This window comes from Amblyomma americanum, chromosome 1 (genome assembly GCF_052857255.1).
Source record: "Amblyomma americanum isolate KBUSLIRL-KWMA chromosome 1, ASM5285725v1, whole genome shotgun sequence".
NCBI classification, from domain to species: domain Eukaryota; kingdom Metazoa; phylum Arthropoda; class Arachnida; order Ixodida; family Ixodidae; genus Amblyomma; species Amblyomma americanum.
The window spans coordinates 452445814-452517415 of record NC_135497.1 but is presented as its reverse complement, the minus strand read 5'-3'; the positions used below and the strand labels follow the sequence as shown (position 1 = coordinate 452517415).

The 71602-nt window shown below is 44.7% G+C and overlaps 3 protein-coding genes across 16 annotated transcripts in view; 1 reads left to right on the top strand and 2 right to left on the bottom strand.

Annotated features, from left to right (window-relative positions):
- Positions 1-4513, top strand: part of LOC144115983 (uncharacterized) — a 4793-nt gene extending 280 nt beyond the window's left edge. The window contains exons 1-3 of one of the 3 annotated variants that reach the window (XM_077650634.1): positions 1-1300; positions 1416-1486; positions 2526-4513. The exon at positions 1-1300 is cut by the window's left edge and continues 280 nt beyond it. In XM_077650634.1, coding sequence (XP_077506760.1) covers positions 2736-4130 — 1395 coding nt within the window. In that variant the 5' untranslated portion in view covers positions 1-1300; positions 1416-1486; positions 2526-2735 and the 3' untranslated portion in view covers positions 4131-4513. Of the gene's footprint in view, positions 1487-2525 lie in introns of all 3 variants that reach the window. The other 2 variants (XM_077650635.1, XM_077650633.1) reach the window with 2 other exon arrangements.
- A 151-nt stretch (positions 4514-4664) lies between these two features.
- LOC144115984 (uncharacterized) lies at positions 4665-6729 on the bottom strand. The gene is made up of 3 exons (XM_077650636.1): positions 6069-6729; positions 5610-5815; positions 4665-5449 (listed from the first exon to the last, which is right to left on the bottom strand). The coding sequence occupies exons 1-3, from the start codon at positions 6681-6683 to the stop codon at positions 4948-4950; spliced, it is 1323 nt and encodes a 440-aa protein (XP_077506762.1). The 5' UTR covers positions 6684-6729; the 3' UTR covers positions 4665-4947.
- A 7895-nt stretch (positions 6730-14624) lies between these two features.
- LOC144115980 (uncharacterized) lies at positions 14625-54130 on the bottom strand. Of its 12 annotated transcripts, none has more exons than XR_013311640.1 (4): positions 53896-54130; positions 44794-44934; positions 33267-33394; positions 14625-15888 (listed from the first exon to the last, which is right to left on the bottom strand). XR_013311640.1 is itself a non-coding variant. In XM_077650626.1 (4 exons), exons 3-4 carry the CDS (start codon positions 33387-33389, stop codon positions 15667-15669), a joined length of 345 nt encoding a protein of 114 aa, XP_077506752.1. In that variant the 5' UTR covers positions 33390-33394; positions 44794-44934; positions 53891-54118; the 3' UTR covers positions 14625-15666. The 12 variants fall into 12 exon arrangements, 8 of the variants coding, with proteins under 8 accessions (XP_077506752.1, XP_077506758.1, XP_077506753.1 ...); XR_013311641.1 differs by lacking the exon at positions 53896-54130 and adding an exon at positions 53553-53856; XR_013311639.1 differs by lacking the exon at positions 53896-54130 and adding an exon at positions 53501-53855.
- Positions 54131-71602: the final 17472 nt, after the last annotated feature.

Sequence of the window (71602 nt, the reverse complement as noted above, 5' to 3'; positions counted from 1 at the left end):
ATGATATTTAATGAAGAGGGCGGCGAGCATAGAATACAGGAGTTTGTGCTAAAAGTAGTGAATGAGTATGAGTATCTTCGGGTGTGGATAAATAACAGTGCTGAGTATCTGACAGAGCATGAAAAATATGTAATGAATAAAGCTAGTAGGAATGCAGCTGTCATGAAAAATAGGGCACTGTGGAATTACAATAGGTATGAGGTGGTAAGAGGGATCTGGAAAGGGGTGATGGTCCCTAGCCTGACCTTCGGTAATGCGGTCCTGTGTATGAGGCCAGATGTTCAAGCAAGGCTGGAAATTAATTAAGCAACGGGGAGTCGGGAGGTTAGCTTTGGGAGCACATGGCAATACACCAAATCAGGGGGTACAGGGTGATATGGGATGGGCGTCTTTCGAGAGCAGAGAGGCTAGGAGTAAGATAGCATTTGAGGAACGATTGAGAAAGATGGAGGAAAAGCAGTGGGCTAGGAAAGTTTTCAGATACCTGTATATAAAGAATGTTGACACGAAATGGAGAAAGCGAACTAGAAAATTGACAAGCAAATATCTGGACAGCAGTAAGGGGGCAAATCAGCAATTATCTGTTAAGAAAAAGGTTAAAGAAACAGAGAGAGCTCTGTGGAAAACGACGAAATCTGCACTGGGAACATACCGGACCTTTAAACAGCAAATTGTCAAAGAAAATATCTATGATAATTGTAGGGGAAGCTCTTTGTTGTTTAAGGCCAGGACTGGAATTTTGCGGACTAAGACGTATAGAGTCAGGTACCAGGAGATAGACACTTTGTGCACTGCGTGCGGAGAGGAGGAGGAAACGGCTGAACACTTTTTTCGGGCTTCGAGCAAGAACATTTAGTTCATTAACGACAAAAAAAACAGGTTTTTGGATGTCTCAGAGTGTAGAAAATGCTTAAAAAGTCTAAGCTGACTTCCTGAAAGAGGATTATCAGTTTCGATTTCGAAATCTAAAAGCGTGCTGTGCAGCTCGTTCTATTATGCCGCTAGGACCTTTCGTCTGCTGCATAACCAGTAGCTCATGGATGGTTTGCAACAAAAGGAATATGTTCGAAAAATCCATATTGGAGGAGGAAACGATTGAACACTTTATACTTTTCTGTAAAGAGCTTCACCCTACATTGGAAAGCAGCGGGGCTGATTTACCCAAGGCATTGGGGTTCAAGGACAGTGAATGGAAAGTAGATTTTAAGCGAGTAGAAGTAACCAAACGAAGGTTATCTGATTGGTGGCTTTCAGTAGCACTATGGCCGGTCGGCGGGAGGAGCGTGCGATCGTGTTGCACGTGAGTAATTTGTTTTTTCTATCTTTTGGTATGCACATACTGAGTGATTGACTGTTATCTGACACTCGGCATTCCGTTGTCAACTTCCTTGCGCCCGAATATTTTGTGTTAGCAGATAACCCAGGACTAGCGCTGAGCCCGCTTGCCCGGCAGTGGACCCAAAGGGAAAGACTCATCTGTTTTTTCGTAAGTTCTGCTCAAAAGCTCTGTGCAGCTGTTCAACAGAAAAGAGCTTGCGCTGAGCGTGTTTTATATCTTTTGTCAACCCAGCCCAACGTAACTCATGGTCATGTAAAACACGCATAATTACCAGCTATTGCGTACTCCCGAAAAAAGGCGGGAACTTCTGACAACAGTCCAGAGTTGAACTAACCGTTTGTGCGATGAGTTTTGTACGCGGTCCGATTTTTTGTGGCCCCGCGGCTGGGAAAGTCTGTACAGTGTTGACTTAGTGCTGCACTTTACAATTGTGTGCTGCTGTTACAATCCGCCTTCTAAAACAGGTGCAAAAATTGCGGCGAGATAAGCGGTTACGCTTTGGTGTCTGCACCGCGAAACATGTTCTTTTAAATTCAAATTTATTTCACAAAACAGGACTTTAAAAACTAAAGTTTGTTTATTCAATTTTGTTAACTTTTTTTATAGTTTTATACTTTGCTGTAAAAAGTATTTGTAATTCATATAAAACGAATTGAAATGAGCCACTTTATTAATAAAGATGTACACATTAGAAGTGATTGACTGCATTAAAAAAGTCTGTTCATACTGTTTCAATGCTAGTAATCATGCTCATGAACAGAGCTCAGTCAACAATTCATACTGTGGCACGATTGGTTTAGGTTACTGAAATTAAACGTTTTAAGGCTGGGTATGAAGGGAACGAGCTCAGCCTCACTGTGCTCTACATAACGTCCTAAAATTGAAGAGTTTGTCAGAAATCTGATCCGAGTGCAAGAAGTTGGAGACTTGGGGGGGGGGGGGGCACTGCCCCCTCTGGAGAAATGTTGGCGGGCAACCGGCCCCCCTGTTCCGGAGTCCCTGTGTTTCAAACAGTGAGGGAAGTGTCTGAGAAACAAGGTATGCATGGTGCAGTTAAGTTGTTGTTTGCCTATTGTGTTTCTCTCACGACATATGCGGTCGTGGTGAAAAGAAGGAGAGAGGGATGTTTGTGCAATGGACAGCTGAGAGTCATGACAACAGACATTAAATAATGTTTTATTTTCAGGTCTCCTACCACCGGTTTCCAAAAGAGGCAGACACCTACAGGAAATGGATAGCAGCCATCAAGAGGGATGAAGGGCCACTTTTTACTGTCTCAAAGGCGACAAGGGTGTGCTCTCTCCATTTTGTTGAGAGCGACTTTGTTGCTAATGTTGCAAATGGACACCGGCATTTGCACCAGGCCGCTGTACCATCAGTGTTCCCATTTAAAGAAATGAAAGCTGCAAGGAAGCCACCAGCCAAAAGGGCACCATTGCAGAATGTGCGAGCACCAAGAAGGAAGAGGCGAGTCGTGGATGTACAGCCTGCACAACGCAAAATGCATCTGAGCGTGAACAGCTCGTTAGATGAAGACTTGGTTGACATGCAGAATAAGCAGGCAGCTTACGAAGGAACGGATGACTTCACTATACAAGAAAACTTCAGCCGCATTGCCAACAGACAGCGGGAATCTCCTGGGAAAACAGTGCGGAGCAGTGTTTGTACCTGCAATGAAACAATTGCACTCTTGGAAGAGCAACTGAAATCATCCAAGGCAAGAGAACTGGAAGCCAGAGCAGAGGTCCAGGACCTGAAACTGCAATTAATATCGAAAAACAGTGAAGTAGACCTGCTTCGCAGGGAACTGGTTCTCGCGCAGAAAAACATCCAAAAGCTGGAAGAGGCACCTCCATTTGGTATAGAACAATTCAAAGATAACAATGACAATATTGAGTTCTACACAGGCCTCCCAAGCTACAATCATTTTCTCTCCCTCCTGAACTTCCTGGATGTCGGCAAACATGGAGAAAACATCATTCGCTACGAAGCCAACAGCTGTGCGCTTCGAAGTACTGAAAATGTTGGAAGGCAGCACAAGATCACTGTGGAAAATCAAATCTTCCTGGTATTTGTGAAACTTAGAGTTGGCCTTTTGCATAAGCACCTCGGCCATCTGTTTCACATCTCTGTCAGCACAGCGTCAAGAATTTTCTCCACCTGGATTGATTATATGTTTTTGCAGCTGACAGAGATGACACTGTGGCTGTCACGGCAAGCAGTCGACGCAGCCATGCCACCAGCCTTCAGAGAAAGGTACCCGTCCACACGCGTAATATTAGATGCAAAAGAAATAAGATGTGACGTGCCTACATCTTTTGTCACACAGTCACAAGTCTACTCAGCATACAAGTCAACCCACACATTGAAAGGACTTGTAGGAATTTCCCCTCACGGCGTACTGACATTTGTTTCCGAACTGTACACAGGAAGCACTTCCGATAGAGAATGTGTGGTACAGAGTGGATTTTTGAACATGCCATTTGATCCAGATAATTCTGTAATGGCCGATAAAGGATTCAAAATAGCAGACCTTCTAGAGAGCAAGAATATCAAGCTCAACCTGCCGCCCTTTCTCACACGCGGGCAGTTTACTCCTACAGAAGTCGAAGAAACCCAAGAAATCGCTGCCATCAGGATTCATGTGGAACGCAAGATAAGAAAAATCAAGGGCTACCATATATTTGACCATTCAATTCCAATCACCTTGGTACCCTTAGTAAATCAGATGTGGACGGTGTGTGCAATTCTTACGAACTTTCAGCCACCACTCCTAAGGGACGCAGAGTGATATGCGATTTCAAGTGTATTGTGCACAGTATCTGTGCAAGTTACTGCACTAGACAAATGTATTAGGGGAATCCCCCAAGGTGGAGTAAATTTGTAATAAGGGAGTAATTACTCATTGTCATCCACCCAAGCGTAGCCATACGGCTACAAATACGGCTACAAAGGACTCGGAAACTTCGTAGTTAAAGAAAAATTCGTCCTGGTCCGGGGTTCGAACCTGGGACCACCGCTTTAACGGAGCAGTCGCTCTACCAACTGAGCTAACCGGGACGGTAAGCCTATGGTCGGGCGAGACTGAATTGACTAATAACTCGAAGTGGGAACAGTGTTAGACAAATGTTTTAGGAAATCCCCCAAGGTTACCCAAGGACGAATTTTTCTTTAAGTACGAAGTTTCTGTGAAAGCTGTATAGCTTTCCTTTGTAGCCGTATGGCTGCGCTTGGGTGGACGGCATTTAGTAATTACTCCCTTATTACAAGTTCCTGCACTGTGGCAGTAGCTTCCTGAACAGTTTTTCATGTGGGCAATAAACAATGCTTTTTCCAAACCACTTTATTTACTGAATGGAAGTTCTGTCTTGTCTAGGCAATACATCCTCTGCAAAGTGCGTTTCCTCCACATTATTTCAGCTGGAAAATTAAAATGTGCGTCATTACCCGCTGCAGTGGCTCAGTGGTTACGGCGCTCGGCTATATTACAAGTACCCGTGTTGGTAATGGCAGATATCATTGACTGTATCCATTCTCTCACACTGAGAGCCAACCTGCTTTTTTATATTTATGCACAATGAGTGAATTCAAGGTTTTGTTGGCTTCATTCACCTCAGACTAAGTCCAGAGAGATATGGCAGAAGTGTAGTGAAGTAGAATTCGTCCAGTACCCGTCTGACATTCTTCCACTTAGTCGGCTCGAACCTTATCCTTTCAATGAGAATGAAATGCCTTCCGAATACCACAAAGTCACCCCAACCTAACTGGGCAATACCCATCTGCCCCGAGAACTGGTAAAAATAATCGTGATCTCTTTTCAGATGTGGCACATTGTCAATCAAGCTGCTACAAAAATCAGCCGCCAGAAGTTCATGTGCCTTACAGTCCCGCAGACTATAGGGGCACTTAATTTCAACAGCTCCATAGGAGCCTTCTACTGAATCATATACGATCGAGGCGAGGCACCCAACCATGTCGGGCGAGGCACCCAACCATGGGAAGTCCGGGTTAACAAGGAGCCCGCAGCTGGTAACAACAGGAGCGTGGCCCATTTTTCTGAGCACATCTTCATACCGCTGAGCAGCCACAGCTTCCATTTTGACTCCGTAGCTGAAAAGAATTGTATAATTTAGATGATGTACTGAAAATAGATTTAATTTTCTTCTTAAGTCCTTTTTACCATCAACATGCATGCAAATATTATACTACACAATATATGTCATCAATATTATAGACGGATTCATGTGAACCGAAAGAAAAGGATACTTACTTGACTGCAGGGACCCTCGAAAGTTCTCTGGACGCCGTAATGTTCTCAAGACCCTTGGTAGTCCATGGCGACTTTCGCTTCATTACGTGCCCAAATTTAGATGACGTAAGGCGGAGTTTTCGTTCTTTCTGCCACGCTGCACTTTTTGCTTGTTGCCGAGTGTTTCTTTCCAGGGCTTTTGCTGCCTCTGTCGTCACAATGATTTCCTGCGTTGTGATAGGCCAACCCATGCAAGAGCAACACATTTTGGTTCCTACTGTTGGTGTAAAATGGACTAGATGGCTTATCACTAAAGATGTAGAAGAAATACCTCACATTCACCTGTTACACAAATACTAAGGGAATAGTAACATTCTCTTGCATCCACACCTTGAAAAAGGAAGCGCTGGCTAGCTAGTGCTCTGAACATTGCAGCCGCCGCACCAAAAGACACTAATATGTCAATTAGCACTCACTGACCTGCACAATGCTGTTTCCATTGAGGTATGCTGGAGGAAGCCATGCAGTTGTCTCCTCGAAGCATTTCCAGGCTGGGATATTTTCGACCGTAGTTAGTGCAGCATTTTCCAACCCGGAGGAGAGCACATCGAATCCGTGGGGCACCAATGACATCTGGTAGCTCTGCGGCGATAGTGACGAAACGACCCCGAACCTCGACTGTCTTGACTCCCCTTCATCTGTTAAGAGAAGGCCTTTAGCGAAGTCGTTATCGGGGTCACACGCGAGGAGGTCCAACGCTAATCGCCTCTTCGCGTCCTTCTGCTGGGGGCGAGTTCGACGCTGCACACGACGCTCCTTTGGCAGAGCAATCCTCGGAGTGCTGCGTCCACCCTCCTTCACACTGCGCCAGTCGACTGACTGAACAGAGCACCCTTTGACTGCGCTGCCCCGAGGTACCCTCCACTGCTGGGGCAAGTCTGTACACGCCAACGAATCTGGCGCCTCGGTGAATCCCCTTGACTGCAGTAGCATGATGGTGCGCAAGACGGCGAGCAGGTGGTTGCAGGCGAGCTTTCCTGCAGGGCACTCACAACAGCCGTCGACGATATGAGCCGTGTCGTCGACCGCAGCCATCACGGCGTATGGCGCCGAATTTTTTTTTTGCGCTTTTTTCCCCCTCAGCACCAATAACCAAACCACAAGCAGCAATTTTCAGGGGGAAAGTTGGCAGTGCCTTAACTTGAATAACCCTGGAATTCAGCGGGAAGCTTCTGCGCGCATGGTTACCCATCACGTGGCTTCACATCACCCCATCGGGTACTCTTAAGGTCAACCCAAAGGGCACCCCAATGTCAAAGGTCAACTGAAGGTCATGGGTAAAGGTTCGACGCCATAACTGTGCCACATACGTGACCCACTGCTGTCGTTGGTTGAGGTGAAGGTCGTTGTGCTGCCTATCCGAAAACTGCTTTACTTAGCATAATGATGTTTTTCGATAAAAAAAATAAGTGAAATGAATCATGTGACGTTCGTGTCTGAGTAATCTCAAGGGTGATCACAGCAGCATCGCCTTTCCGGAAAACGCGCTGTTGTGGTCAACTAATCACTGGCAGCCGTTCTGTTTGGCGATAAACTTGCACTGTAGTGCGATGTAAGCGCCCCGTCATTTCCACACTTTTCGAACACAGTCATGTAACTGTGCTCCCATTTAAGATTTGCATCGCTTAAAACAGGACGGCGACGGACGGATTTTTGTTGGGTAAGAACACCCGTGGTGCCGTTAAAAACCTCACAAAGTTAATTTTCAATTTTGTTCACCCTCAGTGGTCGTAACGCCAACTTCTCTACAGCTCTCAAAAAGCACGCCTCAGCTGCCTTGTTTACTGCAGTACCGAGACGCGCGCGAGCCGACGGCACGCGAGTCCTCGTTGGCGTTCCATAACCCTCCTCGCTGCTCCGGCCCCTCCTCCTCTCCCCCCACCCACTCCTCTTTCCGTTTACACTGCGCCAGCTCTTCCGAGCCTTCGGCGCAGGCCTGCCAACCCTAGGGATTTTCTCCTATATCTAGAGAATTTAAACGTTTAGGGGAAAAATAGATTAATATATTATTGTTGTAATATAGGGAAATTTTACTTTCTGTATGGATCATTTTTATTTTTCCGTGTGAATAGGCTCCTTATTCCCCCTTTCTTGACCACCTTGATTTCGAGAGTCTACCAATGCGCCATCTGCACGTGCGGAAAGCATTGATGGGATCGAGGTAGCGGGGTCGGGCAGGGTGGAGGTACGAGGATGACGGGACTCAGGAAGACATTGGGGGACAACAATATATTTATTCTATTTACATGGTGAATCAAATGCACGGACTGTACAGGGATGATGAGGGAAGCGCTGCAGAGAAGAGCTCTAAAGACTCAATGAGGCAGATGGGCGCCCTGAAATAAGGCTTTGCCTCTACAAGCTTCCCTGTTCGCCGCACTGCAGTGCAACAGTTTTCTCTCTGATCAACCTGATGAGAACAAAGACTAGAAACAGCTTGGCGACGCAAACCCTGGAAGCTACCCTTCACGCCAAGCGGCTTCTAGGAGGAGCCAACTCTTATGACTTTGCAGTGAAGGAACGCTTAATTGGCCTTCTGAAAAAAGACATGTATATGCATGAGTGAAACGCAGTCGGAATGTCAACTGAATTACGTGCCCTGTGCACAAAGTGGATTTGCCTCGCTGTTTGACTGCAGTCGGTGAGCGTAAGTGTTCACGGTGAGATTTCGCGGGCGTAAGTACGTCCGCAATAGCTTTCTCTACGCGACCTATGTTTTTTTTCTGTCGCGTGGTGTATGCTTGGCCGTAATACTTGACTACGGGTAGTTTGTCTCGCGTTATTGCGCGTTGGACCACGATTCGAACGCGTTCCGAAGGCGAAAATACGTCCCCGAATCGCTTTCTCTGCAGTGGCTGCAGAAATATGCCCTAGCCCGAAGGCGAAAATACGTCCCCGAATCGCTTTCTCTGTAGTGGCTGCAGAAATATGCCCTAGCCCGAAGGCGAAAATACGTCCCCGAATCGCTTTCTCTGTAGTGGCTGCAGAAATATGCCCTAGCCCGAAGGCGAAAATACGTCCCCGAATCGCTTTCTCTGCAGCGGCTGCAGAAATATGCCCTAGCCGCTGAGGTTATAGAAAAGAAAGGAACGGAGCGAAGAGCGGAACGGCTGTGAAAGAGGAGAACAACTAGGCGAGGAGGCGGAGGAAAAGAGAAAATAAAAGGAAAGAGGAAAAAAGAGGGCGAGGAGGGTACAGGAGGAGGAGAGGCGCCGTTGCGAGAGGGGTTATGCAACGCCAACGAGGAAAATGGTGTAATCAACACAGCAGCTGCAGTACGCGAGACGATATGACGCAGGATACCAACGCTGCTACTTGCACCGCCGCTACATTCGCGCACTCGCTTTCCTGCACAATGGCGTCGTAGCACACTGTTGCCAGAACACGTTACAGCTTTTCTCAGTGTTGCTGGCATTTATGCAACTCGTCTCTTGCGTGGGTTCGCTCCAACAATTTTGTTTTTGCCATCCGCTTTATTCTTGTCGCCTGCACCTTAAAATACACAATTTCTAGATTCCAATATAGCGATGATTCTATGGGATTAATGCGGCCACCGCGATAGCAGCGAAGAAGCGCGCGCACGTACCGCATCTTCGCACGCTCCAGGCATGGTCCCTTTTCATTGCTAAATCCCTTTCCACAGACAGCTGCTCAGGCTAACCGAGACTCATCGCAGTGCGTTTCTGAAGGACGGTATTTGCTTACGTCAGCTTTGTCCCTCTTTCCCTTATACAGTATTGTGCGTTTTTATCGCTGACACTTTCAAAAATTTCCCCGCCTCAACCGCTGGCTCGTTTGCGGTGAAACTGCACACAGAGCTTGCGTATTATGGTAACTTTTGTATCGTAGGAAGTTTGACAACGGTACTTACTTAGCTGAGCTGTGCATGATGCGAAAACATAGTCGTCTACGTAGAGATCGGCAACCAAAACCCGCAGACGACGCTTTTTCGCTAGATAGATAGATAGATACTTGAGGCCTTGCCCTTTGTAACGGGTGGGCACCACTAGGTTGGGCACCCGGCCAAAAAAAAAACAAAAAAAACAAGATGGAAGCACACAAGGAGAGAAAGAAAGATAAAACGCACAAAAAAAGGAAAAAGAAGAAAAAAAAAAAAAACACGCAAAGGCTAAAGTCAGGAGGTGGGGGGGTTTCGCTCATCGACCTCGTTCACTTCCGACTCCGCGGCTTCGCGCTTTTAAACACAGTGCTCCACCAAAGAGTTAGTCGACGCTTGGTTCGCAGCACCCCCTCGCTCTTGACCTTGGAGCTGTCTCCTTCGTCGTCCACTGCAGGACCGTGAAACCCGAGCGCCTGTGGGAATGTGGTGCCCTCTGTCGGCATTGGATGGAGTCTCTGGCACGACATCACCAGGTGCTCGATGGTTTCCTCCGCGTCGCCTCACACTCGGCATATTGCTGCCTGTGCTTCTGGTGTTGCGTCGAAGTGACGGCGGTACACCAGTGTTCGCAGCGCTCCGGCACGGGCCTCAAACAGCAATGCGCTACCCAGGCCGTTGTCAAAAATCTTTTCAGGTCCGATGCTGTTTTTGCACTCGCGGTACACTGCCAGTGTCGGTTTTTCCGCGAGCGCCTGCAGCCATTGGCGATTCTCTTTTTCCTGGACCCGTCTCCTTGCCTCCTGTTTCCATGCCGTTGCCGATTCGGCACTTATGGGTGTCTGGAAAAGTCCATACTTGCCTTCTATCTTGTGGAGGCGCTTCACCCATGTAGTGCGTAGGCATGTCGCAGCGAGGTATTCAAAGACCCGCCTTGCCCATCGGTTGTGGCTCATGAACTGCAGTCGACCGCGGTACTCCAGCTTGCTGCATGCCTCCCTTGCCTCAAAACTAGACCATCCCAGGTCGCCTTGAATGGCTGCATTGGCCACCCGTCCATGACATCCGACTGCAGTGCGGCCGAACTCTGTCTGCGCTCTAACCAATTTCTGGTGGCTGATGGGAGGCAGACCACCGCGTTGGCGAATGTGAGTCCTGGCACGTGCGCGAGCTTCCAGAGGTCGCGGACCATGGTGTACTGGTGGCACCCCCACAGGCACCGACGTCGGAGGATGCATTGCGCTCGAAGTGCAGATTGACGGACCTTGGCCTCGTGCAGTCTGAACATGTCAGTCTCAGCACACAAATTTATGCCCAGGTATTTATACGATCTGTCGACTGTCAGGGTCTCTTCATTCAACGTCAGCGATAGCTGATCATTCGCCTCGCCTGCCAGCTGAAGGGTGGCAGTGGCGCCATCTCTTAGCCGTAGTGCAAAGCGTAACGACAAGGCCGTCGAGGAGAGCGTTGCAAGGAGCGCGGGCCGTTTGAATATGCCGTTCCTGTCGTTTCGTCTGCTTCTACTGAAGCGCTTACAACATTCTCGACTAATTAAGCGGAAAAATATCAGAACAAATGATTTAACGAGGCTTTACCTTTTAAAGAATATTGTTTGCAATGCTCGCCTCGGCGGCCTTGTCGCGACGGTTTCCACTGCCCAAAACAGATGGCGCCACTGCCGGTTCTCAGCGCAAAAGCGTCGTCTACGGGTTTTGCTTAGCCGATCTGTCGTAGACGCTTACGTTTTCGCATCATGTGCGCCTGAACTAAGTAAGTACCATTACTTGCTACGATACAAAAGTTACCATAATACGCAAGCTCTGTGTGCAGTTTCGCCGCAAACGAGCCAGCCGTTGAGGCGGGGAAATTTTGGAAAGTGTCAGCGATAAAAACGCACAATACTGTGTATCACGTTCATTTTACTTGATCGCCATTCATTGGGGGCTTTGCCATCCACTACCATTTTGTTCACTACCTCTATTAATGTTTGCTTGGCTTTTGGTCCAAGCTTTTATATTAATATAATCGGAATACCATCTGGTCCTGTCGACGTGTCACTAGCAACCTTTTCTTGTAACGCAAGCGCATGGTTGCGCTCTCTGGAGGGTCACTGCGTCCGACACGGCCGCGCATCGAAGTGAAGTGGCAGATGACGCGAAGCGCCACGCCCAGGTCAAACTTCTGCGCCACTCGGCTGCGATGAGTGGCCGTGTCGGACGCAGTGGCCCTCCAGTGAGTGCAGCCACGCACTCGCGTGTTCAGAGTGGACGACCCTGTACGTATGGGACCGCTGCTCGCTTCGACCGACGGATGCCTCGGGGACTGCAGAACCACGTACCGTGCCTGATCGTATTTCTGACCATTGCCACGCGTTGTAAAGAATTCACATTACTAACTTGCCTATACTCTGCGCAAATCAGGACGAAAGCTCGGAACGGATGAGCGCACATATGGCCACTCGATCAGCCCATAAATTACGCGAAATGAAAGCGTATTTTCATACGGTCAATTACGACAAGATTTTCCTGAGAAAGCTTCGAAAAGACTCATTTTTCTGGAGCGCCTTCGAAGGCACAGGCACTACACAAGTGCGAGCACACAAACCACACAAGCGTCCTTGCACAACGAATGTGCCACACCACATGTCCAGAGCATCCAGAGGCCGACCAAACAAGCAGGTGATGCAAAAGGCCCGCACGACCACGATCCACAAATCTCAAATGACGCCAAGCCAATCTATAAATCCATGGGTGAAAATAACGACCTGACATTCGCCGACGCGCGATTAGAGTAGCGCAATCTTAACAAAAGACGATGGCTAGGCTTATGGCTAGTCTTAGCCTTTGATGGATTCTACGTAACTTTGCAACGCGATAGTGTATTTTTTCTACTCGTTTTCCATTACTTTAAAAGTAATGCAAAACGACCTCTTAACAACACAACTTAAGGCCCATTGCGTTTTTTTTTTTGCATTTCTCCGATACGATGCGCTGGTTACTACCATTACCTTTGAATGGGTGTCTTCCGTGCGGGGCGACAGAGTAAAATAAAATATCTTCCCGTATGATTACTTAGCGATGCAGCGCTGGCCAGACACATTTACGCCAATCAATCAAATGATCAGGCAGGTTTTCGTAAAGGACACTCAACAATAGACCATATTCACTCTGTCAATCAGACGATAAATATGCGCAGATTACAATAGCCTTCATTGATTACGAGAAAGCATTTGACTTAGTGGAATTAGGGTGTGGAAGTCTGAAAATACGGAAAGATACCTGTAACGACTGTATAGCAACTGCTGTCCCCCATAAAGTAACCAATTAAATTCCGATAAGGGCGTTGGGCAGGGAGACAATCTCGCCAATGCTATTCATTGCCTGTTTGCAGAAATTCCGAGGCCTGCGTCGAGAACACGTGGGTATAAGTGCCAATGGAGAATACCCAAGTAATCCAAGATTCGCTGATCACATAAGTCACTCAGGAGATGAACTGCATAGCATGATCAATGACTTAGGCAGAGCAGAACGGTGGGTCTAAAAATTAACACGCACAAAACTAATCAACAGCCTCACAAGGAAACAGCAGTTCACGACTGGTAGCAACATGCTGAAAGTGGTAAGGAAATAGTGTACTTAGGGCTGGTAGTGACCGCTGATCCAGATCATGAGAGGGAATTAACTAGAATAAGTATGGGGTGAAGCGCATATGGCAGGTTTGCTCAAAAAATGAATGAGAGTTTACCAATATCCCTGAGGAGAAAGGTATACATCAGCTGTATCTTAACAGTACTCACCTGTGGGGCAGAAACACGGAGGCTAACTAAAATGGTTCAGCTTAAAGGTGCACTAAAAAGGATTCTGAGCTCATCCCTTTACCGCGGGAACTCGACCTACACTCTCCGAGCACTCTTAGAAACCTCGGATTATTGTCGTCTGCGACAGATTTCTCCACTGAATCAAATAAAAAGTCCTGGATCCCGACCTTTTCTTGAAGTCGCCCACGAAAGGAGGAGGAGTCAACCAATGCGTGGAGGACCTTTCAGCCAGCCGATTTCGCTTTTATTTTGTTTTTTAGGTTTTCACGAATAGTTTCAGTCGCAGAGAACATAGCCGCTAATTACGACCATGAAAAGAAAATTAAGCGTGGACTCTGTTTTGTGTATCAGTCCGCCGATGGCAGAGTGGCAAGCCACCACGCGATTGGCTGAGAGGCACACCACGTGTTGCTTAACTCCTCCCATCCTCGTAGGAGAGTTAAAATAAAGGCGGCAGCCGGGAAGCTTAATTTGATTTAACAGGGAAGTTGTCTGCACAGGACAACAATTCGAAGTTGCTAAGAATGTCTGGAGCATGCAGATAAGAGTTCTCGTGGCAAAAGGATGAGCTCAGAATCCTCTTCAGTGCACCTTTAAGTTAAGAACAACGCAGCGAGCTATGGGAAGAAAAATGATAGGTGTAATGTTAGATGACCGCCCCCCCTTTGTCACTTGGTGGCTGGCTTCTGGCCGAGCTTGCCACACTGAGTGGAGGGCATCTCCGAGACTGAAACCACCACCCCCACATGCTCTTAAGGGTGTCTGGAAGCACATGCAACAAGTATGCATCAGTGACAGTGCGCCCTTGGGAACAGAGCGCTGTCACCATCGTAATCGCTATAGGGAGGAGGGAAGAGCTTCCTTGGCCGCCGGCGCTGCTGCACGATGCTTCCTCGTGTAAACGCAGTTTCCGTCCATTTGTGTCTTCTTAAGCTGGGCACGCAGTGTAGGCCTTGGCAGCTTGTCACACTGATGTGCGCCGATAACGTCACATCACGTGCTCATTTTTTGACAGGAGCTCCGGCAGGTGTGGCATGCTCGGCAAACTTGGCAGAGCGCCAAGACACTGTGTGCCCTGAACAGAAAAGTCTGCGGCAGTGGCTACATGCATGGGGGAATACGTGGGAAATGTGGGTGTGTTCTTTTGGCATTTTTTTTGCCAGTCTAGATATAACAATTGGTTGTAACGATCGGATTTTTCGATTTTGTCAATATTTTTATAAGTCGATTGCACAGTACAAGGAAACAGAATATCACACAAGAATAGGAACACCAGCAAACATCTGTTTGACACATAAAAAAAAACTTAACACATAAAAACATGTGTTGCCTGCTTCTCAACAGGTGTGTATACATTTTGAAACGATGTGATATTCTTAAAAATCTAGGGAGGCCACGCTCCGTGAAGCAGGCCTTCCGTGGGAGCCAAGAGGTGGCTGCACTGACGCTCACGAACGCCCCTCATTGGTCTCTCCGCTGGCGTAATGTTGGTGTCCTTTTGGCATTTTTTTGCCAGTCCAGATATAACAATTGGTTGTAACGATCGGATTTTTCGATTTTCTTAAATAAGTGGATTGCACAGTACAAGGAAACAGACTAGCACATTAGAGGAGTAGAAACACCAGCAAACATCTGTCAAATATGCACCCTATTCACGAGTATGCCTGTAGCTCCAGAGACCCTTCAGATACGTCAGACGAAAAAAACTTGAAACATAAAGGAATCTGCTGCCCGCTTCTCAACAGGTGATTTAACATTTTGAAACGATGCGATATTTTTAAAAATCTAGGGAGGCCTCTGCTCAAATCAAGACAATACCTGCAGCCACTTATCAGTATTTCACAACATTCTATACTCTAGAACAAGAACCAATATTTAAAAACCTAACTTATACATACATTCACATGTACCAACCATTTTTTAATAGTTCATGAATACACTTAAAGGATGGAGAACGGTTGTCACACAACTGCAGCAAGGTCATGGAGGAGTTGTGGCACTTTTGTGCTCTCTCTCTTTGTGGCCTTTTAAGTGGTGCTTTTCTTTATAACGCATAGGGCAGAGGTCGCACTGAAAAAGTCTTTCACCAATGTGCGCTCTCATATGTCTCGCTCGGGTTGAGTACTGTGCAAAGGCCATGGGGCACATCGAGCACACGTATGGCTTCTCCTGCGTGTGGGTACGTATGTGATCGACAAGCACACTTCTATGCGCAAAACGTTTTTCACAGTAATCGCACTTGTAAGGCCGGTCACCTGTGTGGGTGCGGATGTGCGTAATCAAATTGGTCTGCTGTGTGAAACTGCTGTTACAAAAAGTGCATTGGTAAGGACGGTCACCTGTGTGTGTACGAAGGTGTGCTACTAGTGTTCCCTTTTGTGCAAAGTCACAGGTACAGTAGTCACAATGGTATGGACGTTCACCAGAATGGGTGCGAAAATGTCCCAATAGCTTGCTTCTTGAAAGGAAACTTTTGCCGCAGGAGCTACAATCGTGTCGAAGCTTGCTGCCGAGGTCATGTCCCTGACCACGTGAATTTCCTCCAGGAGGTCCACCATGCTCGTACGCGCTTCCCAAGCCTGCAACTGAAAGGCGGAGTATTTTTAGTAAGGCACCGGATCTTAATTATCAGACATCACCTCACCTGCACCTTAAACATGTAGTGCCAAATTCATTAGGCTGACTCAAGAACTGTTTTGGAACAAAACTGCACTTTCTTGGGGCTCAGGTCTCGTGCTCTCATGAGCATTATGCGATAGTACCAAAAAGCAAGCAGCATTAAAGGAACCTTTCGGAAATATTTTCATCCCACAGCTCTGCAACAAAACTAAAGAGCACCTAAGGATGTTGGCTCAGGGTTCATTCTACCACCTTGGATTGCAATGAGTGCATGACAGCTGACATATATGAGCACACAGCACTGAAATACATTTTTGAAGAGAATAAGAAAAATTAAATCAGACGGCAACACTTTCTCTTGATGCACCCTGCTTATTGTGCAATTCATCAAATGCCTAAAGGTGGCTTAGAATATCTGAGGGTGGAAACTACAAACCTAAAGCAACAGACAGTGTTATGGTGGTGCCAATGTTATGTACATGATCAACTATAAACATCAGTTGCTGATGCTGAACCACAACAAAACAGACTACTCAGTACAACCAAATGCAATAAAATGCACAGAAGGAACATGCTTCGGTTCCCACTAGTTTGCAAAACAAAAGTGGATTCTAGGAAAATGTACAGTTACTACTTTTATGGGCGAGGTTTATCATTAATGCCAAACTAAAGCACAATAGGAAAAAAAGGCAAAGAATTAAGCTGGAAGGCAGTAAAACCACCACAATATAACAAGAAAAGACATTTGCAGAAACTGCAGCCCCTGCAGCACAAGAAACAAGCTCAAAGATGATACACAAAAGGTACAGACCGCCAAATGGCTACTTATTCCTCTGCATGCGTCTTTCTACTAAAGCCTTTTGCATTTGGTGAATAAACATGGAGAACCACTGTGCTGTGCCAAATGATCATAAATATTGCTGTACACTCATGCCGTTTTCTGCATACTCAGACACAATATTGCACACAGCATTGTTCACAAAGCTCATCATTCAAGTGTAAGAAATGGCGTAAGGGGACACGGCCTCATGCAGCACACAGTGTGCACGGACATTAGGCATCGAGATCATTGTTTCCACTACTCTACAGCATCAGTAATAAGTTATTGGGGATCAGAATGCTGGGAGAAGTTATCTTGATTCTTCCAGTGACAGCTTGTGTTATTTGGCTTGCCAATGATGACCTGCAAAATGAAAGAGGAAAGCAGTTAAGCGCTACAAAAAAAAAAAGACAATAGAAGCAGTGGTACTAATATCTTCAGAAATTCAACAACCATAATTTAGCAGCCTTGAATGGATTTGAAGGGCAGATTAGTTAGCTACAATGAAAGTGGTACTAAGGGACCTAACAGGGTGGTAGCGGTGACCGAAATGCATTTGGTAGCAGAGAGGAATGGTTCCTTTGTACAACAGGAGTATATTTGAATTAATGCCTAGCGAGACTTTACAGCATAAACAGCTAGTCTGTGCTATTTCAGAATGTAAGGACTACTGACCATAAAAAGATTGATGGCAGAACACATGTAGCACACACCATTTCAACCACTTCCTTCTTGAAAGCATGATACTATGCAACGTTGATTCGCAGCAGTTTTTCTACCCTATAAAACAGCAGCGCATGCAGAGTAATTAACTTATGCAGACGTGAATACCAGAATCAGACCACACATTAGATTTCAAATGTGTGTGCGTCAGTGCGTTTTAACTTCCTTAACACTGTACTTTGAGTCTCAATAAAATGCCAGTTTCACACATAAACATGACTCACAACCAAACTAGCCCATTTCTGCAAAGTTTGAGTGCAACAGAGTTTATGACTAAGCTGCAAGAACCATTTACACACTCTCCCAACAAGGAAAAAATGAACGGTCAGCATGTCTGAGACACCTAGATGCTCTGGAGCTCCTGCAAACAAGAAAAAAGCAATCAATCAGTACCATGCTTTCCTTACGCTGTTATGCTTAGTGGCATAACAGCTGACACAAAAATGCAGTTGCGTTCAGCCTATCGCATCAGTTCACAGCCAAGTAACGGCTTCAGAAGGGCATTAAGAAGCACTTAGTTTTTGTTAAAGCCACAGACTAAGTTGACGAAAGTGCATGTATGCAGATAAAGTAGACAGCACAGGAGCATGGCAGTATTTCTCAACTCAAAGTAATGGCCACTTACTCCATGACATTAACTCAAGGCTGCTATACCGAAAAGATGCATGGCCCCACAGTTAGTTTCCCCAGCGGTAAAGATACAAACACACCGCAAAGTCTCAATGCTAATGTGAGTCAAACTGCAGAGGCATGATGTATGACAAAATTGTGAACTGACAAAACACAAGAGAAAATTTTCTACCAGCAAGTGCAATACACATACACATAAATGATCCATCATGATGCCACACAGCAACAGACATAAAACTGCAGATGACAATAACTTGAACTTCTGAGTTGGTTTTTAAAACTGCAATTGTGTAAGCTGCAACAAGTGAAAGGCTTGCTGTAACCGGTAAAAGGCTAAACATCTGAGAGCAGTGGCCAGCACAGCAAGTGCTATGGATGTGAAAGCTGACATGAATGTGCAGTCTTGCATTGACAACAGTGAGAAGTAGTGAGTACACATGTTGAAATGCCACCAAAGTTTGGCAACACTACAATCCTGATTATTAAACAGTGAAACTGCGTTAACAGGATTATAGAATTTTCAGAAAACGTTACAAACATGAACAGTGACACACAAAAAATGCCGATTTTTTAGAAAGTGAGAAGGAAAGAAATGGAAGAATAGCATGGTTATCCCTTTTCTATCTTTCTCAATAAAAATTAAGAGAGCTCCTGAATCGGACACACAAACCATGCCACACCAGATTCCGGCTACGGTTCTGTGCCTACTTGCACTCCCCACTAATGCCACTAGAGCACCCACATGCAAAGGGCATTACAAAAACAGCTTGCAGGCTAATCCTTTATGCTGCAGGGTACCTTCTTGTTGCACTCCTTTTCACGGAGCTCCCACAGAAGCCCATGCATTCTTGGAGGCTATCATCTCATATGTGTGCCTAAAATCCTATAGTACACCGCTAGCTGTACAAGAAGTGTTGACGACATTTGGCACCTCGTGCAGTAGCAACTGTGCACCAGATGAGCACAGGTGCAGAGAAGGGGCAGACTGACCTTTACACAGGTGGTGCTATGTACCCTAATGGATGGACAAACAGGCACAGCACTTCAGACGTCAAGAGACTAGACAAAAGGTAACCATACAAAGCATTTTATGCATTATAAAATGCAACAGCTCTCTTGGCATCATATGCGAATTCATTCACCAGAGCCAAATAACATTTTCCCACAAAACTAACTTGCTATAAGAACAGTAAGGCACTGTTTTTTCTTTCTATATGTATGTACCAGGCACACATGCAGAATTTAAACATTGTTCGTAAAAGTAATGATGTACCAATGGCAATGCAAAGTTGAAATTAACCCCACAAGCACTGCCCCAGTGGAACAAGAAGCAGTGTCAGCCATATGTCACAATTTATATTTCAGCCATGCATGTGCGAGAATCAGCTGGCTAATGTGTCCCGTGGACAGAAAATATTTAAACAGCACCTGTGTGCCCTTGTATGATAAATATGCATAGATATTTTTAACAAGGGGCTTGTCGACACAAGAGGAAGGTGGCCAACTCAACCACTGACACAGGTCAGCTGGCAATGCTTGTCAAATTTAACACTGCTAAAAAGCATCCGAGCTATGTGGAAAAGCGTGTTCTAATTCACTTTATCGGATTTCAGTCTTTTTTCGTTTTATAGGATTTCAAATATTTCCGCTAGCACACCTTCAAAAGTGGCACTGACATGGGTTTTCACCCGTGTACTAGCATGTGACAACAGGTGTAAAGGTGAGCCAACAGGCTGCTCCGTTCCATGGAAATAAGTCTCAATAGCATGGACGGTCGTCACTGCGGATGTGTTGTCAGCTGGCTTCTCATGTTCAAGATTCAGCTGCACTGGTCCAGCTGCTTTCCTGCATTAACCTGGAAATTCTCACAGAGGTATTCTGTCACTGCAACGTGAGACAACGAAGCCTGTCTTAAAATAAAGAACCATTTCCCTTATGCATTGTTTTTTTTTCTGTTTGAACAAATTATTTTTTGTATCCATCAATTTGTGTCTGGTTCTGACATTTGCTTGGAATGCACTTGTGTTTTCTATTTTGTACCTTTAGTTCCAAGTTTGTGTCAGTTACCTTCGTTTTTGCACATCTCCTCTCCAATGTACAAGTGCACCTTCATTATCAACATTTTCAATGAAACGAGCTGCCGCAGTGGCTCAGTGGTTATGGTGCTCTGCTGCTGGCCCGAAAGATGCGGGTTCCATCCCGGCCACGGCGGTCGAATTTAGATGGAGGCAATATCCCAGAGGCCCGTGCAATGCGGGGTGGTTGAAATTTCCGGAGCCCTTCACTGCAGCTTTCCTCACAGCCCGAGTCACTTTGGGGTGTTAAACCCCCGTAAACTAAAATATTTTCAACGAAACGTGGAGCTCCTCCTTATCACTGCTAACTTTGCTCAGCAGCCACAAGTGAGTAAACGCAGAACCATGACGCCATGTTTAACGTCTCAATTTTGAAACAAAAGCGATAATTTTCGTCAATGATGGTATGCAGCTTATGGCAGCAACTCAGCTAACAAAGAGCTCAGCAGCAATGAGAGAAGTGGGTAGACATAGTGGCCAAGTCAAAGGTTAAATATTGCCACTGATGAGCAACACCACCAGCATGAGACAACAGTATGACAATGTCACAAGTCTGCTCCGAACAGAACTCTTTCTCAAGGACAACGGATCAGTAGAAAGTTGCAACTTGCGCAACAATACGCGGTCATTGGTTGCACTTCCACTGTCAAGTAAGCTCTCCCGTGTCCATTATCAAACACACATAAACAAAACAGAGAATTGTTACCACGAAACAACTGCAGAAGAAATTGTCTCACAAGCCTACTCACAACTGCATGCTAATTTATGATAAATTGGTTTGGTTTAAGGGGCTCAACATCCCAAAGTGAGTACGGCTATGAGGGACGTCAGAGTGGAGGGCTCCGGATAACTTCAACCACATCAGGTTTTTCAACGTGCGCTCACATCGCACAGTACATGGTCCTCTAGCATTTCACCTCCACTGAAATGCGACCGCCACTCCAGAGATCGAACCAGAGTCTTTTGGGACAGCAGCCCACCGACACAATCACTCGGCCACCTCGGTTAATTTAGGATAAATGTTCATCTGAAGAGTAGCCGAAAAGTTCTACGCAAATCTGTACAGTAGCCAATGTAATCATAGCGTTAATGAGAGAAACAGTAGCGCAGAGCAATGTGTCATCCTGCCAGTAACGAAAGAGCAAGAAATCCTTAGGAGCAATGCAAAGGGGAAAAGCAGCTGGGGAGGATCAGGTAACAGCAGATCTGTTGAAGGATCGAGGGGAGATCGTTCTAGAAAAACTAGCCACCCTGTATATGCAATACCTTATGACCTCAACCGTACCAGAAGCTTGGAAGAATGCCAACATTATCTTAATTCACAAGAATGGAGACGCCAAGGACATGAAAAATTATAGACCGATCAGCTTACTATCTGTTACTTACAAGGTATTTACTAAGGTAATCGCAAATAGAGTCAGGGCAACCTTAGACTCGTAAAGGATATTCCACAATAGATCATATTCACACTATCAATCAGGCGATAGAAAAATGCGCAGAATATAACCAACCTCTATATATAGCCTTCATTGATTACGAGAAAGCATTCGATTCAGTGGAATCCTCAGCAGTCATACAGGCATTGTGTAATCAGAGTGTAGAAGAGCCTTATGTCAAAATACTGGAAAATATATATAGCAAATGCACAGCTACCATAGTCCTCCATAAAGTCAGCAATAAAATTCCAATGAGAAAAGGCGTCAGGCAAGAAGACATGATCTCGCCAATGCTATTCACCGCCTCTTTACAGGAGGTATTCAGAGGCCTGAATTGGGAACAGTTGGTAATAAGAGTAAATGGAGAATACCTAAATAATCTGCGATTCGCTGATGACATTGCCTTGCTGAGTCACTCACGGGGTGAACTGCAAATCATGATCAATGAGTTAGACAGAGCAGAATGCTGGGTCTCAAATTAACATGCAGAAAACCAAAGTGATGTTCAACAGTCTAGCAAGGCAACAGCAGTTCACAATCGGCAGTGAGTGCCTGGAAGTGGTAAAGTACTTAGGGCAGGTAGTGACAGCTGATTCGGATCATGATAGGGAAATAACTAGAAGGATAAGAATGGGGTGGAGCGCATATGGCAGGTTCTCTCAGATCATGAATGGCAGTTTACCAACTTCCCTGAAGAGAAAAGTGTACAACAGCTGCATCTTACCGGTACTCACCTATGGGGCAGAAACGTGGAGGCTAACGAAAACAGATCAGCTGAAGTTAAGGACAACGCAGCGAGCCATGGAAAGAAAAATGATAGGTGTAACGTTAAGAGACCGGAAGCAGGCAGAGTGGGTGAGGGAACAAGCACGGGTTAATGATATCTTAGTCGAAATCAAGAGGAAGAAATGGGCTTGGGCAGCGCATGTAATGTGAATACAAGATAACCGCTGGTCCTTAAGGGTAACAGAGTGGATTCCAAGAAAAGGCAAGCGTAGCAGAGGGCGGCAGGAGGTTAAATGGGCGGATGAGATAAAGTTTGCAGGCAAAGGGTGGATGATGCTGCAAAAGACAGGGTTAATTGGAGAGACATGAGAGAGGCCTTTGCCCTGCAGTGGGTGTAAAAAGGCTGATGATGATGATGAAACGTTCATTGCTGAATTCACCCTTTTCCCCTTTTTATAGTTTTATAGGCCCTTTCAGATTAAATAAAATAAACACAAATGAAAGCGAGACGGAGCTCAGGCCAGCAAAGCTTTGCTGGGCTCAATGCATATTGAAGACAAACAAAGAAGCTAAGCGTGAAAAAATAATAAAAAATAAAGAAACAAAAATAAACAAAACAAGAGTCAAGCACAGAGTCACACGGGTATTGATTGATAAGCAACAGCTCAAAACATGTATGGAATGCTAGTGCTTGTTCTGTGCATGTCTCCCTTATGTCTAAGTCTTTTGTGCTGTTGCTTAACAATGTATTACCAACTCGCCCATCTAGCTATTCTGCAGGCTAATCGGAATGTCTACAGGACATTTCAGCCACCACGCCACACCTTTTGGTAGACTTAGAAGCATCAAGTGAGAATGGATAATCTTTCTGTTTGCACATGCCAGAAAAGAATATTCAGTCTCTTCGATTTGTGACAGCACGGTGGCCTGAACAATGGTCACAGTGCCTTGTTGCTAAGCTCCAGAGATGTGGAACTACCTCCAGGCCCTATATGGAACATCATTCCAACACTGGGAACTATTCCTGAGATGGCAAAAGGAAACAAAAAACACTGACCGACCTTCAAAACTAAAACAAGAAGGATCAAGTCTTGCAAATCTCCAGCAAAGAATGTTTGTCATCGAGGACACCAAAGGACTATAACAGACATTTAAAAAACCCTAAAAAAAAAACAGCAACAAAGGGGGTGATTTATAAAACAGATGCAATTGAAGAGTCAAGGATGCAAATCAGGATTCAAAGTCGCTTGAAGTTAACAACAGAAGTCAAGGATGTTTCAAAGTAAACAACGCTGAATCAGACTCGGTTCAACCTAATTCAAAGTAGCAAGAGCACAAAATACAGGACATGGGCAGAATACAGTGGCACTTTGCAGCAAATGGCAATGCCCCTAACATTCGATAAACGACTTGAGATGATAAACAGGGTCATAAGGTAGGACCAATAGCATCTAAACATGGAAGCTCAGAAGTTCCTGATAACCAGCGACAATAAAGACTCCCAGAATTGCAATACTCGACTCAGAAAGTGAAGTCGAGAAACTCTGCTCAAATGTAACTGCAATCTTATCCACAGTAAGTTGTAGTTGGCACAAAACTTGGAAATAATTTTCCTTCTTGTCTGCAAGGAAAGAGGATCACAGTACGATAGGGCAGCCGTACCAGTTAAAACCAACAGACTGCAGGCAGTACACCAAACCATTTCTAGTTCCGAGGCCTGCCTATCAAGGCATATTTCTCGCCACCCAACATGCACCTCATTCGGCCATCTATGATATGAAAGGGCACCTCTCTGGTGTATGCATCGGTCACCACCCTCATTTTTGTCAGCTCCAAGGCCGCGCATGAGGCAGCTCCAAGCACAGCACTTCTGGATATGCATCTATGCGACCTCTGGCTCTTCCAAAGACTCGCTTAAAGAGCAAGAGATTTCTGACAACTAAGCAAGTCAAACACAAGGTATATGATGGCACCCCAAAAGAGCAGCACGCTTTGAAAAATGGAAGGAAGGCTGGATAGTGGGTGTGAGGTGGCATCGCCCTGTGTGGTATACCTTTGATAAATGAAAGAAAGTTTGCATACCTGATATATACGACACCTATTTGCTGTATTGTCAGCTCAAATGTGTCCATTTGCGAGATTGCACAGCGAACAAAAGTACTAGAGAGTACCAGATCACTCTCTTCTAGAGTTTCACCAGTCCTCACATCAAACTTGACTCTATTACACTCTTTATAGTAAAATGTGTGGCATGGAATTGAACGCGGCAACAAACACCAGTACCTGGCCCGTAAATAAAGACCCGCTAGTATCTACATAAAGTACAGTCAATATTGCACTTGGCAGCTATACTTGAAGATAGCTGCCGCCTCACATAAATGCCATCTGTGACAAATCTACAGGAAGATGTCTTATCTCCAGAAAACGGCTCTGTAAGGCAGCATCTGGAGTTGGATTAAATGCCAATAAAACTCTTGTTTGTCCTTAGAGTAAACAGATATAGTTCGGGCCTCATATCAGAAAACCTTCCCAGCCAAAAATTTACCCAGTGCTATCCCTGAATCTGGCATACCCATTACAAGACATAAGAGCCAATTCTAGCCAAACAGAATCTGAAGGCACCATGCAGTGATGCAAACTCATGTCATAATCGTAAAAAAAAAACCCTGCACCCCCTTTTCATCATGTACCTGTTAAATGGGTTGATTGTTTGTGCCCTTCATGTGCGTTCAGCGAGCAGCACCTCTACTTGTGCTTTCGTCTCGCAGCTATAAGCACAAATCACATTTAAGCCACTACAAAAACTCGTATTGCAGCTAAAACAATGAATAAATCCAAAGTGAAAATGTAATAAAGCATGAAAATGTAATTAAGAAATGTTTGAAAGAAAAACCTGACACATGGCTCTTTCACGTTTGCTTTCTCCCTTGCTCCCTGTTCTTTAGCTTTGCACATTCATGCAACGAAAGCCCAACATGCCCAAAAATCACAGCGCAGCAAACCGAATAAAGTAAGACAAATGTGCCAGACAAGCAACCAATGCAAGCATTTGAAGGAACTCAAGTGTGGTGCTATACTGCACACAAACTCTTTGCTGGTGCCATTATTTGATTACAAGGTAAATACTGGGCCCCTGCATTAAACACTGCACAAAGCACACTTCTTGCACAAAATCTAAATGGTGGGCATCCACCTGACAGCCATAGCGTGGCTATGGCTGTCAACAGGATGCTCACCATTTCTACACGGCACACTGGTTTGCCTACAGGGATCACTACAAGTGCTAGAAAAGGAAAATACAGTAATAACCAGCCAGGTTGTACCTGAGTCTCGCTGCACTAAGTAGTTTTATGGCCATGGCCAGCTTTTCTCCTCATTGCTGATCAAAAAAGCAACATGGACGCCATTTTGCAAATGGTAATTTTCAGGGATATACGCAAATCAGCTTCGAAATTCACAGACACTCCATGCCATTTGTGCAAACCATAGACATTTGGCATGCTCAACACACAAGAAATGTGCTTAGCACACCTATTAGGAGTGTGCCAAGCACACCCCTGCATCAAGGCATCATGTGAAAATGTTGCCCCCCAATCAAGCCACAAGAGGCTGCCTCATACTGAGTACGTGTTTGGTCCTGCTTTCTCCACGTTCTCATGCAGAATCCAGAGAACGGCAGCGCTTTTAATCGCCCAGCCTTAAGGCCTTGCAAAGACAAACCCACTGCTGCCCACTTACAAATTTTGTCTAAACTATGTCAACAGTCTTATTTATTGCAGTCCTTGAAAGTGAACAGGTCCCATGTGCACTCTTGAATCTTGTAGGATGACCTAATCTTAACTCAAGGCACAATGAGACCACTCTCTTCCTCTGCAAGTACAAGCACTGGCACAGGGACTACACCGCAGCATGCCAAAGTGTTCACTCCTGCTGCAGGTAGAGAAGGTACTCCTTCTGCAACGACTGGGGAATCTCTGTCTGGTGGATGGCCTCCGGAGACACAATGCACCGACGAATCTCTTGGAAACATTTCTCCTTCAGTGAGTACACTGCATCAAAAAAGGGCAACTCTGCACTCAAAAAGTTTTTCAATGACCAAGTATGCAGTGCAGAACATGGAGAAACAGATGGGATAGTCTCACAAATAATTTTTGTCTCAGACTTAAAACTACTTAAGTGCACACCCCTTTCAGCCATGTTATTACTGTAAGGAGAGGGAAGTGCAAAACTGCAGAGGCCCTCCACATTAAGAAACGCATGCATGGGCACTCAGCGAGGACTAGGATAGGTTTCTTGTGCCTGATGCAATTGCCTATTCTTAGCAAAAAAAAAAAAAAACCACTGATCTTGCTTCACTACAAGTCATACAGCCAGTGGCTGCCTACTCTCCTTTTTTTAAGAGCGTTCCCTACCAGTTCCCTTTCATCTGAACAACCTTTCTCCCGACATGCATCGTCATCGTCATCAGCTGGACTACGGCCACTGCAGGGCAAAGGCATCTGCCACGTTTCTTCAATTAACCCTGTCCTTTTCCAGCTGCAGCCACCGTGTCCCCGCAAACTTCTTAATCACATCTGCCCACCTAACTTTCTGCCGACCCCTGCTACGCTTGCCTTCTGTTGGAATCCACTCAGTTACCCTTAAGAACCAGCGCTTACCTTGCCTTTGCAATTACATAGCCTGCCCAAGCCCATTTCTTCCTCTTGATATTTCGACTTGAATGTCATTAACCCGCATTTGTTCCCTCACCCACTGTGCCCACTTTTGGTCTCTTCACGTTACACCTATCATCGTTCTTTCCATGGCTCACTGTGTTGTCCTCAACCTAAGAAGAACCCTTTTCTTTAGCCTTCACATTTCTGTGAGTACCGGTAAGAAACAGCTGTTGCATACAATCTCAAATCCACATAAATATTCAAACAACAAAGACTCCATTTTTGAAACTTCATTTAGAGACCCATGGCACCTTTTAACCTATTTCGAAACCAAAAAAGATACAGGAAGGGGGCAGTTTCCCCAGATATCCCATTAACAAATTTTGACGAAAAAGTGTGCAAATTATACCTGCAATAACTAAGTCAAGGATCCCCAAGTGCAAGTTTCAATAAAATTCACAATACTCTTGAACAGCCACACCACTAAGCCAATACAAATGCACCATCATGTACCTCATACAAACGGAACAGAAAAATTGCAAATTTCAGGGTTTAACCTCTCGGGCGCCAAATGGGATATGAGGGATGCCATTGTGGAGTGCTCCGGATTAATTTAAACCACCTGGAATTCCTTAACATGCACGGGCATCATACAGCACGAGCATTTTTGTATTTTGCCTCCATTGAAGTACAGATGCTGTGGCCAGGACCGAACCCATGACCTGGGATCACCAACCAAATGCCAAACACACAGAGCCACCACAGTGGGTGGAAGAACTAAACAAGTGAAAACAATAAAACCTCAGGAGGCTTTCTTTCTTTCACTCATGTCATGGCGAAAACGACGAGAAACTTGCACGGACAGTGCACATGCCCAAAAACAGATTTTCCCAAGTTAGATGTAACTCTTGCCAGCAAATGATATGCACCCAAGAGGACACCCCTGAACTTGCAATGTAGTCCAAGCGTGCATTACTGCAAGTCAAGATCATCAGCACTCTGGCTTAGCGCAACAATCCTGCTAATCGGGACAGCATACAAGAACGCTTTGGGTCTACGACCCTACACCACAGACGACAAGCTGGAAGCCCTAAACGTTCATAACACCTTCGAAGATATACAGACACCCATCCTACTATCTCAGAGAGAGCGCCTTGTCAGAACAGAGACAGGCAGGGACATATTAACAAAAGTAGGCTACCTTGCAGACCTACAGCTTATTCAATCCAGAGTGAATCTATCGCCAGAACACAGGGTGCGGGTACATGTAGCCCCAATACCAAAGAATATGCCATCCACACAGGGGAAGGCAGAAGAAAAGCCCAGATAGACTATATCCACCGAAAAGGGGTACGGAGCGCTAAGGCAGTCTACGTAGACTCAGCTATGCACCCAAACAAGTCAAGGGCTACACCAGTGGCGGCCATAGTAAACGTTAATCTCCTAGAAATCATGAGCATGACACTCACGGAATGCACAGTCACCGAAGCAGAAGCCGCAGCGATTGCACTAGCCATTCAGCACGGGGATTCCACAAACCGAGAACTACACATAATCACCGACTCACTGGTGGGATGTCGGCTCCTCTTAGAAGGACGAATACATAAGAGGCTGCATAAACTAACAAACTGTAGCACCTCCTCTGACCCATCGCTCAACCAACAAATCACCTGGATACCAGCGCACTCAGGACTCGAGGGCAACGACGTCGTGGAGAGCATAGCTCGAGGATCTGCAAACCGATCAGGCTACACACACACACACACGACGCCCAACTAGACATGACACCAATACCTACGGCCTATAACACCAGATTACAACAGTTTCGATCAATGCGTCAACTCCAGCCCCACCACACAAGTAGCTGAAAGCATAGGGGGCTAGGGACTGGAGGCAGCTCGAAACCAACGCCGTCCCAAATTTTCATAAATACAGCATAATATTCCCTGAACACTACAATGACGCATGCCCGTGTTGCGACGAGACACCCACAGCATACCACGTCATGTGGAGCTGCATTGGCAAAAAACCAGACAACCTACAAACACACTATGCACGAAGGAGCAGTGGGAGGCCTCTCTGTCCAGCTCTGACCCGACGATCCAGCGCAAACTGAGGTCTCTTTGATTTGGCTGCACTCGCTGCACTAGATCCGTGGAGTTCTGCGCCGATGCCGCCAGCATGCAGAGTCAGTTAAAGTGCAGCTTGGCAGTGGCTGCTTCCAAAACAAACGAATGGTCGAGTGCAGGCCTGATTGTCTGCTAGCCTTGGCGTCGCTACCAAATTAGAGCCAACCGCGTGCCGCCACAATCCCGAACCATGTTAAGAATTTTTCAAGCAGGAAATCCCAAGGAGTGTCGCCATGAACCAACCCCAAGAAATTTAATTAATATTCGTTTCATATAAAAAAGGAAGGTGCTGCACGTATACATGCAGACGATTTACGAATATGCGCTGAAATGCTGCCCATGAGGCTCGACCTGACCGCTTAGGTTTACAATTATGACGCCATGAACAGTTCCTCACCTCTTCCGTTCAAGGGAGAACTGAGCGAACTGTCATTGTTCCATTTAGAGACTACAGTCATATCTTGTTCACTTCTTCGACCTACACATGGGCGCCGCCATATTGCTGCACTAGAGCTACAATTCCACTCGGGAGAGTGCAAGCCAGCCTAGAACTCATGCTGCACTATTCTGACACTTTTGCATAACGAAGACGAAAGTGCAGCAGGTGCACGCTCCACTGGCAAAACGAATGCGAAAGTGCTGCACTCCTTGAACCGGCGCAGAAAGTGCAGCCAAATCGAAGAGACCTCTGGTGTCCCAGGCAAGAGAAACAGCCATTACCACTGGAGTCCTGACATAAGGACACCACCCGGTGCACAAAAATCTCAATAAATGTTTCTTCTACTACTACTACTACTACCATCCATGGTAATGGGACACTCGCTTGTTTTATTCCATGAGCTGAATCACATTCAGTGCTTTTTACATGCAATCATATTCTTCATTCAGTCAGTTATTTGCCCCTTTCCACATGACATCAAGTGTGGTGTTAATGCGGTTTCTGGTGGCATTAAATGCAACTGAAGCTATCTGCCTAGCTCAGTTTCGTCATGTTCGCCACAGTCAACCCTACAAAATTACCTGCACTGTCACCCCGACACATCTGCCAGTTGTTCATTCTGCCACTCAAACCTGTCCGAGAGACCCTCCAAAGCATGGAGGCCAAGAGGTCCGTACCAGGAGGGGTGATGGGCACCACCAAGCGTCTAAACTGAAGTCGGCCATCGGGGCCAAAGCCTGAAGGCACAGGTGGTTAGAACACTTCCTTGTGATGCACTACCAGGCGGTCACGAGTCGCGAAAGATCCACAGGTGGTTCACAAATGTCCACATGCATAGCCTGGAACGAGCAACAATACACATCACCATCTATGGTGACCAACTGCTCCAAGCAGTGCCAGCAGCAACAGTATGCATCAGAACTAAAACTAGGTAGCAGTGAAAATAATCACCTACACAAAAGGCCTGGCTGACTGGAATTTTCCACTCAAGCTGCAGTCTTGCAGCCAAGTTAATCTCTTACATATTATCTCAACATCACCAACTAAGATGACAGCAAAAAGGAGCTCGTAGCAGTTTCAAGCACAGACAGAAAAAAGCACGCGATTTCACATGCATGAAAACTATCTGCCAGAGAAAATTTTCATGCTATCTGTCACAGTGATCCTTTTTCTTTATTACTGACCATCAACCTCTAACACTGTTCTAACATGTGCCAAACAGGCTAGTGTTCCTCCTTGGGTACAGGTCTTGCACATATGCAAGAAGCAGCCATATAAGCAACATGCAAACAACTAATTCAATACTGCTCTTTGAACACTGTACTCTGCCTTGCAAACTTTTTTTTTTGATAGACCAACACTAAACATCAAATCTGCCCTCCAAACTGTATCTGCACTACTAATGACTCCAATGTATTTAAAGAGCCTTACCAAACAAATTATCTCATTTCTCATTTTGTACTGAACACATACTCTGCACAGTCCCAAAGCACCTCTGCTCTTGATGGCCCAAGTGGACTCCTGGAAGAATCTTTGCCTTGGAAGGTAGACTCCCGTCAACCCATCCAATATTTCTTTGAGAACATTTGTTGAGAGGAAAAAATGCTGTGGTCTATATGGCTCAGGCCACTGTTTCCAAGAATAGTTTTTAGAAGATCTAGCACATATTCGTGCAGAGTACACAGTGAGCCTGACAGATACAGAGAAATTGCATACAGCCTCAAAGTACTTCACATAAACAATGCAGTGGCCAAAATATAACAGATCATATTAAGATCCCTCACAAGCCCAGTCATGAGCTTGAAACACTTATGAAAGCAAGCATAGCAGAGGTGGTCCCTTTTAGACACTGAAACTCAATGTCCCTTTAGATCATTGAACATCAATAGAACGTAGCAAAAATGTTTGCTTTCATGGGATGTAACATGAAAAAGAGACTCAGGCTATGAGGGTCACCATAGCGGACTGCTCTGGATAATTTCAACCACCTGGAGTTCTTTAACATGTATTGACATTGCGCAGTACGCGGGCCTCTAGCTTTTCGCCTCCACTGAAAAGTGACCACCAGAGCCGGGATCGAACCTGCGTCTTTCACATCAGCAACCAAGCACCATAACCGCTCATCCACCACAGCGGCTCAGCATAGCAAAAACAGTCTACACGAAAGCATTCATTTTAATTCAGACAAAATTTATGAAGTCTTTGGTTTTTCACTGTCTGAAACAAAGCTTCAAGTGCTATTTTTGAAACCTTCAACATACTTTATTTCTGAAAATCCAGTTTTTATTCACGTTCAATCGCTGGCATGGTCCCGGCATTCAACCACCAGTTGCGGCCCCTCTCCAGACTTGTGGTAATATTCATTAAACTGTGCACATAGTTAGCACCAACATCATGCAATATATGACACATGAAAGAGCAGCTAATACCGGTCTTTCTGCCAATCCGTTTATCCCCATCTGCACCAACGTACACTTTTCCTGGAAGCTATCCTCGACACCCAAAGGTGGTGGCCATGACATCACGTGCAAACTATCTGTGCAGCTGCGTAGTGATTCATCGTGGTTTGTCTTTTTTTTTTTACTCTTCTCTATTGCCAGCACAGACATTGAAAAGTAACAGGAACTGGCTGAGACTTCAGCAAAAATTCTTTAGTTTTCCAGTGAACACCTGGCCACCATTCACTAGCATCACAGAACTCAGGAGCTCATTGTGCTCACTACAACCACAAGGTCAGCCCTCTTCAGTTGGTCACACAGGGAGGAGCCATTCTGGCACAGGTAGCCAGTGGCAGCCTCCAAATTTAACTGCTCCATGTCAAAGGACCCTTTGTCAAAAGTACAGAAACCAAGGGGTTTGCTTCTGGGCCTTGCTGTCTGGCTCGTTAGGCATCGCCAGTGTTCCAAATCTCTTGAAAGTGGGAGGTACACTCGCCCTCCTAAATACAGAACTTCTAATTAAGGATGCTACAAGAGCCCCACTACACACAAGAGCTCTTGAGGTCTACTTTACACAAAAGCTGTATCTGAACATTGCAAGCACATGTGCAGAAGCTGCAAAGTGTGGCACTTCTTTGACACTGCCCCAATCCAAAACATCGAATGAGTGGCCTCACTGCACTCAAGATCGCAGCCATTAAGACCTCAAAAGAGTACCAATCATGGAAAAAAAGCATCAGGACACCATGGTGGAGGTAAATCACCCAAGTTTTCCCCGAGAAAGGGAAAGCTTCACAGCCCCCACACATTGTTCATGTATTTCCACAATGCCATTAGTACACATAGGTCACAGACCAGAGAATGTTTCCTTTTTATGCAAAGCGCTGAATAATCACACAACCACAAGCCAACTAGAGCAATGGCATTTGGGACATCAAGGAAATGCATTTCCGCAGGCTTTCAGTAAAACAGGTAGCACTGCTAATTGGGCGACTTATGGCTTGCAAAAATACACGACGTACACTTACTGTCCAATTTCTCGCACTCTTCCAGTACTGCATCTGCAAGGCCCTGAACTACAATCAGCAAAAACTTTTTTTGAATCTGCACTACTGAATAAATGAAAGCATCAGTAAGATGAGACATGGAGATACCATCTTTACTTGATCCCAATCTCACTATTACTTTCATACAATTCAAAGTTACCTAGCGTCCGGCACCACACCTGAGCAACCTGCATATGAACGCACCATATTTGCGTCTTGGCACTTACTTGATTTGGACTCAGGCTCCTGTACTTGACTCCCCGACCCTCGTAGTTGAGACAGATGACGTCCACCTCACGGCGTGTCTTGTTCACAAAAAGCAAACGAAGCTCCTCTGCTTCCCCAGCCATGAATGCTGCAATTAAGAGAAGCCATGCCTTTTGTCTCGCTGTTCGCATCGCCAAATGGGCAACATGCCGGGCAACGGGCAAACTGTCTAGAAAGGTTTGCCCCACTGCTTGCTGGAGCTGGCTGGAATAACCTGGCAGCTACTTGCACACGGCAGCGTCGTGTAGACCTTGCACAGGCAATTCGAAGATTTGTGATATATAACAATCAGCAGAACAATGCCACGGCCTTTTCCGCAAACTCCGGTGCTGGTTCCTATGCACAAGGAAGCCACGTACTGTAGTTGAGAAACATCTTGCCTTCACGCACGGCTCGATCGGTCAGCGCGTGTTACTTCAGTCCTAATCATATCATTCAGCTGTTCGTGCAAAGAACTTTAGGCACAGTTCATGACATGTCAAGTCTTGCAGCAGCAACAAAAAGTTAACAAACAGCAACATGACCGTTTTTTGTTACGTTGAACAAAACTACAAACGTGCACTCGAAACATGCAACACCGTATCATCACCTTTGTGCGGTTAGCCTAAACCATGCAGGAAAAAAACTCGGGTGGAAGCGTCCGTTGAGACGCTTGAAGTCTAGTCATAAAAAGCAAAAAGCATACAAAAAGAAGAGAGTCAGTACCCTCCCCGTGACATCACGTGATGGCGTGCAGTGATTTCTATCAGCGCGCATGCGCGCACGAGTGCGGGAAAACTGAAACCATCTACCGAAACTACCGTTAGGAAACACTTTGAACGCGCTCAGGCGGGCGCCGCATCACGAAGTGCTGCGTGCCCTGGTGCAGGAGCTGCACAGAAATAGTTACGTCGGAGGTTTCGTTCCACCGGTGAGTGAATATTTCTTCAATAGTGCTGCGGTGAAAATATGTGCCGTGGTTCTGTACGGGAAAGAATCGAATGGGTATGAATGGGGATTATTTTTTCAATACTGCGCGACAGGTTTTCGAACGACCGTGCAGCCGGATAACGGTGGACTGACGCATTGCAACGTTCGGATAATTGGTTGCCGACAAAATGGAGCGTTGTTTGCTCCCTGCATTTTCGTGCAGGGGACTTCAAGGCTGCGACAGGGAATCTTCGCCGACTGACAGAAAGTGCCGTGTCACCGCTTGCTCTTGCTTCAGCAGGTAGCATGCGTGTAGACAAATTAACAGCAGTGTTTATGAGCGATTAGCTGACTGACATCTTTGCGTGCTTCGTAACCCTAATATTTCAGTGAGAGTGAATACTTCTATAATATGCACGACTGGAATATGCATATATGCAAAATTTCGTTGCATTAATTGTAAGCAGCACGTTCAGAACTGTCGCGGTATACCACATGACACCTGACACGACAACGTCTGTCGACCGCCCTACGTGGTTATGCAATGCCCCCTGAAGAACATGCCTGAAGCATATTTTCTGACCGCCGTAGAGCGCGTACCCGCCCTATGGCGGCGCTGCGAGATGACCCCTTAACCGTGTAATTAAGCTATTGAGTCGACGACTAAGATACGGGGTGATGGAAGTCAACAGGGAAGTGTACGAGGTCAGGCCCCACCCTTTTACACAGGATGGCATTCACTACGGTGGTGCCACTGGCAAGAGCGTGGGTAGAGGATAGGTCGCCAAGCAACAGCTTTTTTGGGGGGACCCAGAGCTCTGAAGGAACCAGTGTAGAGAAGGAAGAATTAAGATAAAAGGGACAATGGAACCATAGGGGAAGAAAGAGACGCAAGCGCCAGGGCCAAGTCAATTCAGATATAGGTTTCATTAACATGCAAGGTGGCAGGAATACACTGAAATGGGAGGAAATAGAAGAACAGTTAAGGCAGGAGGAATTACTGGTATATGGTTTAGTGGAAACACATCTTAGAGACATGAAGCAACCACCCTGTAACCCAGACTACGCATGGGAATATTGCAATAGAACAGAGGGCAGCAGAAAGGGAGGTGGAATTGGGGCATTCATTCATAAAAGTATGAATTTTCAAAGGGTTAGACTGGGATGCAAGGAACATTTATGGCTAAAAGGAACAGTGGCAGGCAAGCAAACACTCCTTGGCTTTGTATACCTGTGGACAGGGGCTAATGCCAAAGAGGAAAACAGGAAAATGTTAGAATGTATTGCAAGCGACATTGATGAGCTAGGAGGACAGGGCGAGATAATTATATTAGGCGACATGAACGCACACATAGAAGACCTGGATCGGTACACGGATTCGACAGGAAGCATGCTGCAGGACATGTGTGACAGGCATGATTTAGTTGTATGCAACAGCACCGAGAAGTGTGAAGGGCTCATAACATGGGAGGCGGGGAGTCTGCACTCGACGATAGATTATGCACTAATGTCACAGAGGATGTATAACAGATTAGGGGTAATGAACATAGATGAAGATGGTTCCAGAAGTCTAGGTAGTGACCACAAGCGTATCAAGTTGAGCTTCAGAAGAAAAAGCAATGTAGGACTGAAGCGAGATGAACAATCAGGGGGGAATTTTTACTCAGAAAAGCAATTGGGAGCAGCAGCCAAACAAATCGAGAAAGTAATTTTTGAGGATAGTGAAACAGAATGGACTTATACCAAATTAACTCGATTACTGGAGCTAGAGCTAGCTAAGGTGCGAGTAAAGCTAAAAGGGAAAAGACGCAAACCCAAGAGTTGGTGGGATGAGGAGGTCAAGAGGGCAATAGAGAAACGTCAGGAAGCGTCCTGGGAACAGATATTTCAAGAAGAGGGGGGACCAAAATTGGAAGTAGACAGAAAACGGGATACCTTCATTAAGTGTAGAAGGGAAGCAACCTATTTGATTAATGAGAAAATTAGAAGAAAGGGTGCCCACTGGATGGAAAAATTAAATAAAAAGGATAGAAAAGCAGCCCAAAAATTCTGGAAACATCTAAATGCAATGAGTAATAAGACTAGGCTAGAACAAAGGTTTACTGTTACAGATGAGGGTATTCGACTAGAAGGGGATGAAGCAATAAAACACATAGGAACAAGGATGACGGAAAAATTCACAGCAAAGCACGTGGTACAAAATTTATCGAAGGAGGATAGACCGGTTACAGCAATAGCTTCACTTGAGCAAGGAGAGTGGGAAAGGGCAGAGAAGAAGGTTCCTAGTGGCACATCAACAGGACCAGATGGTATCCCGATTATGTTGATAAAGAAGTTAGAACCAAAATCCAAGCAAACATTAATACAAGTAGTGAACAAAATGATAGTGGATGAGAAAGTCCCCGATGAATGGTGATTAAGTAGAATGAGCATGATATATAAGGGAAAGGGGGACAAAGCAGACGTAAGTAACTATCGTCCCATAACAGTGACATCTGTGGTTTACAGGGTGGTGATGCAGATTATAAAGGATAGACTGCAGGCTTGGGTGGAGAACAAGGGGGTGTTAGGGGAACTACAGAATGGGTTCCGGAAACAAAGGAGGTTGGAGGACAATCTGTTTTCATTGACACAGTATATAGAAATTGCGGAAAAGGAACACAGGCCCTTATGGCTAGCATTTCTGGATATTAGGGGAGCCTATGACAACGTTACTCAGGAGCATTTGTGGGACATACTGGGCACATTGGATGTGGAAAATGGAGTAATTAATCTTTTAAAAGATATATATAGAGGTAACAGAGTGCTCATAAAATGGGGAAAAAAATGTATCAGGGCCTGTAGAGATACAGCGGGGGCTTAGGCAAGGATGTCCTCTGTCCCCTTTGTTCATGTTGTACCTGCAAGGGTTGGAGATCAAGCTAGAGGGGAGAGGACTAGGCTTCAACCTTTCTTTTTTCAATCAAGGGGAATGGATTAAACAGTCATTACCGGGATTAATATACACAGATGATATAGTGCTAATGGCTGACATCAAGAAAGACTTGCAGAAGTTGATAGACATATGCGGTACAGAGGGAGATAGATTAGGTTTCAAGTATAGTAAGGAAAAATCTGCAGTCATGGTAATAAATGAAGAGGGCGGCAAGCATAGAATACAGGAGTTCGTGCTAAATGTAGTGAATGAGTACAAGTATCTTGGGGTGTGGATAAATAACAGCGCTGAGTATCTGACAGAGCATGAAAAATATGTAATGAATAAAGCTAGTAGGAATGCAGCTGTCATGAAAATAGGGCACTGTGGAATTACAATAGGTATGAGGTGGTAAGAGGGATCTGGAAAGGGGCGATGGTCCCTAGCCTGACCATCGGTAATGCGGTCCTGTGTATGAGGCCAGAGGTTCAAGCAAGGCTAGAAATTAAACAACGGGGAGTAGGGAGGTTAGCATTGGGAGCTTATGGCAGTACACCAAATCAGGGGGTACAGGGTGATATGGGATGGGCGTCTTTCGAGAGCAGAGAGGCTAGCAGTAAGATAGCATTTGAGGAACGATTGAGAAAGATGGAGGAAAAGCAGTGGGCTAGGAAAGTTTTCAGATACCTGTATATAAAGAATGTTGACGCGAAATAGAGAAAGCGAACTAGAAAATTGACAAGCAAATATCTGGACAACAGTAAGGGGGCAAATCAGCAGTTATCAGTTAAGAAAAAGGTTAAAGAAACAGAGGGAGCTCTGTGGAAAACAGGGATGCTAACGAAATCGGTACTGGGAACATACCGGACCTTTAAACAGGAAATTGTCAAAAGAAAATATCTATGATAACTGTAGGGGAAGCTCTTTGTTGTTTGAGGCCAGGACTGGAGTTTTGCAGACTAAGACGTATAAAGTCAGGTACCATGAGAGAGACACTTTGTGCATTGCGTGCGGAGAGGAGGAGGAAACGGCTGAACACTTGATACTTTTCTGTAAAGGGCTTCACCCTGCAGTGGAAAGCAGCGGGGCTGATTTACCAAAGGCATTGGGGTTTAAGGATAGCGAAGGGAAAGTAGATTTTCAGTGGGTAGAAGTAACCAAGCGCTGGTTATACGATTGGTGGCTAAAAGCAAGACAGGAGTAAAATTTCACAAGACATGGCTAGGTGGCTTGAGCCACCGCCCGATTTAAAGGGTTCAGCCGTATCCATCCATCCATCCTTCCATCCTAGCAGACGACACGCAGTCAGCACAGAATTTTTTTGTGACTGCCGTTGCAGCAAAAAGTATGCCTTCTGGTGCGCCGTTTCTTATATTATTTGTGTGGTCTGTTTAGTGTTACCGTTTGACAGGTGACGTGTCGATGACTGCAGTTGCTGGAGGGAGTAGCGAGCGAAAATGCATTGCTGTTGCGTTCCGTTTTGCATGTTCAGTTAGCGAAACAAGAAACCCAGCGCTTCGTTCCATGAAGCTCCTGCCGACTTAGAACTCCTGGAAAGACGGCTCAATGTAATTCGGAAAAAAAAAAAAAAAAACTGGCAGCTAAACACAACATCAATTTATTCTGCAGTTTGTAGATTGCATTTACAGCCAAGGAAATGCTACTGTCGACAGTTTGACTGCCCATCAAGACTGGGGTGGACTCTTTTACCCGACGTCAGCGCTCCTAAGAGTGTTACAGGGCCTCAAAAAGTTCGTCGATATCATGCTCAAAGACCGAACCCATCTTCAAAGGCCACTGGACACATGCTTGCTCTAAAACTAGTGTGAATAACATCGCGGGTTCGCCTGTCCTGACCTGTGAGAACAAGATAGCGGCCACAGGGACGCACCACTGCATATTATATGCAAGAAGTTCATCAAACTGTTGCTAACAAACCATGCACTTGACATAACAGACATGCAATTAAGAATTAACGCAGTTGCAAAGATATACAACTACAACAAGAAACCTCTTTCGCGAAAATTCTTGAAACGGCAGTAAGAATTAAACGATTTCCGCCGCCTTCATCGCACCGACGCATGCCATTTTTCCTTGTAAGTGCGCACGTGCCTGTGCCTTCCAGCACAGTTTTTAAATATTCACACGTCGCTTGCCATGTCTGATGCTCGATCCCCTTGTTCCAGTTGTCATATGCACTTGCTGGTCATTTGGAGAAATCCGGTCAGTCAGGCCTGCTGTGTTACTCCCAAAGTCACTGTTTGTGTGTGCATCACACAGGAAACCCATAGGGAGCTGTGTTTCTTGCGAAAAGAATAGAGAAGAGGGGCATGGGTTTATTTGAAATTTGTCAACGTTATTCAGGGAGGTACCGTTCGGCGAAAGCTCGTCGGAGAGATGACCAGAAACATCGCAGGCTGGGCCTCCCAAGATCTGCTTCATCTGATCGAAACATCTCTCGCAATGCTCCGCAGCAAGATTGTAACAGGCGCGCTTCGCAAAGTTCTAAGAACATTAGATATAAGGGATGTGGCCCCTGCGGGCCAACGACTCCCCAGGCATGTTACCACGATGTCTCCGGCTTCCATCCATTGAGCGCCATGCAGTCCTCCTTTGACACGGGTCACCTGGCTACAGTTGAGAGCTCAGGTAATTCCGGACTTCCTCCAGTCCTTTTCTATCTCATGGATTATTTTCCCTTTTTTGCTTGTCCAAAGTAGTTGATTTCTTGCCATTAATTGGCAACAGTACAATAAAACCAGGCATCATGCAGTGTAAATACTTATTTTGCGGCATTTTTAGCTATTGCAAGCACTTGTTGCAATATGCATGTTTCGAACATGTTCCTTTTGTTGTAAACCGTCCAAAAGCTACTGGTTATGCAGCAGACAAAAGGTCCTAACGACACGATAGAACGGCGTGCACAGCATGCTTTTAGATTTCGAAATCGAAAGTGATGATCCACTTTCAATATTATGTGGAAGTCAGCTTAGACTTTTTAAGCATTTGCTGCACTCTGAGACATCCAAGAACATGTTTTTTGTCATTAACAAAATAAAAGTTCTTGCTCAAAGCCCGAAAAAAGGTTGAAACAGAATGATCGGGAGCCACGCATTACAGTCTCCCAGCCATTGAAACCAAAATTGGATGGATGGATGAATACGGCTGAACCCTTTAAATCGGGCGGTGGCTCAAGCCACCTAGCCATGTCTTGTGAAATTTTACTCCTGTTTTGCTTTTAGCCACCAATCGTATAACCAGCGCTTGGTTACTTCTACCCACTGAAAATCTACTTTCCCTTCGCTATCCTTAAACCCCAATGCCTTTGGTAAATCAGCCCCGCTGCTTTCCACTGCAGGGTGAAGCCCTTTACAGAAAAGTATCAAGTGCTCAGCCGTTTCTTCCTCCTCTCCACGCGCTATGCACAACGTGTCTATCTCGTGGTACCTGACTCTATACGTATTAGTCCGCAAAACTCCCGTCCTGGCCTCAAATAACAAAAAGCTTCCCCTACAATTATCATAGATATTTTCTTTTGACAATTTCCTGTTTAAAGGTCCGGTATGTTCCCAGTGTCGATTTCGTCAGCATCCCTGTTTTCAACAGAGCTCTCTGCTTCTTTAACCTTTTTCTTAACCGATAACTGCTATTTGCCCCCTTACTGCTGTCCAGATATTTGCTTGTCAATTTTCTAGTTCGCTTTCTCCATTTCGTGTCAACATTCTTTATATACAGGTATCCGAAATCTTTCCTAGCCCACTGCTTTTCCTCCATCTTTCTCAATCGTTCCTCAAGTGCTATCTTAACTGCTAGCCTCTCTGCTCTCGAAAGACGCCCATCCCATATCACCCTGTACCCCCTGATTTGGTGTATTGCCATGTGCTCCCAAAGCTAACCTCCTTACTCCCCGTTGTTTAATTTCTAGCCTTGCTTGAACATCTGGCCTCATGCACAGGACCGCATTACCGAAAGTCAGGCTAGGGACCATCACCCCTTTCCAGATCCCTCTAACCACTTCGTACCTATTGTAATTCCACAGTGCCGTATTTTTCATGACAGCTGTATTCCTACTAGCTTTATTCATTGCATATTTTTCATGCTCTGTCAGATACTCAGCACTTTATTTATCCACACCCCAAGATACTTGTACCCATCCACTACCTCTAGCATGAACTCCTGTATTCTATGCTCGCCTCCCCCTTCATTAATTACCATGACTGCAGATTTTTCCTTACTATACTTGAAACCTAATCTATCTCCCTCTGTACCGCATATGTCTATCAACTTCTGCAAGTCTTTCTTGATGTCAGCCATTAGCACTATATCATCTGTGTATATTATTCCCGGTAATGACTGTTTAATCCATTCCCCTTGATTGAAAAAAGCAAGGTTGAAGCCTAGTCCGCTCCCCTCTAGCTTGATCTCCAACCCTTGCAGGTACAACATGAACAAAGGGGCAAGAGGACATCCTTGCCTAAGCCCCCGCTGTATCTCTACAGACCCTGATACATTTTTTTCCCCATTTTATGAGCACTCTTTCACCTCTATATATATCTTTTAAAAGATTAATTACTCCATTTTCCACATCCAATGTGCCCAGTATGTCCCACAAATGCTCCTGAGTAACGTTGTCATAGGCTCCCCTAATATCCAGAAATGCTAGCCATAAGGGCCTGTGTTCCTTTTCCGCAATTTCTATATACTGTGTCAATGAAAACAGATTGTCCTCCAACCTCCTTTGTTTCCGGAACCCATTCTGTAGTTCCCCTAACACCCCCTCGTTCTCCACCCAAGCCTGCAGTCTATCCTTTATAATCTGCATCACCACCCTGTAAACCACAGATGTCACTGTTATGGGACAATAGTTACTTACGTCTGCTTTGTCCCCCTTTCCCTTATATATCATGCTCATTCTACTTAATCGCCATTCATCGGGGACTTTCTCATCCACTATCATTTTGTTCACTACCTGTATTAATGTTTGCTTGGATTTTGGTTCTAACTTCTTTATCAACATAATCGGGATACCATCTGGTCCTGTTGATGTGCCACTAGGAACCTTCTTCTCTGCCCTTTCCCACTCTCCTTGCTCAAGTGAAGCTATTGCTGTAACCGGTCTATCCTCCTTCGATAAATTATGTACCACGTGCTTTGCTGTAAATTTTTCCGTCATCCTTATTCCTATGTGTTTTATTGCTTCATCCCCTTCTAGTCGAACACCCTCATCTGTAACAATAAACCTTTGTTCTAGCCTAGTCTTATTACTGATTGCATTTAGATGTTTCCAGAATTTTTGGGCTGCTTTTCTATCCTTTTTATTTAATTTTTCCATCCATTGGGCACCCTTCTAATTCTCTCATTAATCAAATAGGATACTTCCCTTCTACACTTAATGAAGGTACCCCATTTTCTGTCTTCTTCAAATTTTGGTTCCCCCCTCTTCTTGTAATATCTGTGTTCCCTGGACGCTTCCTGGCGCTTCTCTATTGCCCTCTTGACCTCCTCATCCCACCAACTCTTGGGTTTGCGTCTTTTCGCTTTTAGCTTTACTCGCACCTTAGCTAGCTCTAGCTCCAGTAATCGAGTTAATTTGGTATAAGTCCATTCTGTTTCACTATCCTCAAAAATTACTTTCTCGCTTCAGTCCTACATTGGTTTTTCTTCTGAAGCTCAACTTGATACGCTTGTGGTCACTACCTAGACTTCTGGAACCATGTTTATCTATGCTCATTACCCCTAATCTAATATATATCCTCTGTGACATTAGTGCATAATCTATCGTCGAGTGCAGGCTCCCCGCCTCCCATGTTATGAGCCCTTCACACTTCTCGGTAATGTTGCATACAACTAAATCATGCCTGTCACACATGTCCTGCAGCATGCTTCCTGTCGAATCCGTGTACCCATCCAGGTCTTCTATGTGTGCGTTCATGTCGCCTAATATAATTATCTCGCCCTGTCCTCCTAGCTCATCAATGTCGCTTGCAATACATTCTAACATTTTCCTGTTTTCCTCTTTGGCATTAGCTCCTGTCCACAGGTATACAAAGCCAAGGAGTGTTTGCTTGCCTGCCACTGTTCCTTTTAGCCATAAATGTTCCTTGCATCCCAGTCTCACCCTTTGAAAATTCATACTTTTATGAATGAATGCCCCAATTCCACCTCCCTTTCTGCTGCCCTCTGTTCTATTGCAATATTCCCATGCGTAGTCTGGGTTACAGGGTGGTTGCTTCATGTCTCTAAGATGTGTTTCCACTAAACCATATACCAGTAATTCCTCCTGCCTTAACTGTTCTTCTATTTCCTCCCATTTCAGTGCATTCCTGCCACCTTGCATGTTAATGAAACCTATATCTGAATTGACTTGGCCCTGGCGCTTGCGTCTATTTCTTCCCCTATGGTTCCATTGTCCCTTTGATCTTAATTCTTCCTTTTCTACACTGGTTCCTTGAGAGCTCTGGGTCCCCCCAAAAAAGCTGTTGCCTGGCGACCTATCCTCTACCCACGCTCTTGCCAGTGGCACCACCGTAGTGAATGCCATCCTGTGTAAAAGGGTGGGGCCTGACCTCGTACACTTCCCTGTTGACTTCCATCACCCCGTATCTTAGTCGTCGACTCAATAGCCTAATTACACGGTTAGCCTCAACGACCCTCCTTTCCGTTTCGCCAGCCTGCCTCTGGACCTCTGGGATTGTGCATATGGTCACATGCACACTCTCAGAGGCCTCTCTAAGCCTACGCATCCCCACTTCCAACTGCTTCTCAAGATTCTGGCTCCTCCCCTGCAGCACATCATTGAGACCAGCATGGATAACGACAAGGTGTTCGCCATCTATGCTGCCCCCCACCACCTCCCGGGCTTTGGCCATTGCATCTACCATGCACTTCCCCGACTGAGCCTCCGCCTGCACCCGCCTGTCCACCTTCACTGCCGTCAGAACGCCTCCCTCAACCCTTGCTACGTTCGAGTCCCCGACCACCAGAACCCTCCTGCGCCCTAACTGTTCGCTTCCTAACAGAGACTGTTGGCCTCCGGATCGCTCTAGCTGTCTCTCCTGCCGCCATACGCTATTGTCGGGAGTCTCCATGCCCGTTTTTACCTCTTTCTCACTCAAAGCTTGCTGAGCTACAGCACTGTAGGATCGACGAGCCTCGTCCCCCACCTGACACTGCTCCGCACCGGGGTGCCCTGCCGGCCGCGACCTGAACGCTTCTACCTGCTTTTCTAGCTGGGTCCGCTTTTCCCGCTCCTCTTTCATCTCGCCCACAATTCGCTCCAACAGGACGGCATTTTCCTCCTCCTTTTTAAGCGAATCTGCGACCCGAGTTTCCAGCTTAATCCGTGCCTCTCGTTCTAGCTTCAGGTCCCCACTGAGTTCCTTGAACCTAGCTTCCCATTCCCCTTTCAACGCCGTCATTTTTGCATCATCATCAAAGGATAATGTTTTAGCGTCGCGTCGCGGCCAGTCTGCGCAACATGGTGGCGATCTCGGGGCCCATTGAAATCGAGGAGATGCTTCAGGTACGTTCTTCAGGAGCATTGGGTTATGCCATGCTAAAGTAAGGCTAATAGCACACATCCAGCTGTCATTCACAATTGCAGTGCTCAGCTTAAAATCTATGCAACAATTATCAATCCGCTCTGTCTATGCATGAATACATACGCTAGTTCGCAGACACTCTGGTTTTCAAAGGACATGGTGTTGTAGAGGACGAGGAGAGGACACGCCGGCGCCGCTGGGGGTCGGACATACGAGCCGCTTCAGCATCCACGCCCCTTGTCAATAACTTGAGATGCCTCCCACCTGCGCGGCGCGGCAGCATCAGAACGTCTCTCTCTCTCGTAGGCTCCGCGCTCTCCTTACGAATTCGTTTTGTGAAGAACAAAGTACTCAGTCTGCTAGGAATCTCCACGCTGTCAGCACGTCTCTTCTTATCCTGCAGCGAGGATGAAGCCCTCGCTTTATTAGTATACAGTGCAATATCGGTGTGAAACCAGTTTTACATATCATAATCATTTCACTACAGTGAACATGAGTGAGCAGCGCACGTCTCCCTCCTCTTCATGTCGGCAACTTAATATTCGCTGAATCTCCACATTTCGGTGAAAGCCTAGCTCAAACAAACGTTCTTTCCTGTACTGCTCTGAAACAGCTCCTTTAGTGGCGTCGTTTCCGCAGAGTGTCGTCGTTTTTTGTCCATCGATAGCCGATAAATTCGAAGGCCAATGGGCTAATAAACCGTACGCGCGTCAGGGCTGCGACTCCTCCTCTTGCAGCTTAGCTCCCACTGTTCATTTTCATCACGAAAAGCGTGTGTGTGTGCGCGTGCATGCGTTTGCGGACGAGGCGCGCGCTTTGAAACAAACCGAACCCTCGCCTCCCAAAGCTGCCGGCAGCGTTCATGAGGTCTGCGAGTATGCCGGCCTGCGAGGATGGTTATTAAGCAGAAGCACGCACGCACGCATGCGCGCACACACACACACACACACGCACACACACATTCTTTCGGTTTCAAGAGGCGTTATCTGGTTCTGTTCGATTCGGCCGAGGTACGCGGTCTTGCGCGGGCATCGCTGTCCCTTTTTTGCGCGAAGGCCAATAAAGGGCGTGGTTTACGGAAAGGAAATGCAAAAAGAAAGTTCGGGCGTTTTCGTCAGTCGCATTAGTTTGGCCTGCAGCGCACGCACTGATCAGCGATTCCTTAAGACATATTCAGCACTACTAGCTGAAAAAAATTAAAGGTGCATTGAAGTCTCCTTCCGTTGCCTCCCGTTACTTAGTAATGTAATTGGTCATTGATGGTAAAACTAGTTATGAATTTAACACTAATTAATCATTAAATAACATTTAATTGTTAATTTTTATGATTTCATTCCAAATATTTATTTTTATTAATTATAAATCAAATGATTTCATTCTTTATTTAATTAAATTTATTTTTTATTCGTTCATTCTTTATTTAATTTATTTTAATTAAATTGAGTGATTATTGGGGGATACTAAACCTTAAATATTGAGGTGTTTCCTGTGCACGAAAAGCGACTGCCCTCGTTACTGCACTCGCATGCAACGATGGCGCGATCTTCCGCAAATAAATGACACCGGTTACCGCTGAGCAAAGGACTGCATTGTGAAAAAAATTGAAATGACACAGACGCACAAATGGCCCCATTTGTAGGTACAGATCTCGTGTCCGGCTGAGAGCGGACTTTCTCATTATGGGATACCTTAGGCCTGAACGCACAACACCGATCGTCCTGTGGTTGCGATACGCGTGATGCTCGCAGTGTACCCTAACCAAAGCAGAAGCGGGAGGCATACATTGCACATGAATAAAATCCGATCTGCTGGTGTCTCTATCAAGCATGATCAGTCCACTTGCTGCGAATTTCTGGGTACAATTGACAAGCGACGCGGGACGGTCATGTTCGATATAACTGGGCTAAAATGTACATCATACTTTTAATTTTCCAGCATTTTTTGCCAATCAAAGAGATTTGGAAACTAACCTCCACGTGCCACAATGCTTCCATGTCAACGTTCTATTGTCCCGAAGTGCTCCAGATTAGAAATTTTAGCGCTGAAAGCACGGCGTTCCTGAGCTCTAAAATGCTCCAAATAGAAAACTTTCCGTTCTAAAAATTGCTCCAAATTCTGATTTAAGAACCTGCCGCACCGTGTAATGCGACTTCTGAAGCACGCATCAAAGCATGTTTCATTATGCCATAACAGCAAGCGTGTTGTCTTATTACATGCTTATTTTCTTCTGTGCAGTCACACACCGGAGAACCTTCGACAGCAGCTGCAGCAACGGCAAGTGGACAAGAAGTTCTGCATGAAGAGGATATTATACAAACAAGCCTGCAGCCCTTAAATGAACCAGTATGTAAACCTGTGCAAATTCGTCTAGTGAGAGTGAGATCAAGATTGGCCTCTTCTGAGGGCATTGCAGAGGTCTAATCAATGCAGCGAATTTCTTTGAGGACTATAACAATTAATGCAATTTCACTGGCACAACACACATGCACAAGGGAGCGTATTTCGGACCTTTCTACAATTACACTTTGTGTAGCTCTCACCATGCTCTTGCATTGCTTGTCACTGCACTTATTTTCCAGTTACTTTAAAGCTATTAAGTTGCACTGCATACTATCTCGTGCTGAAACAAGAAGCTTAGAAACATTACACAGTCAAAAAATAGGTAAAATTACCAGCGTAGAAATGCTTAAGACAGCACTTTTATGTGGCGAATTTATCCCAACTTACAGTTGCTTGGCCAGTGTTTTGCGATTTCGCAAATGCGTTTTATGAGGTATGTATAGAGACCGACATGAATGTTTGCACTCGTAGTTCAATTCTAAATTCTTTGATATTATCTCATTCTGTTGCTCTTATAGCTGCAGGTGCAGTATCTGTGCGATGCCAGCAGTGTTGCTGAAATTGCTGGTCCCTCACAAAGCGACCTGGAAGGCACAACTACTGCTCTTTGCAAAGATTCGCCACTTGCAGAGCAACACAGTGTTTCGCCAGAGGAGATGGCAGCAGAACAACTGAAGGAACAAGCGGTCCTGATGGAGTGGGAAACAGGTTCTTGAGGAGCCATATCTGCCGAAGAGGAAATACCAATTCCTGTGTCCCCTCCGATTTAAAAGAAGCCTTGCCACAGGCAGCTGCCCTTCAACCGCAACCAAAGCGATTGCAAAGCTGCAGTGAGTTATAAAAAACTTAACTGCTTCATTTACACGTCTGCATTATGCAAAAATATGCTACACTATTTGCCTATGCCAGTTGGCCAATGAGCGCAACCCACTTTTGCAACCTTTCTATTTCCTAAGTAATGTAATAAATTTTTATTATTTTCCTTGTTCTCTTTTAAGGCTGTGGTCTGCAGCTTCATGCAGTTTTTTTTTGGTAGCATTCTGAGCAGAAAGGTAAAGTTGACTTGCTTTTGTGTGTCCTCACGGCTACTAGACATTACTTGCTTTCACTCAAAGCAACAAGTCGAAGAAAGTGGGACCCTGTGTTTAGTACACAAAATGGATCATTAACTACTTCAGGGACATTATACTTTGAAAATTTTTAGTTGGATGTTACATGTTGAATGTTGCAATCAATTGCATCCTTGATTTTGAAGTTTTCTGTATTAACAGAAAGTGAAGGAGGTTCTGTGAGGTTGCACTTCAGAATTCATAGATAGCTCTGTCAGGAAAATGATATCGTTTTCAGACCTAAGCAAAAGTGAGGCTTTACATTATAAATCAAGAGTTATTCTTGAAGCCTGGGTGCTCAAATAAATGCAAAGAAAAAATCTGGCAGTTCTTCTTTCCCATAATTTTTTATCCATGCCTCTGGCCTTCGGAAACATGCCACAATCGCTTATGATGCACATTTCGTTAAATACAAATGTGATGCAGTGTATGTTTGTTCCAAACTTGAAATTATCTCAAAATAAAGCAATCAAGCTATGTGGCCACTGAATGTAAAAATCATATTTAGACTAATGAACTAACTTGGAAGGCTGTGAGTGCCCCTACAATTACAAGTTCTTGAAAGGCGACACTGAGGTGACAGAGAATACTTTCTCATTTTTGACGGCATGCCAGCTGCAAAATCTATATCAAGTATAAATAACTGGAAGCTCATTCCCTCCAGCCCTATTCTGCCTACCGTACAGCTTGATTATGAAAAGCATTTATTTGATGTAAACTTATGAAAAAGTATCTTGAATTTTTGAGAAACGTTACTTTACAAGTCATTATTGCTTTAGTATTTTAATATGTCCATCGCCTTTCCTAGCAGGCTTTCTGTGAGAAGCACTTTAGTCTTAAATGTTTGCTCTCATAAGCCAAGTGGTGTTCATGGCACAACCCCCATTGAATTCCCACCATTTTTTTTGCATGAGCTCAGGTTTTCGTGGTAAAAAAAATTGCTCACCATTACTTTTTTGCCTGTGTATACTCAAACTTGGGGTGATACATGCAATCATGTGTTCAACATATCAATAAAGTGCAATGAGAAAATTCTTGATATATGTATGTGCTATTATTGCCAGCCTCCAGCAATGCAGGATACCCCTGAAAAGGCATTCCTATGTCGTCAGGTGAAGCGCTACGCTGCCATCTATGTCTCCAGTAAAAAGAAAATAAAAAGACTGCAGCAAGCGCAGCGCAGTCTTCACCGCAAGGTTGCTCACCTTTCAAGTGTGATTGATGATCGATCAAAAAACTAAATTCTGATTGAGTAAAACATTGCTGCACTCCAAAGCCTTGCAGGCTCCAAAGAAAACCTATTGATGCGTCACATTGTGCAAAAATCAGGCAAACCACATTCAATGGCCTACTCTTCTGAGTTAAGAGCTTTTGCATTAACTTTGCATTTTTATTCACCTAGGTCATATAACTATGTCAGGGCTGTTTCTGACACATGTTTGCCTCATCCGAAAACATTGTCAAAATGGCTTGAGCATATTGATGGCTCTTCTGGATTTTCTAAACAAGCACTGGCTGCACTTGGAATGAAAGTGGAAGAAAATTCAAAACTGGGTCATTCTACACTCTGCAACTTGGTTGTAGACGAAATGGCGATTAGGCGACATGTCGAATGGGACGGTAAGAGAGGGCAGGTGGACATGGGAACTGAAGTGAACGATGACAGCTTCCCCGTTGCTAAAGACTCCTTTGTTGCTATGCTGGTGGCAATCAATGAGAGATGGAAGCTACCATTAGGGCACTTCATAGTTGACGGCCTAGGAGGTGAGCAACGATGTCCTCCAGGCTACTTCTCTTGCACACGAAAAGGGCGCACATGTAGTGAGTTTCACTGCAAATTTTTCTATGTTGCACAACCTTGGTTGCAAGCTTGACTTGGAAGAGCTGAACACTGCTTTTCCTCACCGTGTGACAAATCGGCCAATATGTTTTATTGGATGCTTGCTACATGCTTAAACTTCTCAGAAACACACTATGCTACAAAAAAGTTTTAGAAAATGCCAAAGGAGGCCTAATAATGTGGAAGCACATCAAACAGCTGCACGAGTTGCAATACTCAGAGGGACTGCATTTGGCAAACAAACTGAGACAATCCCACATCAACTGGAAATCTCAGCCAATGAAAGTATCCCGTGCAGCACAGGTATTCAGCACATCTGTAGCAGATGCTATTGAAGAATGCAGGGCACTAAACGTAACAAGCTTGCGAGATTCTGCGGCCACAGAGGAGTTTATAAGATATGTGAACAATGTGTTCGACATTCTCAACTCGCAACACCTGAAACAAAGAGGCTGGAAAAATCCTCTGTGCCCTGAAAATGTGGCTGCTGTCACCACATACTTGCAAAAAGCAAAAGAATACTTTTCCTCTATTCGAGACCCAGCACAAGAAAAAAGCTGATCACAGAAACTAACAGAAAGACAGGATTTATTGGCCTTTTAATTTGCATGCAGTGTAATTTCCTGGTACACTCATTTAGTTCAGGATAATGCAGTATCAGCATACTTGCCTACTTCGAAACTGAGCCAGGACCATCATGAACCGTTTTTTGCAACGATACGTTCATTTGGGTGCCGCGATGATAATCCAACTGCACGGCAGTTTGCTGCAGCATTCAAGCGCCTTATAGTGCAAAATGAGGTGAAAGATGTTGCCAGTGGAAACTGTCTTCCACTTGAGCACATCAGCATTCTCTACGTGAGCTCATCTGTGAAGCCATCTTCAACAGAAGTAATAAACATGACCACCACTCGCTAAAGGCTAACAGAAAATGAGCCTTCTGTTGAAACAATGCCGAGTATTATTGAAGAGCATGTTTACTGCTCTGATCCAGGCAAAATTTCAGAAACTGCAGAGGTTGTTGTTTCATACATTGCCAGATTTGTAGTAAGGAATCTACAAGCGAGTCTGAAGTGTCATGAGTGTGTATCTGCATTAACCGCATCACATCATGATAACAAAACCTACTCCCTGATTCGAAGGAAATCGCATGGTGGCTTAATCTACCCTTCAAAGGATGTCCTCACAATGTGTCAGCAATGTGAGAAAGAACTGCGTCGAGCCATAGCTTGTACTCCTTTGAAGTCACGAGGGCTTGCAGATAAGGTTGCAGTAGCTGCACTGACAGCATTTATAGGTAAAGACCTTTTTAGAGTTCTTAAGGAACACGATTGATAACCTTCCGCTTGAAAACCACTCATTCCACCTTGTGAGGGCAATTGTAGAAAAGTATCTATACATCAGGATGCACTATCTTGCCAAAATGGCCACAGAGCGACTTCAACTAGAAATGGTGAGAAAAAAGCACACAAAGCTGACACAATTAAAAGGTCAATAGTTAAAGAAAAAAATGATTGCAAAGGAAACACAGCGCTATGAGGCACAGATATTACTGCAGTAACATCTTTAAATCATTGGCTATCAGCCCTGTCAAGCCACTAAGGCAGTTTTCTTGCGGCTGCTTCCTGTCTTGAGGTCAGTGAAAAATATATATTGTTAATATTAATTACCAAGCATTGACTTATTAGCTGTTAGCTGGATATTGTGTTACATGATTAACACAATTTTTTTCAACAAAGTGTCTTCTTTGTGTTTCATATGATGCTTGCAGTACACACTAACATGCAAGCTTTGAATGCATGTCGAGGCTGTTGCATTGTTTTTCAATGCTAAATGTTATTATTATTATTATTATTTAGAAATACTGTCAACCCTCAGTTGAGGGTCATTACAGGGAGGGATGTTACATATACGTTCATACAAAAAAACAGCCAGATACAAAAGAAATATGCACATGCACTACAGCGCCCTAAGGATACAACACAAGATACGATATACAGACTATGTATTCAAATGTTCACCCAGCTGCCGCACGAGCACAAAAAGAAAAAAGAGAGAAAAGAAAAGAAAAAGCACTTTACAATATCCACACGGTACAGTTTTAGTGAAGAACGTTGATTGCATTCGTAAACAATGCGCTATCAGAATGCGCTATCAGAACTGCGAACAATTTCTGTAGGCAGCTTGTTCCACAGCTCTATTGACTCTGGAAAGAACGAACAACGAAAGGCATTGGTTCGGGACAAGTATGGTCGAATAGCTTCACTATGATTTAAGCGGAAGCTCAGTCTGCCTGGAGGTTTTAAATACAAGTCTTTATTAATTTTTAGTTCGCCGTTAATTATTTGAAATAACGTTTTTACTCTCTGTCTCTTGCACCGATCTTCCAATAATTCAAGACCGCAAGACTTTAACATCGCAGAAACTGAGTCTGTCCTTCTATATTTCGAGCAAATAAAGCGCGCCGCCCGGCGCTGCACCTTCTCTATTTTGGCCCACATTACCTTTTGATGGGGCTTCCATGCTACTAATGCATATTCTAGGGATGGTCGAATAAGAGATCTGTAAACCAGCAGTTTAACATCTTTTGTTGCCCTCCCCAGTTTTGTTCACACAAAGTGTGGGCAAGCAATGTTATTGTCTTTGCTACCCTCGTCAAATACACATGCATCATAATGCATGTTATTGCGTTTTTTTAAGCACACAGCACTTCTACAGTCCAATTGTATATAATTATGTACAGTTCTCGAAATTTTGTATAATAGCCCTGAAATAAAATTTCTTGCTTACTGCTTCATGCATTGCCGTTTCGGTTCGTATTGCACCACAACGTGCATCTGAGCATAAGGTTTAATTTGATCACACGCATGTTTGGCATATAATGTGCTGCGTAATTACACGCTCGCCGTATAATGCTTCTCTGAGCTAAACTGGTGAATCGTTCGAGCTCAAATTTCGCACACAAACGGAATTTGGTCTCCAGTATTAATGTTTTAAGCCACATGTTTGGAGGGTACTCGCTTGATTACATTAAAGAAGTCGCATATTTGCATCGTCTACGGCGACGGCGAGGCAAAACTAGCCACGGCGCGCGTGTAATTTCGCAATGCCCTTCACTGAGAGCAGCACAGATAACCCCAGCAATCGCCTGATTCATTGGGTTTAGTTAACGAGGGTTCAAGATCAACTGACCGCCTGAGGATCGTTAACGTGCACCGATACACGGGCCGCTGCATTTCGCTACCACTGAAATGCGGCAGCCGCGACTGGGATCGTAATTATCCACAGTAATGCGCGAACGATTGCCTCGTTTCTTCATCTCTGGAGCACGTGTGTCTTAAAATCCCAAGCAAACAATTTTCGGCAGATCCTTTCCCGCGTTTTATGCTGGAAGACGGGGAAAGGTGTCCATGCTAAGGCAACGCTGCCGCGCGTCATCACAGGCGGACGCCTTCAGTTACGTGTTTCCCTATGCAGCCATAGTACAGTGAAAATTTAAGCGAAAGTACGGAGAGAGAGGCATCGGAAAGAGTTGCTTCACCTTTCTATTGAGCAAGTGTCGAATCTGCGCAAGCCATCGTCGTGACACGTACCACATGTGCACGCTTCTGCCTGGCGCTGTTTGGCGAATGGCATGCGTGCAGCACCAAAAATACCAGTTACCTCTCATAAATTTCATAGGGACCACCGAACGATCGCACATACTGAACCAAAAAAAGCGGCTTGGGGCTCGCCACAGCAGGCGGCCGAGCACACGCGCGCACTAAAACATACCGACACCAAAACACTGAGAGCGAAAAAATGAGGGTAAAAACGGCTTCGTAAACACTCGGCTTGCGAAGCCTCGCCGCGTGATGTCACGCTCCCTCCTAAGTTTTTTTTTTTTTTTTTTCCCCCGTTGGCCTAACCCCCTAATCACCTAAAAGCATACCTTACTGCATCAAAAGGCAAAATGCGAATGCCTGCAGGGTCACATTCCACTCGTCGCGCGCAATAACCACTGTACTACAACCGCTGGGCTACAAAGGCATTCGGGTTATCCGAGCAGAACACTGTATCAGAGATTCAACACGCAGCTCAACTGCTAACGAAAACAGCCAGCACACATCGAACGGCGTCTAGCGAGACACCCCCGCGCCCCCGATTGCTGCACTTCCCCGAACCTTCACCACTTTCATCGCGTGCGTTTTCCAGGTCGTCTACGTAAATAAATCTTCTCCCTATTTGTGCCACTTTATTTTTTTTGGACGTTCGTGCAAAACAACCAGACCAACGTTACTAGATGCAGACAGATTACGTTTGGCGGGAAATTTGATATCAACCAGACCGTCAAAAAAAGAAAGGTAAGGGATATGAGAGTGTTTTTCACGTTTGTCGGGCACCGCGGCTTGGAACGATTATGAATAATCGGGATACAAGTTGTTTTTTTCCGCACTTAAAACAAAATATAGCCTAGATTTACATGTGACATCTTACTCTTTGCGATTCTACATGATTCTACCAAAGCGACTGGGGCTATGAGGGGCGCTGTAGTGAAGGTCTCTAAATAATTTCCACCACCTGGGGGTCTTTAAATGCACTGACATCGCACACTGCACGAGACTCTAGCATTTCGCCTCCGTAAAAATGCGGCTGCCATGGCCGGGATCGAACCCGCGTCTTTCGGGTCAGCAGCTGAGAACCACTGAGCCACCACGGTGGCTTGCAAGTTTGTAATTAGTGACTAAAGCAAAACACACACAGTGAAATGCTTCCCACGAATTAGTTCGAGACTTATCGTGAGAGACTGATGGGATAGAAAAAAATTTCTACAAATACACGTGATTAAACATAAAGTGTAAACTTGATTATTAATTAATGACGTAACATCTCACTCTGCACCCTGCTCTTTTTATGCTGTCTGTTATATTAACGGAGGATAGACCACCAATTTTGGTGGCATATGTTTTTTTTTTTTTTACAATGATGCGGAAGTTTCTACTATGCATGAATCACTACGTGGTATTCGCCTTGGACTGCTAAATAATTTATAATCGAATTTTGCTGTCAGGCTGTTCCGGTTGCAGTTTCAACAGCCGAAGGATGGCTGTGACGTAACTGCTTCATCTTTTTAATCTACTACTGCGCTGAAGCTAGCCTTCAAGAGCCGCAATGACAATGAATGCAGGAGCAGCGATTATATTGCAGTTTTTAGTTGTCTCACGTGGCCTATAACCACACACTGATGTCAGAGTCACCATTTGACTGTTGAAACCGAAGCAGCACGAGAAAGAAATTAGATTGTGAAATATTTATCGGTTGTAGGAGAATACCACGTGGTAATCCATGTATAATAATGCCCTATGCATCACTACAAACAAGAAAACACGCTCCAAAAAGATGGATGCCTATACTCCTTTAACCAAATATCAACTCTACTTAAAGATACAGTGCAATTAAGTGCTAGGTTATGATAGAGTAAGTGCGAATTTCACCATAAATTAAAGTTGCTTAAGAAAAAATAACGCTTCAGATATGCAAAAAATGATTGGCATGAAGTCCTTCAGGGATTGTATCAAACACAGCTTAAAATAGATGTTGGATTGCAATTGCCACAGAGTCAATCCTGGCTGGTTTCAGTAATGTGGTGTACAGAACAAAAGGTGCAATTTTCCCCAAACAATGAACAAAACATCTGTGTGCTGTTATGCCAGTGGTGAGGCACTGAGGCCACTGCACTCAGTACTGCAGTGCAGTGCAGTGCAGCACAAAGTATTCATGGCAGAAATTCCTTTCTGGGCTGAGGAAACTAATTAAAGTGTGTCTGGATGCTGGCAGTGTTGGAGCAATCATGTTAGAGGTTATTAGAGCACTAAGTTGCTTCTACAACTGTAAGCGCACGCGAGCCGAGATCGAATGCAGTAATCATATCGGTGGCCACAATTATGACTACCTCAATCACCAAGACAATTTCTATTATTGCTGATAAACATGAAAAATTTAATAATAATAATAATAATTGGTTTTTGGGGAAAGGAAATGGCGCAGTATCTGTCTCATATAAAGGAAAGCTGATTTCAGTGGGATCAAAGAATAACTGTTATTGTGATGAGAATGTGGAAATGCTTGCAACTCGTAGGCTGTGGGATCCGTTAAAGAAATGGTATCATTAATAGAAATGTTTCTTCTTTCACACATCATATTCATTGCAATAAGCCATGTGTAACGACATTTTACCGTGATGAACAGAAAGATTAGGTTGTTTTCAAGGTGTCACCTTTTTCCTAATTTTCAGTTGCATTCACAAATGAAAGAGTTTAGTGGGTTTCTTTTCTAAAGAGATGCACACAGCACATATCGTGCATCTTTCCTGTCTATGTGATTTCAGCCAAAAGGAAATGTGGAAATATGTCCGAAAGAAAACAAATGCTAAGGAAGCTATTCCAGATGTTATCAACGGGATAAACTACGCTGCAGATAAAGAGCTGAAAGTTTTAATGCATATATTACAGTTGGCTTCCTCACAACCTGTGAGCACAGCCACGGCCTAGGCCGGAGGCGGCGGAATAGCTAACACTTTTTTTCCGCATGCACAAAAATGAAGTAGCATTTTTTTAACATTGCATGTAAAGATACACCATGTATACTCTGCCCACAGTCTCAATTGTATATCCAACTTTGCCCTCAAGAACAGTGCGGTACGTATCTATTGCTCCTTTTCATTACTGATCATATTCCCTTTAACAAGGTGCTTATCACCCGAATCGAAAATGAAACATAATTTTACTACAGAAAAGCAGTGACAGAACAAAAAAATGTATACACAGGGCTATTTTACTAGCATATCCTATAAAGCAATGATCCAATTAAAATAACTTTTCTCCAACGTAGCATAGCTAGTTCTAGGGCAGCTTAACATGCCAAAAAAATCTTTTAACATGGCTTGAAGCATACCTGCCACAGCTTTCTCAAAGAAAACAGTGCTTCGATCTAGACAGCGAGTGTTCATGTGTGTACATGTGCACTGTCGACAGCAGCCCTGCAGAGGTTCATTTTGGTTCTTCTGCTTGTCCAAGGGCCTAGCTGACCATACCAGCAGCCAAGTTACCGTTGCATTTACGGCAAAAGCACTTGTGCAGAGGACTGTCAGATATCTATTACAGAAAGATGCTCTTTTGTAAGTGTGCTGTCATTTGTGCAAGATGGCTAACAACTTGTCTAAATGAAATCTGATATCTCACATTCACTGCTTAATGGCAGCCTATGCTTACAAATCACGTCATGCATGGAACCTGCTCCTCAGTTGCGATATGCATTTATTTGTTTCCCTCGCAGCTCTTCCTGTAATGCTCATGTCCATCGCCTAATGTTGAAGGTTAATCGGAAAACTTCAGGCATTTCAAGTAGTAGCACGTAGACTCTTCTTATTTATTCCACGACAACAGAATATAAAAATTCAAACAGATAAAAGGACCGTACACTTCTTGTGGTACAAGGTAATCCACTTGTAACGATACCGGATATAACGTTATATCGCTTATAATAATCAAATGTTTTAGATTTACCATTTTCCCATTGACCCTTTGTAAAAATAAACAATTATAACTATGCAATTATTGGCGCAATAACAGATACAACAATAAAATTCTGGTCATCCAAGAGGTGTTTACCACAAAAATCTGCCTGAAGGATAAAAAATGAAACACTTTGAAGAGTATTACATGAAAACTCGTCTTTAAGGGGCTCTGAAAGGGGCTCTAATAAAGTTGTGGTATGTCTGGGATGTTAAAACATGCCGAATCACAAATATTATCCAGTTAGAATTTTTTTAATGCGCTCTGTAGAAGCTGGGCTATCTCTAGTCAGAATTTGAATTTCAGCGTCTTCGCGCCTTTCCCTCTCTCGTCACTTTTTGCTGATGGACGGTTGGTGCACCTTCGCCGGCCCCACCTCCGGGGGCGAAGGTTCCTGACCCACCTGAGCTACATAGTAGCTGCCTGACATCTGAAAGAATCTAACCATTAATCATCTGTATATGGAGAGGGGTGCGACCATGAAAAAGTCGCCAGAATGGGCTTGCCAACTTTTGCACGTGATTGTGGGTTCTCTGCTGCGTGTAGAAGTGTCTTATTTGGCTCAGGAGTTCATGACAACGCAATGCAGTGCATGAGCGAGTTGATTTGCTTTCCTTGCAAGGAGTTTCAGAGTGCCACAAGCGGACCAGCATGGCGAAATCCATGAGGGGCTATGAGTGCATCACAAAAATCGGTGTACATTTGGAAAGTTGGCATGGTTTGGAAGGAATCTCGCTCGTGCATGCCGTAGACGATTCGAGAACTATGGAAAAAAACTTCAATCATTGCTGACAGAGAGCACGTAACCTTGAGCATGTTGAGTGATGCCCTCTCCACTTCACTCGTGCGTGGCGATGCCGGGTCGGAAAGAAGTGACCCAAGCTTTCTGGAAGAGCGCTATACTGCCGACGCTATGTGTACGTGTGCGCCTGCCTTGGTGCAATGTTACAAACAGACGCAGCACACCCTATATAGGAAGGGCATTCACGTCGTCAGTGGACCCGTGCCGCAGTCCTAGCTTCGATGAAGTGCTCCTGCACGACTCTTGGGTCAACACCTCCGACGCCCAGCCATAGACCAGTGATGGAAAGCACGCCAGTCTTTGGACTGACGCAGAGCCCGGTGAACAAACTGCGTTTACGTTGTCTCTCTCTTGTGTTCGTACACTGTTCCTGAAAGATCTTTCTTCTACTGTAGCCTCTCTCTATAGTGTTACTTTGCATGTGCTATATTGTTTTACAGACCACTTTGTATGTGTTACGGTAGCTGTCAGCCTCTCGTCAACACTGTAGAGCTCCTCTATGATGCGGGCTACATCCTGGTTGACGGCCAGATGATTGAAAGCTTCTATGAAGACGTAGAATTGGCAATGAACAAAGTAAAACCACATTACTCTGTACTGATGGCCAACTTCATTGCAAATGTAGGCAAAAAGCAGGTCGGAAACCAGGCGGAAGGTGACTATGGCATAGGCTCTAGGAATTGCAGGGGGAGTTATTAGTCTAGTTCGCAGAGAGAAATAATTTTCGGATCATGAATGCCTTCTTCAGGAAATGAGAAAACAGAAAGTGGACGCGGAAGAGCCCCAGTTGTGAGACTGTGTTGTGTTAAGGCCATGCGCCGAGCACAAGGTGTAGAAAAGTTTTATGCAGAATTTTTAAAAAATGTTAAAAGTGATCAGTGGTGTGGAGGGCCTAAAACTTTAGTTTTACTACCTAGTGATGCCAAAGGGAAGACATTCGAAAAATGGCCACAAGTGAAAGCTTTACAAATAGTTGGGCAACCTCTGCAACCATCGATCCTTGGCTGGGCAAGGATGCCGAGACTTTTAAGCAATCTAATAAAGAGAGTGTGGCTGAGGTGTGGTTAAAAAAAAGTGTGCTTGTAATAAATTGAGTATATTTTATTAAATCTACAATTCGCTTAAAACACCTGCTCTCTTTAAAAGCATGTGAAATGTCAACAAGTGCATATTCGCCTAAGCGCAAAGTTGGATGGAATGGTACGTGTTCATTAGAAAAAACTGTAAAATGCTTTTTCCTCAGTGTTTCGAGTTTACTGCTTGAAAATAAAACATGATTTACAGTTAGCTCGTCTTTGCATAATTCACATCGGGGGTTGTCTTGTTTCGTCAGCAGAAAATTATGTGTGAGGTGTGTGTTTCCTACATGAAGACAGTAGATAATCACTTCCGTGAAACAATGCTGGTGGGTGTGCAGGTCTTCCATTCACCTAAAAGTGGTTTTACAAAGTGCAGTTTGTTATTTGCTTCATTCTTCCAAGTGGAGTGCCATTTTTTCCTTACTTCACGATGTACTAAGTTCATGCAATCTTTAAAGGGAATATTTAATTTTTTATTTGCTTGCCATGAGCTTGAGCAGCGCAGAGGTCTGCTCTCTCATTGCCTTTAATTCTGACACGGCTCAGTACCCAGCAAAGTTTTATGTTCTGTTTTTGAGCTACGGCTCAAGGACAAAACAATATCACCAAGCATTGGAGTGATTGCATTTATAGGGTAAGTATACACTGGGGGTGTCTGTGTAAATAATGCTCCCCTTTGTGTGGTTCTCATTTACTATTTTTCTTATAGCTATGCGCACAGTGTAACATTCGGCTGTGAAGATAGATGCACACTGTTTTAAGTATTATTTCCTTCTCATTCCCTCATAATATTGCACTTGCTGCATATATGCATCTGTTTTTGAACCATCAGTATAAAAGCCCGCGAAAGCATTGTATTTTTCCTCGAGTGCAAGAAATTCTTGTACTAAATGTTATTGTGGAGTTTGCTTTTTGTGAAACTGTGTAAGAGTGAAATCGCAAATTGGAGGAAAATTGTACCATGGAGGCAGTGGATCTCGTCTTCGCACAACACTAGGCAATGTACGCCGAGATTCTGGGAAATCTCTTCAAAACGCAAGAGCAGTGGCCTCGTAGTTTGCGGTTTGTTGCGGAACAGTGTTCTAGATGGGCACTTTGTAACTATTTGGTGAGAGATATGTTTTGGTAGGGAACGAATTTTTCGAATGTAACGGCATGTGAGCATACTTCTTGCCTGTAAGTGATAGTTCGTTAGCATCAACAAAAGGACTGTTTATGGGTGACGTCCTGTATGCACCAATGGAAAAACGCGAACCTAAACTATGTACTGGATCGAGTCGTTTAAAGTACTATGGTTTCGCTGACCTATACACTATACATCCATAATACAGGGTAGAGCGTACTACAGAGCGGTAAATTTCTAAGAGACATGTTCTATTGGCCTCCCAGTGTTTTTTGGTGACAGTACTTTGAGTATGTTCAGGGATCGAGTGGCTTTCTTTTTCAGTGCGTTTATGTGAGGTAGAAAAGTGAGTTTTCTGTCAAATGTTATGCCTAGAAAATTATGTTCATTTTTTAAGGGTAGCTCTGTTTCGTTCAGGTGTAGGGTGGGATTTGCCTGCAAGCGTGGTTAGAGAGAAAAGAATGGCCACCGTTTTCTGCGGAAAAAACCGGAAACCCTTTCTGTCTGCCTATGTTGTCAGTTTGTTTATTGTTAATTGTATGTCTTTCTCATGCTGATATGTTGGAGGAGATGCAAGCTATCTGGAGACCATCTACATAGAGTGAATACATAACGGACCTTGGGATTACTTTACTAAGAGAGTTCATTTTACAACAAAGAGTGTTGTGCTTAAAATACACCCCTGAGGTACTCCATTTTCCTTATAATAAAATTTCTCAAAAGGGTTGAGTCAATAGGCAGACATTAAATGACCGGTCAGACAGGAAGTCTTTCAGGCAGTTGAACACTGCCAAGGATGCCGAGCACAGTTACGTTCTGAAGAATCCCGAACCACCAGGTCGACTCATATGCCTTCTCTAAATCGAAAAAGAAAGCAAGACAGTGTCGTGTACAAAAGCTTCTCGGGCAGTATTTTCAAGACTGATTAGGTGATATGTAGTGGAGCATCCCTTTTTAAAACCACACTGATGGATATCAAGAAGTTCACAGGATTGAAGGGCAACAGTTATTCTTATAATCGGGACACTTTCAAATGATTTGGCGAGGCAACTGGTAAGGAATATGGGTCTATAACTGCTAGGGGAGGTTGCTGGCTTCCTGGGTTTAAGAAACGGTACAATAGACTTTTCCATGCCGTGGAAATTTTCCCCGATGCCCAAACTTTGTTAAAAAAGTCCTGAAAGTGCCTCTACGGCAGAAGCAAAGACCACCTTCGGTAGTACTTGCTTCTCTGCTGTGATGTTGTGTTTTAAAAATGATTGTGTAGTGTGATGAACTAGAAACTGCAGAAAGGTATTCACCCAAAATGCTTGCCTGTTCTTTTATATTTGTCTGTATGCCAGGGGCTACCAGAAGGGGAACTGTGAAAGGGGAGTAGCTGAGCTTTTGAACTTTCTCCCACATTTGTTTTGATGTTGCTGAGCAGTTTATAAACGAAATGTACCTTTGCCGAGATGTTTTTTCAGCACTCAATGGTTACATCGGGCTTTCTATCTCACCTTTTTAAAGTTTAATAAATCTCCTGCGTTGGATACCAACAAAAAATTCCCCAAGCTTTGTTTTTTCTTTTTTGCTTCTCTAAAATCTTCTGTGTACCATGCTTTGTGATTTTGTTTTACTACTTCACAGAACTGAGGGTTGGCTAGTTGTGCAGCAGTAATAATATAGTTTGTGAAATGTTCATTTAGTTTATCTACACTGAGGTTGTTGGTAACTTTTTTCTGGGCTGGCCTTTTCTTGGAACAGTGCCCAGTCGGCTAAATGCAGCTTCCAACGTCGTGGTTTTGTTGGGATGAATTCCAGTGAAGATTAAGTGCTTGGGATTGCGCTAGTTGGAACGTGACAATATGTAAGACATGCACTGCTTAATCAACACGAACGGTTAAACGCAAGCTACCAACTGAGACTTTATTCCATTGCAGTGGAAAAAAGAAAAGAGCATTTGAGAAAAAAACTGACAAAAAGAATAAGAGGGGAAGAAAAGACAACACTGAAGTACACCAGAGGCACATAAGAAATTCACATGGCTGCCAGTTACGCATGTGCATAAGTCAGGAGAAGTTTATATGGTTATGCAAAACTCCAAGCTGAGGTTGACAAGGACTTGTTTGCTGATCATGTTTTCTTTTCGAAAACTTAATTTTTTGCTTCTGCCGTATTTGCTAACAGTGTAGTGCACTTCTGCGTTTTTCTTCCCCTCTTATTCTTTTTTGAAGGTATTTGTGTCACATGCTTGTTTTCTTTTTTTCCCCACTCGAATGGGATCAAGTCTCAGTTGATAAAATGCGCTTAACCGTTCGTGTTGTCTTTAACTCTGTCCTTGTCAACCTAAGCAGCCCACGTCTTGCATTTTGCGGCGAAGATGTTAAGCCAATTAGTACAGGTAGATGATCACTTCCATGCCGGTTGTCTACGAAATCCCATTTAAAATCTAAAAATAGAATGCAAACTAAAAGATAAATCTCTCCTTTTTCCTGAGCTAGGCGAACAATAGGTTGGTTTTTCTGGTGTTTCATGGACAAAGGCTATTACATATTATAAAATCTACAAGTTGACCTCGAGTGTCAGTTCTACCACTACCCCAAAAGCTGGAGTGTGAAATAAAATCTAATGTTAAATATGGCTCTGGTAGCTGTTTAAAAGCTCTTATAATTCGTGAATGGTTACATTAAGATGTGCCTCCAGGTATATGCAGCACAGTGTAATTGTTTTAAATGTGTGTAAAATGGCCGCCACAGCTTCTAGCCTGGCTTTGAGCATATGTTCTTGACCTGCAACTCCATTTTTAACTATGATGGCAACGCCACCCAAGAGCCTGTTCGTCTGCTTTCGGTCGCAGCGGAAGACTTTCGTTTTTAAGAATCTGTGTTTTGAACCCAAGTTCGTCTCTTGTAAACACAAGGTCACAGGTGAGTGTGTGGCTAGGATGTCTCTTTATCAAGAACCCTGCAATTCCAATGCATAAAAGTCATCTTGTAATATAAGTGTAGAGAGAAAAACTAAGTGTTTTCAGGCTTTTTTTTTTTTTTGTCGATCTAAGGAGCCCCGCCATCCATCCGATGCCGACGGCACAGGGCTGCCTTGACTGGTGTCCATCGCATCCTCGGATATGCTGGACAAATGTGTAGAACGCATGGTTCTTTTCGTGTTGGGGGGGCGTCTCCACTTGGGGAGTGGCCTTTAGGTCCACTGACCTGGAGGTCCGCCCAGCCTATTTAATGGGTGGTGGTGCAGCGCAAGCTGCTGCCACCAGGGGCATGGGTGGCCCTGCTTCAGGCTCATCTAGTGCAGCCTGGCAGGCGCCAAACGCCGCTACGATGGTGTGCCCTGTTGCACCACAGTGGAGTAGCTTGCATTTTGCACCGAGAGTACTTTCCATGCTTCTCTGAATGATGTTTTTTTTACTTTTAGTGTTTCCTGGCAGCTCTGCGAACTGTGGCCGTATCTCTGGCCTATGTAGCATCGGCATGGATCGGGTATGGTCTAAGTTTGAGCTTTGTGTAGCCTACCTACACAGAATCAGGAAATATACAAGAGGTAAAGGTGAGAACATTATGCTTAGTTGGTGTCTCGGGGTTGTTGCGGCATTTTTATCCGATAGAGATTAGTAACATTTTGGTCTTTCATTCGTTCCAGCAGTTGTCTCTCTTTTAGGTATTTTAGGTCATCATCAGAAATCACTACACGAACAGTGTCTGCAATATCCGACAGCTTCTCTTGTTGATGATAGTACAGAATTTCCAGAAGCAGATCTCCATTTGCTAACTCTTTGATCTTGTAACCTTGCTCTATGGCGCCGGTTAGGGTTCTTGAAACGAGGAAAGGTGACGCGTCAGTTTTTACAGGGTCTTCACTGTGTACTGCATGGCAGCGTGGGAAATTTGTCTTGCTGACAAAGAATTGAGCAGTCACTTCGGTGTGACCTCTTTTTGGAGGACGATCGGCGGAGAACAAGAAATGAGCCATGAAATATGTTTGCTGCTCGGTCACGATGCCAGCCACCCACCACAGAGCGCCTTACCCTCGCCAGCTGTACACCCCAACTATCACACAATATGGCGAAAGAGAGGGTACAGTCTGCCACACACCATTAACTCTAGCCAGCAGGAAAAAGGGAGAAAAACGAAGGAAGTAGGAGACAGGAAAGTTGTGAGATTGGAAAGTGAAAGATGAACTGGAGGACAGGAAAAGGCGACTGCTGATTTCCCCTGGTCGGGCCAGCCTGGAGGTGTCTAATGGCGAGAATAAAAATGAAAAACACTTCATGATATGTCATGCTGGCATCGTGCAAGATGTGGTCCTCTGAAAGGTGCGTTGTAGCGACCACAGAATGGCAAAGTCTTGAACCACATGAATAGCGCAGAAGAGACACGAAGGACTGGAAAAAATGCGCAGAGAGGTGCTAATTGCAGTCTCGAAATAGTTTGACTTGAAGAGGGAACAAAAGAAACTAGTTGAGGGGAAGCCATTAATGAATTGGCAATAAGGGGATCGGGAAAAATAGAGGAATTCAGGATATCGCTGCAGAACAGATTTTAACAGGCTTTAACTGAGGAAGACTATCTTATTGTTCAAACAACTAACGATAATCTCACAGCTATAATTGCAGAGTGAGCATAGAAGTAGGTGGCAGGATGGTTCCACAGGATACCGGCGAACCATCTCAGGAGGCTAAAGATCTGATTAAGAAACACCAATGAAATAAAGCGTCCAACTACAGAGTTACTAAATCTGTACATGGTAGTAGATGTAAGGAAGGTCAATATGGAGAGTCGAGCATGCACTAAAGAAGAGGTAGCCTAAAAGCGGCGCAGGGGAAACTAGGCATAAGTAAAAACCAGATGTTTTATGGGGTGTTTAATGTCCCAAAGATACTCACGCCATAAGGGACGCCGCAGCAAAGGGCTCCGTAAATTTCGACCACCTGGGGTTCTTTAACATGTGCTGGCATAGCACAGTACATGCGCCTTTAGCATTTCGCCTCCATCAAAATGCGGCCGCCAAAGCCGAAATAGAACCCGCGTTTTTCGGGTCAGCAGCCGAGCACCATAACTATTGAGCCTCCTTGGCGGCTGGCAATGCAAAGGGGGAAAGCACCTGCTTAGGATCGGGTAACAGCTGATCTGTTTAAGGATGGTGAGGAGATTGTGCTAGAAAAACTGGTCACCATATATAGACAATGCATTATGACCCGAGCATACCAGAAGCTTGGAAGAACACTAACATTATCTTAATTCATACGAATAGGAGACGTCAAGGACTTGAAAAATTACAAACTGATCAGCTTACTGTTTGTTGTCCACAAGGTAATCATTAAGGTAATTGCTAATAGAGTCAGGACTACAACAAACCAAATGATCAGGCAGGTTTTCGTACAGGACACTCAACAATAGACCATATTGACACTATCAATCAGACGATAAATATGCAGATTATAACCACCTATATATAGTCTTCATTGATTGCGAGAAAGCATTTGACTGAGTGGAACATGCAGGCATTGCGGAATTAGGGTGCGGAAGTCTGAAAATACTGGAAGAGACCTGTAACGACTGCATAGCTACTACTGTCCCCCTAAAGTCAGCAATAAAATTCCGATAAGAAAGGGCGTCATACAGAAAGACAATCTCGCCAATGCTATTCACCGCCTGTTTGCAGAAGTTCCGAGGCCTGCGTCGAGAACAGTGGGGAATAACAGCTAATGGAGAATACCCAAGTAATCCGAGATTCGCTGATGACAATGCCTTGCTAAGTCACTCAGGAGACGAACTGCATAGCATGATCAATGAGTTAGGCAGAGCAGAATGGTGGGTCTAAAAATTAGCATGCAGACAACTAATCTTCAACAGTCTCACGAGGAAACAGCAGTTCACAACTGGTAGCGACGTGCTGAAAGTGGTAAGGGAATAGTGTACTTAGGGCTGGTAGTGACCGCTGATCCGGATCATGAGGGGGGATTAACTAGAATAAGAATGGGGTGGAGCGCATATGGCAGGTTCTCTAAAAAAATGAGCGGCAGTTTACCAATATCCCTTAAGAGAAAGGTATACATCAACTGTATCTTACCAGTACTCACCTATGGGGCAGGAACGTGGAGGCTAACTAAAATGGTTCAGCTTAAGAAAGGATCCTCAGCTCATCCCTTTACTGCGGGAACTCGACCTACCCACTACGAGCACCCTTAGAATTCTCGGATTATTGTCGTCTGCAACAGATTTTTCCACTGAATCAAATTATAAACGTCCTGAATCCCACCCCTTTTTTTTATCTCGCCCACAAAAGTAGGAGTCAACCAACGCGTGGAGTACATATCAGCCAGGCGATTTCACCTTTTTTGTTTTTCAGGTTTTCACGAATAGTTTCAGTCACAAACATAGCCACAAATGACGACCACGGAAAACAAAATAAGCGTGGACTCTGTTTTGTGTATCAGTCCGCCGATGGCAGAGTGGCAAGCCACCACGCGATTGGCCGAGAGGCACACCACGCGTTGCTTGGCTCCTCCCACCATCGTAGGAGAGTTCAAAAAAGGCGGCAGCCGGGAAGCTTAATTCGATTGAACAGAGAAATTGTCCGCACAGGACAACAATTCGAAGTTGCCAAGAATGCCTGGAGCATGCAGATTGAGTTCTTGGGGAAAAAAGACGAGCTGAGAATCTTCATTAGTGCACCTTTAAGTTAAGAACAATGCAGCGAGCTATGGAATAAAAATACGTGTAAAGTTAGACCAAGCGGGCAGAGTGGGTGAGGGAACAAACGCGGGTTAATGACATCATAGTCGAAATCAAGAGGAAAAAAATGGGCTTGGGCAGGGCACGTAATACGAAGGCAAGATAACCGCTGCTCCTTGAGGGTAATGGAGTAGATTCCAAGAGGAGGCAAGCGTAGCAGGGGCGGCAGAAAGTTAGGTGGGCGGACGAGATTAAGAACTTTGCGGGAATACAGCGGCTGCAGCTGGCAAAGGACAGGGTTAATTGTAGAGACATGGGAGAGGCCTTTGCCCTGCAGTGGGCTTAGTAAGGCTGATGATGATGCTGATGTATGTGCTGCTACGAGTGATTAGAAATCCTCTGTATTGTCACTTTGCTAAATGATGTTTTGTTTGCGAACTTCAGAATCCAACCCATTCTCTGGCTTGCAGCCTGTGAAAACTGGGAACGAAACGACCACCCCTCCTTTGTCACTTGGTGGCTAGTTTCTGGCTGAGCTTGCCACATTGAGTGGAGGGCATCTCCGAGACTGAAACCACCACCCCCACATGCTCTAAGGGTGTCTGGAAGCACATGCAACAAGTATGCATCAGTGACAGTGCGGCCTTGGGAACGGAGCGCTGTCACCATCACAATCACTGGAGGGAGGAGAGAAGAGCTTCCTTGGCCACTGGTGCTGCCGCACGATGTTTCCTCGTGCAAACGCAGTTTCCGTCCATTTGTGTCTTCTTAAACTGGGCGCGCAGCGCAGACCTTGGCACTCCGTCAAGCTGATGTGCGCCGATAATGTTACGCCACGTGTTCATCTGTTGACAGAAACTCATGCTCGGCGAACTTGGCAGAGCGCCAAGACACTGTGCGCCTCTGACATACGTGTCTGTGGCAGTGGCTACATGCATGGGCCAATGAATACGTGGGAAATGACGGTGTGTTCTTTTGGCATTTTTTTTTGCCAGTCCAGATATAAGAATCGTTTGTAACAATCAGATTTTTCAATTTTCTCAATATTTTTATAAGTCGATTGCACAGTACAAGGAAACAGAATATCACATAAGAGTAGGAACACCAGCAAACATCTGTTTGACACATAAAAAAAAAAAAACTTAACACATAAACGCATGTGTTGCCTGCTTCTCAACAGGTGTTTATACATTTTGAAACGATGTGATATTCTTAAAAATCTAGGGAGGCCTCTGCTGAAAGCAAGAAAATACCTGCAGCCACTTATCGGTATTGCACAGCATTCTATACTCTAGAACAAGAACCGATATTTAAAAACCTAACTTAGACATACATTCACACGTACAACCGGTGGTAAAATAAGCCGGGGCATGCGAAAGGCGGCTAGAATCATAAAATCGCATCGCCGCGCCATCTGACGTTGCACTTCTGGTGTCGAGACATCACAGTTTGTGTGCGCATCCTTTCATGCTTGCAGCCATATCTTTTTGCTGCCTGCAGTGGACTAGCAGATAGCAGGCAGCGTTCGGCGGTGGGGGCCTACCTCATGCTCGCACTCTGACGTGTGCCCGCCGAACTGCGAGCATTACGCTCTGGATAAAGAAAGCAATCGCTACCGCCAAACACTCAATAAAATCAGCTAGTTCGCTGCAAGCAAGAAAAAAGAGAAAGCTGCGAGCATAAAAGGACGCTCACGCACACTGCGATGTTTCGACACCAGAAGTGCAACGTCAGACGGCACGACGAAGCCGTTTTATCTGATTCTGGCCACCTGTCGCATGCCCAGACTTATATTACCGCCGGTTGTACCAACCATTCTTTAATAGTTCATGGAGGAGTGGTGGCTGTTTTGTGTTCTCTCTCTTTGTGGGCTTTTAAGTGGTGCTTTTCTTTATAAGTCATAGGGCAGAGGTTGCACTCGAAACGTCTTTCACCAATGTGCACTCTCATATGTCTCGCTCGGGTTGAGTACTGTGCAAAGGCCATGGGGCACATCGAGCACACGTACGGCTTCTGCCCCGTGTGGGTACGTACGTGCTCGACGAGCGATTTTTTACGTGTAAAACGTTTTTCACAGTGATTGCACTTGTAAGGCCGGTCACCTGTGTGTTTGCGGATGTGCTTAATCAAATTGGTCTGCTGTGTGAAACTGCTGTTACAATGAGTGCATTGGTAAGGACGGTCACCAGTGTGTGTACGAATGTGTGCTACAACGGTTCCCTTTTTCGCAAAGTCACAGTTACAGTAATCACAACGGTATGGGCGTTCACCAGAGTGGGTGCGGAAGTGTTCCAACAGCTTGCTTCTTGAAACGAAACTTTTGCCGCAGGAGCTGCACTCGTGTCGCATCTTGCTGCCGAGGTCATGTCCCTGCCAACGTAAATTTCCTCCAGGAGGTCCACCATGCTCGTTCACGCTTCCCAAGCCTGCAACTGAAAGGCGGGGCATTTTTAGTAAGGCACAGGATCTTAATTATCAGACATCACCTCACCTGCACCTCACACATGTAGTGCCAAATTCATTATGCTGACATAAGAACTGTTTTGGAACAAAACTCCACTTTCTTAGGGCTCAGGTCTCATGCTCTCATGAGCATTACGCGATAGTTCCAAAAAGCAGGCAGCATTAAAGGAACCTTTCGGAAATATTTTCATCCCACAGCTCTGCAACAAAACTAAAGAGCACCTAAGGATGTTGGCTCAGGGTTCATTCTACCACCTTGGATTGCAATGAATACATGACAGCTGACATATATGAGCACACAGCACTGAAATACATTTTTGAAGAGAATAAGAAAAATTAAATCAGAAGGAAACACTCCCTCTTGATGCACCCTGCTTATTGTGCAATTCATCAAATGCCTAAAGGTGGCTTAGAATATCTGAGGGTGGAAACTACAAACCTAAAGCAACAGACAGTGTTATGGTGGTGCCAATGTTATGTACATGATCAACTATAAACATCAGTTGCTGATGCTGAACCACAACAAAACAGACTACTCAGTACAACCAAATGCAATAAAATGCACAGAAGGAACATGCTTCGGTTCCCACTAGTTTGCAAAACAAAAGTGGATTCTAGGAAAATGTACAGTTACTACTTTTATGGGCGAGGTTTATCATTAATGCCAAACTAAAGCACAATAGGAAAAAAAGGCAAAGAATTAAGCTGGAAGGCAGTAAAACCACCACAATATAACAAGAAAAGACATTTGCAGAAACTGCAGCCCCTGCAGCACAAGAAACAAGCTCAAAGATGATACACAAAAGGTACAGACCGCCAAATGGCTACTTATTCCACTGCATGCGTGTTTCTACTAAAGCCTTTTGCATTTGGTGAATAAACATGGAGAACCACTGTGCTGTGCCAAATGATCATAAATATTGCTGTATACTCATGCCGTTTTCTGCATACTCAGACACAATATTGCACACAGCATTGTTCACAAAGCTCATCATTCAAGTGTAAGAAATGGCGTAAGGGAACACGGCCTCATGCAGCACACAGTGTGCACGGACATTAGGCATCGAGATCATTGTTTCCACTACTCTACAGCTATCAGTAATAAGTTATTGGGGATCAGAATGCTGGGAGAAGTTATCTTGATTCTTCCAGTGACAGCTTGTGTTATTTGGCTTGCCAATGATGACCTGCAAAATGAAAGAGGAAAGCAGTTAAGCGCTACAAAAAAAAGACAATAGAAGCAGTGGTACTAATATCTTCACAAATTCAACAACCATAATTTAGCAGCCTTGAATGGATTTGAAGGGCAGATTAGTTAGCTACAATGAAAGTGGTACTAAGGGACCTAACAGGGTGGTAGCGGTGACTGAAATGCATTTGGTAGCAGAGAGGAATGGTTCCTTTGTACAACACGAGTATATTTGAATTAATGCCTAGCAAGACTTTTCAGCATAAACAGCTACTCTGTGCTATTCCAGAATGTAAGGACTATTGACCATAAAAAGATTGATGGCAGAACACATGTAGCACACATCATTTCAACCACTTCCTTCTTGAAAGCATGATACTATGCAACGTTGATTCGCAGCAGTTTTTCTACCCTATAAAACAGCAGCGCATGCAGAGTAACTTAACTCATGCAGACGTGAATACCAGAATCAGACCACACATTAGATTTCAAATGTGTGTGCGTCAGTGCGTTTTAACTTCCTTAACACTGTACTTTGAGTCCCAATATAATGCCAGTTTCACACATAAACATGACTCACAACCAAACTAGCCCATTTCTGCAAAGTTTGAGTGCAACAGAGTTAATGACCAAGCTGCAAGAACCATTTGCACACTCTCCCAACAAGGAAAAAATGAACGGTCAGCATCTCTGACACACCTAGATGCTCTGGAGCTCCTGCAAACAAGAAAAAAGCAATCAATCAGTACCATGCTTTCCTTAC

What these genes read in the sequence shown, in the direction of transcription:
- LOC144115984 (XM_077650636.1), bottom strand. Translation starts at nt 6,683, where the DNA reads ATGGCTGCGGTCGACGACACGGCTCATATCGTCGACGGCTGTTGTGAG. An exon ending in ATGGAAACAGCATTGTGCAG is followed by an intron (nt 5,816 to 6,068) that starts GTCAGTGAGTGC and finishes ATCACAACGCAG; the next exon opens with GAAATCATTGTGACGACAGA. An exon ending in TCGAGGGTCCCTGCAGTCAA is followed by an intron (nt 5,450 to 5,609) that starts GTAAGTATCCTT and finishes AATTCTTTTCAG; the next exon opens with CTACGGAGTCAAAATGGAAG.
- LOC144115980 (XM_077650625.1), bottom strand. Translation starts at nt 53,595, where the DNA reads ATGCCATTCGCCAAACAGCGCCAGGCAGAAGCGTGCACATGTG. An exon ending in GGCAGAAGCGTGCACATGTG is followed by an intron (nt 33,395 to 53,552) that starts GTACGTGTCACG and finishes TCTTAATTGCAG; the next exon opens with CATTCATGGCTGGGGAAGCA. An exon ending in GGAGCCTGAGTCCAAATCAA is followed by an intron (nt 15,889 to 33,266) that starts GTAAGTGCCAAG and finishes TCCGCCTTTCAG; the next exon opens with TTGCAGGCTTGGGAAGCGCG.